The 67,627-nt window shown below is 38.9% G+C and overlaps 2 protein-coding genes across 4 annotated transcripts in view; one reads left to right on the forward strand and one right to left on the reverse strand.

Annotated features, from left to right (window-relative positions):
• Positions 1 to 2,267: 2,267 nt before the first annotated feature.
• Positions 2,268 to 25,580, reverse strand: LOC122540778 (WD repeat and coiled coil containing). Of its 2 annotated transcripts, XM_043677002.1 has the most exons (5): positions 25,157 to 25,580; positions 19,167 to 21,072; positions 15,695 to 15,815; positions 5,738 to 5,925; positions 2,268 to 2,769 (listed from the first exon to the last, which is right to left on the reverse strand). In XM_043677002.1, the coding sequence occupies exons 2-4, from the start codon at positions 21,060 to 21,062 to the stop codon at positions 5,753 to 5,755; spliced, it is 2,190 nt and encodes a 729-aa protein (XP_043532937.1). In that variant the 5' UTR covers positions 21,063 to 21,072; positions 25,157 to 25,580; the 3' UTR covers positions 2,268 to 2,769; positions 5,738 to 5,752. The 2 variants fall into 2 exon arrangements, with proteins under 2 accessions (XP_043532937.1, XP_043532927.1); XM_043676992.1 differs by lacking the exons at positions 2,268 to 2,769; positions 25,157 to 25,580 and adding an exon at positions 21,195 to 21,383 and having other exon boundaries at positions 5,436 to 5,925.
• Positions 25,581 to 44,811: 19,231 nt separating this feature from the next.
• Positions 44,812 to 67,627, forward strand: part of fkbp1b (FKBP prolyl isomerase 1B) — a 34,315-nt gene continuing 11,499 nt past the window's right edge. The window contains exons 1-2 of one of the 2 annotated variants that reach the window (XM_043677057.1): positions 44,812 to 45,014; positions 45,619 to 45,666. In XM_043677057.1, coding sequence (XP_043532992.1) covers positions 44,978 to 45,014; positions 45,619 to 45,666 — 85 coding nt within the window. In that variant the 5' untranslated portion in view covers positions 44,812 to 44,977. The remainder of the gene's footprint in view (positions 45,015 to 45,618; positions 45,667 to 67,627) is intronic. The other variant, XM_043677049.1, reaches the window with a different exon arrangement.

The raw sequence follows: 67,627 nt of genomic DNA on the forward strand, positions 1-67,627 counted from the left end.
TTATCTCTCCACGCTTCAGGCTCACTGCCTTTATTCCTGATGAAGGGCTTTTGCCCGAAACATCGATTTCACTGCTCATTGGATGCTGCCTGAACTGCTGTGCTCTTCCAGCACCACTGATCCAGAATCTGGTTCCCAGCATCTGCAGTCATTGTTTTTACCTCGGCTAGCAGTGAGGCCAGTGTTTCTTTGGCCAGGCTGATGTTAATTCATGTGAATAGGGTTGTTGCGTCAAAGGAGACCATGATTTCGTTATCTTCTACCTTGGTGCCTTTGATGATGTTCAAGAATTCTTGGGTGGAGTGGATGGAGTGGCATGAGTCTTCTACTAGATATTTCAGTTTATGGCCAAGTTCCTTTGCTACTCTGTACACTTCGACAGGGCAACACATCCATCCGAGGACAGGCTAAACATAGCCACGTACAAGAATTCCGAGAGACTTGGCATTCGAAACGGAACTCCATCAACCAACACATCAATTTGGACCCCATTTACCAACCTCTGACCAAAAGAACCGGGAATGGTATCACCCATCTTAACAGATGAAAACACTTAAATAGAAAGTGAGACAAAACACCAGCGCTTCAACGGAAGCTCACTGATGATGTCACCTAGCATGGAGACAAAACTTCTAAGAACAAACCTACCAGGTCAGTGAGTAAACGTACAACCTGAACCTCAACCTGAGCTACAAATCCTCTCAAAATTCACAAATCTTACTTGTTTTGGACAAACAATTTTATAGCTTTGAAACATGAATATCAATAAGCTCTAGTGTCTCTAACAATGCATTTTAATTATTTTGTTCTGCCGAAATTCTGCAAATCTCTGATGATTATTCCCCAATGATTTTGTTACGGATGAGGTGAGGAGGCACACTGAGGGCCAAACTTAGTTAGAAGGGGGAACAAACCTCATGATGGTGGCACGAACTTGATTCACATACTTGCCCATAGACAAGTGAGCTAACTAGTCCCCAACCACCCACATCAATAGTAAAATTTGATGCTTCAGGTTTAGAAATACAGAAACAAAGTGTTAAAATATGAACATTAGCATGTAACTATTGACAGAAATAGTTCACCATGGTTTCTGACCAACAAACAGAAGGTCTTGACTTGCTACCTCCAAAGCTTAAACACCAACTTCCTGTTTTGAACAGCCATCTCAAAAATACTTCAGCAACGATATTTTGTCCACTTAATAGTGAGGCGACCTCCCAGGAAAAAGTAAAATAAAGGTAATTTAACAATGTAAACTAGTAGTGGGAAAGGATCCCTCTTGCTATTAGGAACACTGCAAATCAACTCTATTGTCTACAGTTTAGCCTGAGAAACAAACCAATGTTTTTATATATAGCTTCCACTTCGGTTAGCAAAATAAAACAAAAAAATGCAATATTAAGTGATCTTTCAATTTACAGAATTGTTCAATATTTAAGGTTTTCTTTGAAGTATGTAATACACAAGATGAGATTTCCCAGAGGTTTCTTGATACAATTCTCCGCTCAAAGCTATTATTGGTAATTAAAAGTGTAGATACTAATGTAATTGATTTTAAACAGGCAACTTAAAAGATCACAGAAAATACTTCATAACAGGAGACTGAAAGCTTTGGGTAAAATAATCTGTTTTTCATTGTCAGTCACTATTTCTTATAAATGGTATGCAAATAGACTCGCGTAACATCAACTGGAAAATATACCAAGCAGTTGAGGTAACTCCAGATGTGGGTACAACAGCTGTTGCCAGTATTTCCCACTGGCATGTCAAACTCTTCGGATGTTCTGCCAAAACTAATGGGACGCATAGAAAACATCCACCCAAATACTCAAGAGAATTTCCAAACATGACACAAATTACATGAAATGTCACCTGATGCATTAGTCATCTGCATCATAATAAAACTGGACAACATTAATGCTGGTGTATCCAGGTGGTACAGTATCAGATGGACTACTTAAAACCTATGAAGGAAAAAAGACATTCATTGAAAAAGAGTTTTAAAAAAACTGCTGGCTAAGTTATGGAAAGAACCATGCCTGGGAATAATTGATCTTTGATCCTTCTAAAAACAGACTTTATGTCAGAAATCGGGAGTCCATTTCAATTATTTAAATGACTCAATATGAGAAAACTAGCCAGAAAATCATTGTGATGAGCTAATATGCTCCCAGACGAAGATGCAATAGCATGTAACCTAGTCTGCTGTCTTTAAATTTAAAAAGTATTTCCTTAACAATATGATATTGGACTGACAATACGAATTGCTTCATTGATTTTATTGGTGATAATATGAATATCAGATTTAAAACCTCCTTACATTTCTCATACTACTTGTTAATTTCATATTCTTGTTCTTTCCAATGCAAAGAAATACAGTTTATCATCAGTTAATATAACTCTAAAAAAAGGGGAAAAATAGCTAAGTGAGTCTTGAAATCATTCTGAAGACTTCGCACACAAAACAATCTGCTCCAAACCTCACCCCCAACTTTCAAGTTACTTCACATACATAAATGTCAGACTTCCAAGATTTATGATACTTAGACATAGGTGATCTCTTATAAAAGATTTTGCTGCAGGAATCTCTACAACATCTACAAGACAATGAGAAAATAATTCAGATGATTACTGTTCAAAGCTGTTGATTTGTTTCTTTATCTCCAGTAATACTTCAATCTTCCTGTTACGACAAGAATATCAGTGATCAGTTGTCCTCCAGGAGGGCTGCAATTTTCAGCTTCTTCATTTGTCAACTGCAGTTCTCTGCTTGTTAAATAAATGGACAGGAAATTATAGGTTGGCAAGCATAAAAATGGCCAATCCCACTGTGATCTTTTGATTTTTCATTTTTAAATGCTGGCGTGGCTTCCTTGAGTTTTGAAGGCAGCCGAGATGGAAAGTTGTTTTAAACTAAAATTGCGGTAATTCAGAAAATGACAACAACTGAGTAGCATGCAAGACAAAGGCATCCATGGTTTCAAAATCTGAACAGCTCATATAAGTAGTCTGATTAATGTAACATGTTTGTTTAAACTACATTGGCTCACAGTGAAAGTGTCTAGATTTTAAAATTCTGACCCAAAATTCTAATCCATGATTTCACCCCATACTTTCTCAAAAATTTCCTCCAATCCCATTTCCTGCTGAGATATCTGTGCTCCTTTCAATTCAGTTCTCTAGTGTATCCCTGATTTTAGCTGAAAATGTGTTGCTGGAACAGCGCAGCAGGTCAGGCAGCATCCAGGGAACAGGAGAATCGATGTTTCGGGCATAAGCCCTTCTAAAATCCCTGATTTTAGTCAATCCACCAGTAGTGGGCATGCAGTGAGTTATCTAAGCCTCTGCTTTAAACTGTCCTCTCTGCCTCTCCACTTCACTTTCATTCTTTAAGAAATTCCTTCAAACCTAGCTCTTTGACCTAGATTTTGATTTTCTGACCTGATTTCGCCTATGTGGTTAAGGGTCAGATTTTGTTTTCCAATGATCCTCTCAAGTGCATTCAGATATTTCACACACATACACATATGTGTTTATATATATATATAACTCCTTTAATGTAATAAATTGTTGCTGTAAATATCTAAACAAAAAAATGAATAAATTATTCTAACAAAACCTTTTCTTCAAAAGTGAAATCGGTACTGCGTTTTACAGGATAGCCATCAAAATAAACAAAATTATTTCTTAAAAACACTTAATTTTGCTAAACTTCCACTCAAGAAATGACATTTGCAGAAAATCAGCACAAAAAAAAAAGTACTGAGAATGTTGAAAATATCAAATAAAAATACAGTCCTGGAGAAACTCAGTAGGTTCAGCAGCATCTGTGGAGAATTGAAAAGAGTTAACGCTTCAAGTCTACTGGTTCTTCTTTGGTTTCAATGAGCAGTCATACTGGACTTGAAACACTAATTTTGTTTTTCTCTCTTCACAGATACTGCCAAACCTGAGTTTTTCCAACCAGTTCTTTTAAAAAAACATTTTATTTTCATAGAATTTCCCAAAATCTCCATGTTTCAATCCCTCCAGTCAGGTTTCTGCCATGGCACATTACTGAAACAGCTCTTATCACGTGACAAATGATACCCTGTAACACTGTGACAATGGGAAACATTTCCTTCTTGTCTTTCTGGACATGTCTGCTGGCTTTGATACTGTTGATCATATGACACACCTCCAACACCTCCCCACTGTCGTTCAAATGCAAAGAACTCATCTGGCTTCATTTTTACCCATCCAAATCATAGTTCGAATAACATTAGCAAAGGTATCGCTTTCTGCTGTTTCAGCATGACTTCCGATGTCCCTTAATGATCCATCCTTGGCCACCTATTATTTTGCATCTGCAATGCCCATCAGTGACATCTTCTGAAAGCACAGTGTGGATTTTCACACATATGTTGATGGCACTCATCACTTCTGCTCCTGGCAACTTCTGACACAAAAGCAGACAATCTGCAACCTTATTCTATATTTGACCCAAAGATGAACTGACCACATATGCATGTCATGTACTATTGCCAACTTTGTACCATCTTGGGACTTCATTAGCTCTATCTATCCCCTAATCCTTTAACATATCTGCACTGATCTAATTCAGACTCCTTAAGCATTTTCAATTTTCAGCCATAGTGGCTAAACTTTCAACTATGTAGGCTAAGCTCAGGAAATCCTTCTCCACCTCACCATCATCATTAAGAAACTCCTCAAAACTCAGGATGTTACCATGCTTTTGGTCATCTGGCTTATCATATGGTTTGTTATGTCACTTTGCTTTATAAATTTCTGCGAAAAACCTTGCGTTACTTGAATTGCTCTAGAATAAAGGCTAGTAACTCGGGAAGCTTCTGTCATGACTAAAGAAAGTAATCGAGTGATTTGATTGAGTTTTTGAGAATGTGAAAGGAATTGATCAGGTGGTTAACGGGAAACCTTTTCAGCTGGTACAGCAATTAGGACAAAGGGATATAACTATAAAATAATCACCATGCTATTTAGAAGATGAATTAGGAAACATCTCTTTGTGCAAAGAGTGATAGTAGTTTGGAATTTTTCTCCCATAAGATGATGATGCTCGGTCAATTAATATTGTTAAATTCCAGACTGACAGATTTTTTTCTAGCCAACGGTTTAAAAGGATATGCATCAAAAACGCATAGAGTCATAGAAATGTACAGCACAGAAACAGACTCTTCGGTCCAACCCATCCGTGCTGACCAGATATCCCAACACAATCTAGTCCCACCTGCCAGCACCCGGCCCATATATCTTCAAATCCTTCCTATTCATAGACCCATCCAAATGCCTTTTAAATGTTGCAAATTGTACCAGGCTCCACCACTTCCTCTGGCAGCTCATTCCATACACACACCACCCCCTGCGTGAAAACGCTGCCCTTTAGGTCTCTTTTATATTTTTCCCCTCTCACCCTAAACCTATGCCCTCTGGTTCTGGGCTCCCCAACCCCAGGGAAAAGACTTTGCCTTTTTACCCTATCCATGCCCTATGCATTTAGAAGATAATTAAGCCATTGATTGACAGAACAGTCTTGAAGACCTGAATGTCCTTCTCCTATGTTTACATTTCCAATGCAGACTCCAGCAAAATGAACGAACACTTTATGATCAGCCACCTTGCCATATAAATTCGAATTACTTCATTATTAATTTGCTCAAATGTGAACACAATACATAATAGCTAAACTAAACAAAGTATTTCACTACATTCTGACCACGTGCAGCGCAGGTCACATTGTTCTCTGAGTTTCCAAACTGATACTGTCGGTTGGAGACGGAGGTGGTGGGAATTCTATAGATCCTGTGTTTAGCCTCCCATCACGAATAATAATTTCCTGATTTGGTTTGAACATTAATGGAGCAAATCCATCATCATCTGCTGTTAGAACAATCCAGTTAGAACCTACAAGTGAAAATAAAAAGATTACTTACAAGATGCTATTCGAACCAGTACCAAATAATCTTTAATTGCTTAATGGCTATTAAGTAAGTAATGTTTGAAACAAAAAAGGTCAAAAATGGACCTGTGATGATCCTAGTTCCTACAATATAACTTCATTATAAACTTTCTTTCAATCTCTATTTTTTTTCTTAGTTGGTCTGGTGCCAAACATTGCAAACAAAACATTATACATGACTGGCTTATGGTATTCTAATATTATCAATTTCACAGTGAATTAATATTGTTGCCTTTGATTTAATGTTTTAAGTTATCATGATGCTCAACCCAAAACTACTGCACATAAGTTGCCTGCAGCCATAATCATCCAAGTGGTGGTGTGACTCTAGTGTAGTCTGACACCTGCAGCTGTCCCACCACTCAAGAAACTGGTATGTACATAAATCAGGATATAAACACGTTTTCAGTTTCCTTCTTGATTTACCCCTTGTACAACTATGAAGATCAGCCAGCATGAAAGTAGAGTTAGGGATCTCCATTCCTGGGACAATTATCATCTCACACTGGAATCAATGTGTGTATTGGAGATTAAGGTTAATGAACATTACCAGTAAGTTCATTTCTTAGGTCAATGCTTTTCAACACCTGTATGTCCAAGCTTATACCTTACAGGACTGCTAATAAATTCTTAACTTCATTATTTTGAAATGAATGGTGTGAAGCATAATTACAATGTGCCATTTTCTTTCACCTGGTTTTTAATAAAAATTGCTTTTTTTTGTCAGCTGTGCAATCTATTAAAGTGTGTTCAGTACAAAGGCAGGTTGTTGGTGCACTGTCCACTGAGGCATCCATTTTATCAGTGATATTGTGCCATTGCTTTCCATTTTCAGTAGAAGACTAGGTTCACATCAGCCAGGATCAGTACACTACCAGTGCTATTCTGATCTGTCCATGAGTCATTTAAATAACTGAGCTAATCAAACCTGTGTCTATCAGATGTGGTGCATCTAGTGCTTAGGTAAAAAAAAAGTTTGATGCTTTTGTGTGTTTGTTTAATTCTCATTTTCAGTCTAAATTGCTGGCTAGCAGCAATTCAGAAAAGACAACCAATGTGTTTCGCTCTATAAGTATACAGCAAGTCATCTATTGGACCTCCTCAGGTTGACATAAAGAAACTCAAAGCACAGAGGTTGTGAAGGGGACACTGATGTTTGGGCAGGGTATCATTAACTCATATCTAGGTTTGTGCCCCGGAAAGGAGATTCCAATTTTGCTGCAGAGTATTAACACAAAACAGGAGAAAGTAGTAATGCATGGTAAGTCGATTGGAAGGTAAAAAGGGTGGTACATACTGCCTCCTTTGCTGGGAGGCACAATTATATCCTAATGGTCAGTCATTGCTCACTTCATTTGGGCAGGCCTCAAATAGAAAGCTGCTGACCCACCACAGTCCATGTGTTTCATTGGGTACTCTTAGCTTATAGTGTTTGTTCAACCAATGGGCAGAATTCATTGTACCAGGCAAACAAAACAAAAAGATGCCGCCAACCTTTTGAATGGCAAGTTGAAACATTCTGATCATGCAAGTAACACTGACTGATAGATGGCTTGCAGCTGGTCAATAACACACGTAAGATCCCCCTGGTTGAGATGGAACCTGACAGGGGGACCATCGACAAAGCTTCATTATAAAAGACCAGGCTGGATGAAAACAGATTAAACAAAAACTATTACATGATCATCTGACAAAGGGAGTATTCAGAGCAAATGTGAGTAAGGTGTACATGTCACTGTAAGGAACTCACCATGCTAATTGATGAAATCACAAAAATATTTCAGAACAAGTTCTCTCTACCTAACTCTCAGCTCAAACAGTTAACCTCATTGTATCGATGCTCCAAATGTTATACTGCACCAAAGGCAAAGAAACAGTTCTAACAAAAACTTCATTGGGCTATCAGCAGGATGACTAAGTCAGAATATTACTACCCACCAGGAGATTTCAACACAAGAATGATTGCAGACCATGAAACATGACTTATGGAAGATGAAGTCAATCTGCAGAAGTGGAGAGAAGTATAAAAATATGAAAGAGAGACTCAGCAAAGGGTAAAAATACAGGCCATCCCACCATTTGCTGTAATTGTTTAAAAATGTATTAATTAAATCTCATCAGCTTCAATTTGTAGAATTATTTGCAGAAGTTGAGAGAGGAGAAGAAATACAAAATGCGAATGCATAATTTTGGAAAAGCAACAAAACACAGAGGAAAAGAAATGGAATGCAGAAAGGTAAGGTCTCTTCCACAGAGGGTGTAGCACAGGGAGGATGTGGCCAACTACAGTACACTTTTTGATGACTCAGCTAAGCACAAACTGTAACTGAGTTTGGGGACAGTAGCTCAGATAATAGAACAGTTCTTCAGTCAAGTGAAATTTTAAGGCTTACTTTGGCTCAAATATATTTTTGTGCATCTCACCAGGAAAAAGAAAGATTGGACTATGTTGAACATTCTTGAATATGGCTCCTTGTGATTTCACTTAAATTTTAAATACTGCTTTCTACTTGTTGAATTTAATACAGATCTCCAAAGTATTTCCATTGTAAGTCAATGTGAGAATTAATTTCATCAATCTTTAGTAAACAGTTACACTATGACACAATTTTCCAATAACTAACCATTTCCACATTAAATGCCAGGCACTTTTTTTATCTTTTCAATTTCTTTACTAAATAAAGTGGATCAAGTTAAGTTTGCATATGGTACCTGATAAAAGAAAATGTATTCCTGGAAGTTCAAACTAGCTGAAGCAAAAATCCTGAACTAATTTTAACTTCAAGATTACCCTGACAATCATATAACACAATCAATCAGTGAGATTACCTTTTACTGCTGCTTCGAAAAGGTGAAATAGCATTTGTTTGAATTGCTGAGAATTGCTAGCTAAGGTAAGATCATAACTGTTAGCTAGATTAAGCAAAACTAATCAAATTTCTTTTAAACAAGGTTCATTTTAAATTAATTTGGAAAGGTAAACGGAGTCAGAACAACGTGAATTTAAAGTACTTGGAATCACACAGTGGACAAGAGATCCTTCAACCCATCAAATTGTGCATCGACACATAAGAACCACCTGACCTTCTATCTAATCCCATCTACCAGCACTTGGCCCATAATCTTGAATGTTAAGATATGCCAAGTGCTCATCCAGGTACTTTGTAAAGGATGTGAGGCAACTCACCTCTACCATCCTCCTATGCACAGCATTCCAGACCATCCCCACCCTCTGCGTAAAATCATTTTTCCTCACAACTACATTAAACCTCCTACATCTCAGCTTGAACCCATGTCCCCTCGTGACTGACCCCTTCAACTACGGAACAGCTGCTCCTTATCCACTCTCTCCACGCCCCTCATAATCTCATTGCACCTCAATTAGATCACCCCTTGGTCTTCCCTGCTCCAAGAAAAACAGCCCAAGTCTACCTAACCTTTCCTCATAACTTAATGTTTCCATTCCAGACAACATCTGGGTGAATCTCCTTTGCACGCCCTCCAGTGCAATCACATCCTTCCTGTAACGTGGTGACCAGAACTGCACATAGTACTCTAGCTGTGGTCTCACCAAAATTCTACACAACTCCATCATGGCTTCCCTGCTTTTGTCACCTATGCCGCAATTGAGAAATGCAAGTGTCCCATTTGCCTTTCTCACTACCCTGCTAACTTGATTTTCTGCCTTCAGAGATCTAAGGACAAACACACCAAGGTTCCTTTGTTCCACAGAACAATCTAGTGTCAAGCTGTTCTTTTAAATACTTTCTTGTTAAACTATTCTTATCAAAGTCCATCACCTCACACTTTGCAGGGTTCAATTCCATCTGCACATTGATCTGTTTGACCATCCCATTTATACCTTCTTGTAGCCCAGGATACTCAACCTCTGTCATCTGCAGACCAATCTCTGTCATCTGCAAATTTATTAATCCAACATCTGACACAATCAACTATGTCATTTATATAAATGATGAATAATAGGAGACCCAGCACAGACCCCTGTGGTGCACCACTGGACACTGACTTAATCATTAGAACAGCCTTCGGTCATCATCCTCTGTCTCCTACAACTGAGTCAATTACCCTGTATCCCATGTGGATTTGTCTTCTTAATAAGTCTCCTATGTGGGACCTGATCAAAGGCTTTGCTGAAATCCATATAAACTACATCAACTACACTCCCCTCATCGTCATGCCTGGTCACCTTCACAAAACATTCAGTTAAATTTGTTCAGCATGACCTTCCTCTGATGAAGCCATGTTGACTATCCTTGATCAAGCCTTGCCTCTCCAATTGGAGATAGATGCTCTCCTTCTGAATTTTCTCCAACAGTTTCCTTATTACTGACAAGAGACTCACTAGTCTATAGTTCTCTGTCTTACCTCTAAAATCGTCCTTAAATATCAGAACCAAATTAGCTGTTCTCCAATCCTCTGGCATCTCCTCCGTTGCCAGATAGGAATTAAAAATTTGGATCAGTGAGGAGTCAGGTTCAATCATAAGATGATGGAAAAATTGAGATTGAACAGAAAACATGAGCCAATAAATAACATTTGTAATCTTTTGAAAAAGGGACTAAAAATCATTCACAAAAGTACGTTTAGTTAAATGCTGGAGGCATGAGGAGTAAAATGTCTGAACCAGAAGCAACTGGAGCAGAAGCAAAAATTGGTATTTTAGAAGTTGTGCAGACACTTCAGAATCTCAGGGTTATTTTACAGAATCATTGTGGTGTAGAAGGAGACTATGGTGTGGAAGGAACCTATCATGTCTGCACCATCTCCATTACTTAATCTGGTGGTCTTATCATCTAATACCAATCTCATATCTTTTCGCCATATCCCTGCACACCATTATGATCCAAAAAAAAAATTCCAATGCTCTCTTGAATGTCTTGAATAAACCCACCTCCACCATATATTGGGAGTGGCACAGTGGTTAGCACTGCTGCCTCACAGCACCAGGGTCCCAGGTTCAATTCCTGCTTCGGGTGACTGTCTGTGTGGAGTTTGCACATTCTCCCAGTGTCTGCGTGGATTTCCTCCGGGTGCTCCAGTTTCCTCCCACAGTCCAAAAATGTACAGGTTTGGTGAATTGGTCATGCTAAATTGCCCGTAGTGTTAGATGCATTAGTCAGGGGTAAATGTAGGGGAATGGGTCTGGATTGCTCTTTGGAGGGTTGGTGTGGACTTGTTGGGCCGAATGGCCTGTTTCCACACTGTACGGAATCTAATCTAATCTAATATTTCCAGGCAGTGCATTCCATACTCTAACAACTCACTGCGTGAAAGGGTTTCTCACGTCACTCTTGTTTCATTTGCACATCACTTTAAATCTATCCCCTCTTATTTTTGTTTCTTTTACGAGCCAAAAGCTTGTACATTAAGACATAGTTTGTTTACGTCAGGCAGATTATCTTTGTCTCCTCAAGACATCAAGCATGCTAAAGAATTTGTGAATCTGAAAGGAAAGTAAAATTTTAATTTTTAGCTGGATCCAAAATAAAAGGATTACACTAGCAAATTATTTATGACATGAGAGACCATACTTTTTTTGTGATGAAACTATACAATTGTATGTCAACAATGTTGCAATAACGAGATTAACTGGGAATACTCGATGAAAATAATAAAATGGATTGATTCCTTTTGTCAAAAGGGCAGACAGAAGAACCTAATTCCGATGTGTTGTGTTCACCGATAACACTTCAAACAATAATTTTCAAGCTGATAAATAATGGATTATATGACAGGAACCTCAAATTCAGACTAATTATATCCATTTTAATAGCTCGGAAGTTAGAAGTAATTGAACCTCTTAGGGTAAGTGACTAAAATTTTATCAAATTTCAGATCTGACAAACAGAACCACCAACTTGTCAGCAAAAATATTTGAATACAAGAAAATATACTTAAATACAAGGAGCAAACTAAATAATTGAATATGCGCTGTTGAAAGAGACAATAATGAAGAAAAGTAGAAAATCTTTGCAATTTTCTTCAATATAGAAGACACAAACATACTAGAGAAAGAAATATAATCTAATGCATCCATCGAATTTCTACATGTCTGGGAAAACCCAAGACCGAGAACCTGGGAGAGATGAGGATAGGGAAAGCATGCAAACAGCACCAGAGACATTCCCTCTATTACTGTTTCATTAAATGCCTGAATTAGTGCTTCCAAATAAACCTGTTGGACCTGGTGTGTGTGATTTTTAACTTTGTACACCCAGTCAACACCGGCACCTCCAAATCATTAAACTATATAAAACAGGATAATTAAAATGAAGAAAGGTAGTATGTTATGTATACCCTACAAAGAAGAAAAGCTTTGGGGGGAGAATAATAGATTCAACCGGATTAAAATTGATTTGGTGCATGAAGGGCACTGATAAAGAAGCAAAACCTATCATTTCGTACTGATATCAAAAGTAGTTAGGAAGAAAGTTAAAAGATTAACATGCTACAATTGAACACATATGAATTAACAACAAAACTAGGATATTGGAAATAATTGGTATGATAGGCACCAATAAATATTTATTTCATTCTCTTGGGATTGCTAACTTTCAATCCTAAAGAAGTTCTCCTGAATCCACTATTTCATTACAATTGCTAATATTATACATTTTTTTCCATTAACAGAATGCTATCTGATTCAGTCAAAAATTTAAACTCACTCCATTGTATGGAAGGAAATATAACATAACAAAAAAAGTGGTCAGTAATCAATACTATTCAAGATTATATAGTTTTGTATATTAGAAACAACAAATATACTAACTGTATTCAGTTCAGTAATTTTGCTTGGATTTACTTAAAATACATCAGATTGGAACAGTTCAAAACACTTCAAGATGAAAGTTACAATACAATATCTGCAATAATATTTGACATGTTTATCAAATAATTGTGTGTGATTGTTTATTTCTGCAAAGTATTTTTAAATGAGTCTTTATTGCTTACATCTGTGATTCTTCTGATGCCCACCATCACGTAGTTTATAATTTCCTGGTCCTAACTGCCTCCTCCTCACTGTGGATGTCTAATCTTCGACACCACCAACACCCATCAGGATAATCCGAGATCTCTGGCAATCTCCTTAAACAAAGGTCCAGATCTCTACCTATCTGTTCTCATATTGAACAATTTATTTAACTTCACTGAATTCCTTCTGTTAGGAGTGTTAGGTTGGTACTTTCATGGATCCTCGCTACTGGTCTTACCTGGTCTCCACCTGTTTTTGTCTTCACCCACATCCATCTGCCTACTCAAAATACCAGGATCAAGGAATAGAGGAAATGTGAATAAATCTCTAACATCTAATTAGATTGTGATGTGAGGTATTGGAGTTTAAGGAAATAAGACCAAAGAAAAAGCAGAGGCCATACTCGATGTTTCCCAAAGTTTCTCCCACTGGATTTCCCACCTCAGGTGCAACCCTCAGTGAGAACTGAGAGAGTGAGAGCATGGGAGGGGATTTGGAGCACAGATCACTATGACAGCTGGAGGTGAGAAAATATGTCAGAGCAGTTTAGGGGAGGGGGTGGTTAAAGAAGAGGCTGAATTCTATGGTGCCATGGAGCTCAGGACCCTAACTCACGACCTCATTTGAGTTCCCAATCTTACATGTGGGAAGCCATGCACTACATTGATAATAGTAACAACACTAGAAGGTAGAGTTTAATAAAATAATTAGAAACAAAAGTCTGAGAAAACGATATTGACATGAAAGGTAGCTCCAAATAAAGAAAGAATAATAGCATGTCATAAATGAATGTTTGATTACTTGATGCTACAGTACTACTTGCATTTGTTACTTGGAATAGCTGACAACCACTAAAATCAAGTAGGGAGTATTATCTAAAAATGCATTTGGACAACTGTCAATATTCTCAAAAGATGTTTCAATACAGTCATTGGTGGCAGATTCTTCTCACCTGGAGTTTTATAAATTTCTGTATACTACTAGAGAATACCTTTAATTCAAACACTAAAAAACTAACTGTCAAATAAATTAGATCAACCAATTGTCCTATTTGTTGAGGTCACAGGAATAAATATAAATGTCACATATTAGGGCATAATCGGATTTCAATTGTCAGCCTTAGCTCAGTAATCTCCAAAGACAATCTCAAGAATCTATTTCTATTCATAATAAACATACATTGCCTGAACTAGAAGATACAATTTCATGTAGTTGCAATGACTTGTGTTTTATCTGGTTCTGCAAACAATATAATTTTAAACAGCATACCGAAACATTACGAATCTAACTTATTTTTAACTATTTTATCACACAAAAGGAATGTAATAATTAGAGTGTTCTAATTTAAATAATACAAGTTACCCATCCTTTGGAACAGCTGCTCTAAATTAAAAATCAAACAAGATTTTCAGAAATGTATTTCTTAAGAGTTTAAAAATGGAAAAAAAACAGATACAACACAACAACCTGCGCACTTTTCAAACTCAACAGCGTAATTATTGAAATACAGCTAAATATTATAAATCGAACAAAATGACTAGAAATTTGAAAACAATCCCTCTGAAAATTAAGATACAGCATGGAAACAGACCCTTTGGTCCAATCAGTCTATGCCGACCATAATCCCAAATTAATCTAATCTCACCTGCCTGCGCTTGACCCATACCCCTCCAAACATTTCTTATTCATGTACTTTTCAAATGTCTTTTAAACATTGTAATTGTACCCACATCTACCACTTCCTCTGGACGTTCATTCACACATGCATTAAAAAATTGCCCCGTATGTCTATTTTTAAAACTTTCTCCTCTCCCCTTAGAAAAAAATGCCCCCTTGCTTTGAAATCATATGATCAAAAAATTGGCTAAGGTTATTTGAATGAGTTTTGGATTACGTATTTGGGAGCTTTCAGTTCCATATAGATCTTTGATCTTCAAAACTTTAACATTCTGTGGCATAGCACAGGAAATGGTTGACAATTTTTTTCCCACCTCCTCCTCGGAGGTCACTTGACAGCTGCAGAAAACGTCTGATTCCCAAGTTTTGGCATAAAAAAGCACTTCATCACACAACCCGGCATAATGATTCCAGTATTGGTGGCAAGAATGGAAATGATTGAAAATCTACCATTAATCGCATCTGGAGACTAGTACTCTGTGAATCCTGTTGCAAGTCACAGTTCATCTCCAGCTCATTGGATGATAAAGCATCGTAGTGCCAGTGGTTGTACCCACAAGGATTTCTGCCATCCACATGCAGATAAAGATACTGGAAATGGTCGAGTCAGTGTGCATCACTCTGTGATGGCCCTAACCTTCAAACTTTCTTTTACCTTCAAGCCAAGAGTTTTCAACCTACGTGAACAAGTTACTGTGATAATTTAAAGACCCAAAAATGTTATTCATTAGCAGCATACTATTGGTGCTTTCTCCCATTATTAACAAAAAAAAAGTTAGCTTGGTTTCTCCAGTTAGGGAAATAAGTGACTGATGCTGTACCAGTAATTACGATATAGTAATCTCTGGAAAATAAATGCACAAAGACATAGTGCATATGGATGACAGATCCAACCTTTTATAAAATTATTGTTTTAGCACATGATACTTAAGGACTGAAAATCTTGTATCTCGGATTTGCCTAATACTTCTAATTCCGAAAATTGCTGTTGTCACCTCAGGAAGGCATCATACATTTTCTGTTTATAAACCAAGACTACTTACCATGAAACATTTCAACAGCAAAAATGTTAAAAACTTCCTGCACTGTATTCAGGCGAAGCCTGCCTTCACAAAGGGTAAATGCTCGTTTTTCATCCACAATGGTATTTTCTTGCAGTATTTTCTTCAAAAGCAAAGTTGATTTGAAAAAAAAGTTAAGTATTTCAAATATAATTTTCAACCAAAAATGCAAATGAATTTAACCATTAGCAATTGAATGTTTCATTCAATTATGTAACTTGCGTCATTATATTCATCAAAATGTGCATATTTGCCACAGGACGTTACAATAGGTTATTTTTGGGCTATAGGCTCTTGAGACTGAATGCTGCCCAGACTGATACAACTTTTCTTTCTCCAATGCCTATGGTGGTCCTAATGAAAATTATTTGCAACCCCCTTCAGATTCGCAAATTTCTGTTGAATGCAACTGAGTTGAAGGGCAATTTCACTCATCTAGGTCAGACAGTTGGCATGGTAAATGGAAATGTCATACAGCAGAAGTTCGTTAGTCTGAATTTAAGAAATATTGTAATTACCTGTATATAGGAAAAGGGATTTTATTCCTCACTTTATAATGTATCTAACTGGTATGAAATGTTGAAACCGGATCCCAAATTGGAAGGATATTCCATTTACTAATTTTAATGAGTACATAAATAAATCAAAAACAAACTAAGTGTCACAGCAGAAATTTACTACTGAAATTTTAAGATTCAAAAGTAAAATATCATAGTGGCTTTTATAATGGATTTAATCATAGCTATTTTAATTGAATGGAAGAAATTTTTTTTTTCCCAATTTGCAAATTAACTTTGGGTGTTCAATCTGCTAATGACAGAGATGTACTGTCCAGATTTTTCCTGCTGTCTCCTTTGAATTGCTGCAGCCAACTATAGGTTGACTGGCTTTGGGTGGTTTCCATAATTGCCTGACAAAAATGTCTGGTGAGCACAGTCTCAAATGACAGTTAGATTGATCATGCTGGAAACCATAGAGACAAGTCAATACACAGCACATTTTGAAAAGCACAATGTTAAGCTGCATTTAGAACATAAATAACATAATTGATTCTTAAACATAAAACACTTCACAATGAACATCTAAGCTTCAGCGATGTTTATGTTGACAACACCATGTCGAATAGAAAATCCTAAGTGTTAAGGGTGTTTCATCACGGAATACTGGCTTAACATAATTTTAAACATACTATAAAAAGAAATTGCATCAATCGTCACCAAGATTCAACTAATTACAGTAATACTGCATACTATCAAAATAATATGCATCATAGGCCACATTTAAAATCATCAACGCTTATGCTGCCAAAAACCCAGTGAATAAGTTTACATCCAATTTTTCATTACTTGGATGTCCTTGTGACTACTATATTGATTAACATAGAGACATCACTCATTGATTGAGCTCTCAAGAAAGTCTGACACAACAAATCATTTCATATGCATGTGTTCTGAAATATTTGTATTAACTCTCTACACAAAAGCTTCCTATTATCGCAATATTTTGTAATTTTCCACATTGAAGAGTTCTATCCATGTTTAGAATGGGAGTTTCTTCAATAAAACCAATCCTCATACAGTATTGTGCAATCAAAGAACCAGATAATGATAAATTGCTCAAGCTTGTATCCAATGTTTATCAGTAATGTAAATGTCGAATTCAAATCATAAGTCTAACTTTCTAAGAAAACAGATTAAATATAAATCAAGTTTTTTTACTGCTTGAGTTTGGGCTTGATATTTTTGGCCCAAATTGTGACACCAAATTTCACAGAATTTTAACCTGTTCAAAATTCATTTGTTAAAGTTAGGCCTCAAGGTGAAAGTTAATAGGCATATACTTAAAATAGACTGTCCGGCTAACTTCCCAGATTATATCAGCACTATCCAAATTTTGCTGAAATTGTGCAGTCTGTTCATTTCTAACTCATTCTACAAATTGGCTTTTCGCATATAATTTTGCAAACAGAATAATTTTTAAAAGCTTTTCCAAGGCAAAATACAGAAGAAGTACACATTTTTTAAAAAGAAAGAGCTTGCTTGTCAGACAGTGAATGATCTGACACATCATTTGTAGCTTTTGGTTTGCATTCCATAAATGATAGTGTATTAAGAGGTGAGAGATGAAATAGACCAATAGAGATTGAACTCATAGGTTTTGCTCGTTGACAAAAGATATTAATTACCACTCATCTTTTGAGTAGAGATAAAGATGGAAAAGCAAATAAGGTTATGAAAGATAACAACAGAATATAATTGAAAAAGTTGGTCACGGAGTGCTTCTTATTTCAGTAATTGTTACTTCAATTCAAAGACACATGAAGGGTGGGGAAAGGATCTGGAATTTATGAGTGAGCACTTTTATTATTTCAAAATATACTTTATTCATAATATCATCCATAAGCACATGCAAATGTTCTAAATCATATGGTTACAGTCTTTGCAGAGATAAAAAAATCAAAACATTGGAACTTTGATACTTTTCAGAGCTTCCCTTCAGATGCAAAAAAAAAAGCCATTTTCTTCTTATGAAAGAAACAACTTAAGTCTATTTTGAGGCATCGAAAGAGTCTGACAACTGAATGGACCACTGTTATACATTGGCAGAAAGACCCTAGATGGCCGTCTTTCCCACTGCGCCTTGGCAGCAGCTGCCCCGAGCTTGAGGATATCCCTCAGCACATAGTCCTGGTTGCTGGAATCTACAACACTCAGTCAAGATCAACTCTTTACACTGGAAGACTAACAAGTTTCAGGATATCAAATATCTTTCACTGAGTTAATGGCCGTCCAGGTGCAGTCAATTTTTGTCTGTGTGCATCCGAGGGAATATCCCGTAAAGCACAGAGTCCTGCATGACAGAACTGCTCAGGGCAAACCTCGAAACAAACCACTGCATCTCTCTCTAAACCTTTCCTACAGAAATGTGTAAAGGGAGCTGGTTAGTCATCTCCAATTAAAAGCAATTAACACCTGACAATTTGAATGTCAGTACCTTTGTATCCTCATTACTGCCAAAGAGAGGTGTAAGGTTTAGTTTATTTATTGTATAAAAATAAACTGATTTTCAGACATTGCATGCTTCAAAAGAAAATAATCAAGCTTACCGGATAAATCCTTCATGGGATAAAAATTTAATGCTGAATCTTATCCAGCATTATTTACATGTACACAGCCAAATATAAATAATGAGCTCATATTGAGAATAATTAGAACAATGAAACTTTTGAAAGATCCAGTTTCAGCCACTATAAATAAGCAATACATAAACCAGATCACACAACGTATCAACTTTCTTGGATTAAGTCTATCTTCTACACAGTAGTGGATCGAGATTCAAATTTTGAAGTCTTAATTTAAGACATTAAATAAAACACAATTATGACTTTTAAACTAAAAGCATATGATAAGCACCTACATTTTGAAAGTATAGTTAACATGGTCAAAATAAATACCTGATAAATGACATAAATGATGGATGGATCAGATGAATAGGCTACTGAAGACTTCTTTCCATTTTTTGCATAATCTGATATTTGAGAAAGGCACTGCTTTATCTCTGTTAAACTTTCAAATAATCTATCCATTTTCTTAGACAGTTGTTCCATTTTGTCATTTGCACTGTCACCAATATTTAGTGGAGTACTCGCAGGTGACTGGGTAACTTGGTCTCCATTAAATAAGACTGGGCTAGTCAAATTCCTATTTGGTGTGCCAAGTCCATGATTATCTATGGATCTATTTACAGATTCAGCATTGTAGCTTAAGATCACTGCAGGTTCACTAGGTGAGACTTGTCCGGATTGTTTTGGCATACTTGCTTCTGAGCTCTGCTCACTACTGCTGTTCTTTACTTCCTCAATCAATCTCTTTTTAATGTTTGGAAATTGAACTGCACAGTTTCCTGGCAATAATAGTTCTTTTCCTGTAAATCGCTCTTCCTTGGACAGATCTTCAAAATACTTCTTCATTCCAGAGATATTAATGCTAGGCTGCCCAAGTATCTCCGATGATACAGAACCATCATCCAACAGTAGCTTTTTAGTCATAAGTCTGATTAAATAACGGTCTGAATTCGAAGATGGGAGAAAAGCAACATCATTAATTTTTTGCCTCCCAACTAAGAGTAATAGTAGTTTCTCAGTCAGAAAACACAAGCCCTTTGGCCGTTCATTTTTGTGCAACTGTATTTGCTGAATGTTGGGCATACTTGAAGGGGTCACTGAATACACTAATATTATATTACAATTATTTGACGATACAGCAATTGTACTTCGACAAGGGTCAAAACACACAATATCAGGGACCAGAATTCCAGGGATGCTTACTTTTCTAGTTATGGTCACCTTTCTCTCAAAAGTTACGAGAATCAGATATGAAGAGTCATGGCCACTTCCAGTAAGGCAATCCCTGCGCTTCAGGTGAATAAGGGGGCTGGGATCAGATTTGCGATGAGTTGCCAGAAGATGAGTCAGGTCTAAAGGACTAGATGTTGAAAGTATTGGGCCTTCTGCCAAAGACCTTGAGGAATCTACTGATTTTCTCCTCATGTTCAATGACTGGTTTTCTTCAACTGCCAACATTGTGGGTCTTGACATCAACGATCCAGTTTCTGACATAGGAGAAATATCGAAGGTAGCACCAGCATTCAGGCTACAGATTTTATCAAGGGGCAATTCAGTTGTCACAACCACTTGAAAATCCAAACATGCCTCTATTGCACAGATGCGTCCTCCAACATCAAATATGGGGCAAAAATTACATGCGTGAAGAGTCTTTTGGTTATTATTCCAAATGTATGAATGAAGGGCACTGCCTACAGCAATCACTAGATGGTTCCCATCTGTAGTCCAACAGGCACAGTGAATCAAGCCACTACCTTTAATATCTGCTTTAACTCTACGGTTATCAATCTGTACTGCAAACAAAACAGAAGCATCTCTCTTTGTTAATACCACCAAGACATCATGTTTTGGATGCCACACACAGCCTTGTTGCAATATTGGAAAAATCTCTCCCAGTTCACAAGTTTGCGAAACCAAAAGCTTGTTGTGTTCCAAGGTGCTGTTTTGTAACTGCCATACTGTTACATGCTTTTTATGCTGCACAGCAAGCAATGCCAAAGCCCCTGTACAACAAACAGGACCCCAGTGAAGGCCACTGACGTGTTCAAAACTTCCAATGACATTGCTGTCGCCAAACTTGACCTCACCATTGACTAGGTAAATGGCAGTGAGAGCAACCTGTTTTCCATCTGTCCAGGCAATCCCATGAAGTGGATGAACAGCTTGATGTAATACATTAATTCCAGTCCGCAGTAATTTTGCTTTTCCAAGCTCCATGTTGATCATCTGAAGAATTCTAGAGGTAATTGAAAAACAATTATCATACTTGAACTAGCAGCATATTTTCTCCATATTACTTGCGTAGACCTTAATGCTGTATACATATAATCAAGTCAAAGCAATTTCATCTGTTAATACCTGCAGTACCATTGAAGGAACGGCTCATTGAAATGATCAGCACAATCTGCTCCTACAGCACTCCGTCACCTATCTAAAACTCCTTCAATACAGCTGTCCAAAAGAAGAAAGCTGCAGCATTTAATCCATAATGACACCTGAGCTGATTATTCTTTTTAGTAGTCCAAGCTAAAAACGACAGATAATTGAGCCTCTCAGCAGAAATTACACTAATGAGTCACATGAATACTAAATGTGTTGCTTTCCCATTGCAAAAAGTATATCAGGAATGAATGTTTATTGGTGTTTCATAAAGATTTAGAGGAAAAGAATATATTTCTTGGTGTTTAGTAACGATTGAGGAAAATGGAAGCAACATGGAGCAAATTATGATCTAAATTGTTGAACTCAATATTGAGTCTGGAAGGCTCTGAAGTGCCTAACTGAAGGATAAGGGGCTGTTCCTTAAGCTTATTTTATGCCTCACTGAAACACTGCAGTATGCAGAGGATAGACGTCAACATGAAAGCAGGGTGAAGAATTAAAACAACAGACTATCAAAGAATTGGGTCACGGTTGCACACTGACTACATGTGTTCTGCAAAACTGGTTACCCGATCTGTGTTTGGTCTTCACAGTGTACAGGAGACCACATTATGAGAAGCAAACATAGCAGGCTGGATTGACGTCATGTAAATCACTACTTCATCTGGATGGAGCACTTAGGATCCTGGACAGTGAAGAGAGGTGTTAAATGGTAGGGAGTTACGTATTTTACATTTGCACGGAGAATTATTCATTCGATCAGATGGCGCAAATGACTAGTGTGGGTTCAATTCCCATTGGTTGAGGTATACTAGGGGCCTACCTCCTTAATTTGCACTTGAAAGCGGAAGGTGAAAACAAACCAAGGTAACTCAAGTTGAAGCATGAGCAGTCAATAGGCCAAGGACATAAAGGCAGAATACCTATACCATATCATATCATCATAACTATGGGATAGCCAAAGCAGTTCCCACTCTTACCTTTAAGACTATCACCACAATCAAACACACATCCATTGCTACAGATATTCTGGTTAATTTGGTGTGTTTGCAAGAGGAATTAAACTACAGTACTGGAGAAATTTATGTTCTTTGACAAATAATAATGTTAATATTTTATATCCACCTGAAGCAGCAGATTGGGACATTTAAGATCTCATCAAAAAGTTGATATGTCTGAAAATGTATTTTAAATGGCAACCCTCATCAATTTTTTAAAAAGATGTTGGGATGGCAAGGCAGCGTTCGCAGCCCATATTTGAGTATGAGGGCATGTTGAATGGAACTTGGCCACCACCAGACAGGGATGTCCATAAAGGAAATCAGTGATTTTTGTTTAAGACAATAAAAGAGCTTTCATTTTCATTTTTGACAAATATACAAAAATCTGATTTGTTTAAAATTAATCTTGCTATTTACCTTGATGAAATTCCAAGGCATAATCGAAAGTCTGCTAGCCCAGCACATAACCACAGTACTGATTTTAATAATTCAGTGGAGTTACTTTGATGTCCTATTGCCTCATTCTAATAATAAAAATGTTATTTAAACTTTAAAAAACACCAAGAGCTAAAATCTTTCATTCACAGTTCTTTCCAATCTTACTATTTAATAGTGCAGCTTGCATTGCCTCATACAGGGTATCAACACTCTATACATAAACTTGTCCAATATCCAGTAGCAGATTAGCAGAAATTTCTTCCAACTAAAAGCCATTATCTTTGATGTCTACTACAAATACTAATCTTTAGAAACTGACTTCATTCCTTTCCCTTGCAACTGAGGCTGATCAGTATTTAGTTATGTTTGATCTTGAGATAAACTACGAATATATACCAAAATCACCTACCTTCATCACAGGAACATTACTCAACTGTCCCTGCCTCAATTTATGTGCTAGCAAAACCAGCATTTACGACTTCAACATTCTCCTGTCCAATCTTTCACCTTGCATTCTTCATCAAAATGACCGCATTTAAAACTCTGTTGCTGCATTCTAAAGTAGTCCTGTTCACCCATCACCACTGTTCGCTCTGACCTACAATGGCTCCAACTATAGTAATGTCTTGATTTTTAAATCATTTAATAAAAACTCCCTTTATGGTCTTTTCCCTTCTCCAGTGCTCCAATACTGCTCCAATTCTGCCTTTTTGCACATCCATATTATTTCCTCAGTCATTAAAGATCCTGCCTTTGGCTGTCTGAACCAAATTATTCCACCTTTATTTCTCCATCCTGCATTAAGACATTCCTTAAAACTAAGCTCGAAGCAGGCTTTTAGTCATCTGTAATAACAACTAAATGAGTCAGTGTCAAATTTTGCTTAATAACTATCACCTTGAGGTGTTTTATATTAAAAAAGCTGTACTAATGTTATGAAGTTACCGTAGCCCCCGCAGAACATTAAAACTGCATTCTCAGAGAGAGATAACTTGTGGTGTTTTAACCCAAGGGTCACCATGCCTCAGGCAAGGTGAGGGGTTGAGAAGGAGAGTCCTTCATGGTAACCTCAGTTAGTGCAGGAATTGAACCCACACAGGAATAACTGTGCATCTCAAACCAGCCATCCAGCCAACTGAGCTAACTATTTTTTTAATATGAATAGTATATAAACAATCTTTAAAAACACTAATAACTAAATACATTAGAATAAGTTTTAAATCATGAGGGAAATCAGTAAAAAGAGAATCCTTCCTTCATTGGCAATCTTTTAATGATTTTATTGAATGGCAAAACAGCCTCAATGGGCTGAATGGCCAAGTTCTGCTGCTACATTGGACGGTCTTAACATACCGTCTATTCTACTAGTTTCCCAAAAACTCTCTCAACAATAATTTCACACCATTTCAAGACACAATTCCTTTCAAGAACATGTTCATAATGGCAAACTTTGTTCCGAGGATCTGAAACAGAAATAGATTTCACAATTATCACTTCAAAAATAGAGATAGGAGGCTCATAAACCATTTGAGGGTGCTAGCCTGTCAAGACCTAAGAAACTTAAAAATAGGATTCAGGACAGCCCATTCCTGATGGAGGGCTTTTGTCTGAAATGTCGATTTTCCTGCTCCTCGGATGCTGCCTGAACTGCTGTGCTTTTCCACCACCACTCTAATCGTGACTCTAATCTCCAGCATCTGCAGTACCCACTTCTGCCCATTCAACCCTTTGTGCCTGCTGCTTCACTCAAAACAATCAATACACGTAGAAAAGCCCTTGAAGAGGAAAGGTTTGGAGGGACATGGCCAGAAGCAGGCAGGTGGGACCAGTTTAGTTAGGGATTATGTTCAGCATGGTATGGCTGGACCAAAGAGTCTGTTTCCGTGCTGGCTGACTCAAATCTATGATGGTGGCTGATTATCCAACTGTGCCCTGTTCCCACTTTCTCACCTTACCCTTTGCTCCCTTTCTCTCTATATCCAACTGCTTCTTGAAAACATTTTGATTTGGCCTCAACCGCTTTCTGAGACAGCAAATTCCGCAGACCAAATACCCTCTGGTGGAAGAAACTTTTCATCTCAGCAAGAGATAACTTGCATTTATGCTGCGTTCTAGCACTTTGGGAAGTCTCAAAGCCAATGCAAGTGAGTTGCAACTAATCAGGGCTGGGCGAAAGTGAAGACAGGAGATTAGAGTGTGGTGCTGGAGAAGCACAGCAAGTCAGGCAGAAGAAGGACGTTTGGGGCAAAAGCCCTTCATCTGGAACTAATCATGGCTGGTCGTTCGTGCACAGCTAAGCCCCCGCAAACAATAAGAATAAATGACCAGCTGAATGATTTGTTGTTGTTGAGCAGGTGACCAAACAGCGCTGCCTGTTTGGGGTGCAACCCACCCGCACATGGCGGGGGAAGGGAAACAGGTGGCGCCGGGAACGAAACGAGAGAGTTGGGCGAAACCTGTTGCGTTTCGACGAGCCCGAGTGATGGCGGTGACACTCACCCGGCGATCGCCTTCCCGAAGCCTCCCTCCCCTCACTACACCACCCCAGGGGCTGCATCAAAATCAGAGAGCATTCAACTGCTCTGCCGCGGAATGCTCAACCGGAAGCTCGCCCCTAGCAACGGTCTTACTTCCGGTCTGGGGGCATGGTGGGCTTCACGCATGCGCGAAGGGCTCCTTCTGACAGAAGGGGAGTTTGGGTGAGGGACTGTGCCTGAGCTATTGTAAAATACTGGCTATCTTCCCACTCTCCACCTCCATAATAAACCTCAACAATATGAGGAACTTTTAACAAAGAAAAAAGGAGCCAAGGTATCGAATTTTCTGCTTTTACATTGGTGATGGATGATCAGAGAGCTGCTAGCATTTGTCAAACAGTTGGGAACATCTTGAAGTTAAGATAAGGGAAGATAAGTTCAAACCACTTGAAAATAAAGTTAGAGCTGGATGGAGGAATTTGTTCCTTTTGTTTGTTAAACAAACTTCACATAATTAATGATTTTGGTGAGACATCTTGAATGTGAAAAGGAGAAAGCCAACACTAGGGATTGGATTACTTATGGTGTGGAAACAGGCCCTTCAACCCAACAAGTCTACACCGACCCTCCGAAGAGCAACCCACCCAGACTTACTCCCCAACACTACAAGCAATTTAGCATAGCTAATTCACCTAATCTGCATATCTTTGGACTGTGGGAGGAAACCCAAGCAGACACAGGGAGAATGTGCAAACTCCACACAGACAGTTGCCCGAGGCTGGAATTGAACCCAGATCTCTGGCGCTATGAGGCAGCAGTGCTAACCACTGAGTCACCATGCTGCCCAACTGCTCCACTTATTGGAGTTCACTACACCAATTAACAATAAGCAAAGAGTTTCATTTCTTTCGTGCTTTTCATGATCACTAAACATCTCAAAGCACCTTGCAGCCAATTATGAATTTTTGAAGGATAGTTACTGTTCTAATGTAGGAGGCGTAGCAGTTATTTTGTGCTCAGCAAGTATCTACAAAGAAATGTGATAGTGAACAGTTTTTTGTGGTATTGACTGAGGGATAAACATTGATCGGCTTACCATAGATAGCTTCTTTCCCCCTGCCTCCCACCACCTTTTCTTTGAAATAGTGCCATGGAGTTTTGTATATCCACCTTAGCAGGCAGAATGAGGCCTTTGTTTAATTTCTTATCCGAAACATGGCATCTCCAATAGTGCAATACTCCCACATATTGCACAAGAGTGTCAGCCTTAATTTTCTCCTCAAGCCCTCATTTACATCCCAGGTCTCCTTAAATTAGTTGTTATATCTTTTTATTAATATGCTTAAATTCCTGAACATTGTATTTGTTACCACATTCAAGAGGAGCAACAGAACTTTCACAAACAGAAAGATGTTTCAGATTTGGAAATACCAGTATAGTATTTTTGCAATGAACTAACCTTTATCTTGTTTACCACTAAAAGCGTTTTTGTAATTTACTTTTATAACAGAAAACTCAAAGCTAACAGGTATAAGATTGTAGTTCACTGGCTACTCTGCAGACATGTCCAGTATCATTATGACAGCCTTGGTGTCATTCTTTGTTTTATAATGCTTATGTTAAGCATCTTGGGCCATTTCATTTTGTTAGATACATTATATCAATGTGTTGCTGTAGATGTGCAAAATTTAACTAAGATAGTAATAACGTAATGAATCCAGATGTTTCATTACATGGCTAGATAACATCATCATGATATCAAACCTACAGCTCAGCGAGCAAACCTACACCCTAAACCTCAACCTGAGCTACAAACCTTCACAAACCTTGCGAAAACCTATGGGCGCAACACGCTACAACTGGCCCGAAGATGGGAAAGGAAAGATGATGTTACCTAGCCAGGTAATGAAACGTCTGGATATCAAACCTACAGCTCAGCGAGCAAACCTACACCCTAAACCTCAACCTGAGCTACAAACCTTCACAAACCTTGTGAACATAAGATGTACCTCCAGTTCCTCTGGTGATGTTTGGAATTTAAATTCCCATTAACTCCCACTGATGGTGCTCATGACCGGCAGTGGAAAATAATGATTGCCATTAAAGGATAAAATCATTTTTGTAACTCAACCAAACTATTTTGAGTGTTGGAGATGAGGTGGAATGAACTGTAGTTTCTTTAAGCTCATTGTTTCTAGCCAGGTAATTGGGAGGCCTTATCCTTGATTGAACAATTTATTGGCCACCTACTCGTTCACTAACTTGTGAAAATGAAAAACATTTCGGCAGATTTTTGTACAGTGTTCCAAACTTTGCAGCTCTTCAGAAATGGCAGGTGGGATCTGGATACAGAAGTTTTGACCACATTTCTATCAGGACTGTTTTTTGCCAGCAGTGGAACGGGGATAGTTTGTGATTCATTAAGGATTCCGAACTCAACAAGGCCATTCAAACTCTATGCTCAGTTCAAACAAACCCCACCTTGGCTGAAAGTGTCTGATGATATAGGCATCAATGTCATTGTCAAGCAGCTACAATCTATGTAACTACCATTATCTGAAGGTTTTTAAAAAAAAGGCCCACTCTTTAAACTTCAGGAAAAAATGCCTGAGTGTGTAAAAAAAAGCCTCAGACCAGTTTGAATGAAGTGCACAAGTTATAAAAAAAAATCAACAACCCTTTGTTGGGATATTGTGTGGATGAGCAGAGGGATCTTGGTGTCCATGTACACAGATCTCTGAAAGTTGCCACCCAGGTAAATAGTACGGTGAAGAAGGCATATGGCGTACTGGCTTTTATTGGTAGAGGAATTGAGTTCCGGAGCCCTGAGGTCATGTTGCAGTTGTACAAGACTCTGGTGCGGCCGCATCTGGAGTATTGTGTGCAGTTTTGGTCGCCATACTATAGGCACTGGAACGGGTGCAGAGGAGGTTTACCAGGATGTTGCCTGGTATGGTAGGAAGATCGTATGAGGAAAGGCTGAGGCACTTGGGGCTGTTTTCATTGGAGAAAAGAAGGTTTAGGGGTGACTTGATAGAGGTGTACAAGATGATTAGGGGTTTAGATAGGGTTGACCATGAGAACCTTTTTCCACGTATGGAGTCAGCTATTACGAGGGGGCGTAGCTTTAAATTAAGGGGTGGTAGGTATAGGACAGATGTTAGAGGTAGATTCTTTACTCAGCGAGTCGTGAGTTCATGGAATGCCCTGCCAGTAGCAGTGGTGGACTCTCCCTCTTTATGGGCATTTAAACGGGCATTGGATAGGCATATGGAGGATAGTGGGCTAGTGTAGGTTAGGTGGGCTTGGATCGGCGCAACATCGAGGGCCAAAGGGCCTGTACTGCGCTGTATTTTTCTATGTCTATGTTAACTCCCCTTCCACTCCGCCAAGGACATAAAAGTCCTGGGCTTCATCCACTGCCAAATTCTAGCCACCCGAAGAACGCCTTGGTACCCTCCAACCACACGGGATCAATATTGATTTCACCAGTTTGCTCATCTCCCCTCCCCCTACCTTATACCAGATCCAAACCTCCAACTCAGCACCGCCCTCTTAAACTGTCCTCCCTGTCTATCTTCCTTCCCACATATCTGCTACACCCTCCACTCCAACCTGTCACCATCACTCCCCACCTTCATCTATCGCATTCCCAGCTACCTTTTCCCCACCGTACTCCACTCCAATTTATCTCTCAGCCCCCTTGAGCACCCCCCACATTCCTGCTCAACATAGACTCTCCTGATCCTCAGATGCTGCCTGACCAGCTGTTCATTTCCAGCACCACACTTTTTGACTCTTTGAACTAGTTGAACTGGCACAAATGTACTTCAGGCCATAGGGTGGGTAAGGTCATTAAAACCTGTGAGAGATAATGGGCTGGATGGCCTAGAAACTTCTAAAACAAATGGAATAAAGTGTTTTGGTGAGTTGGGAAATATCCTGACCAAAATGCTCTGCTTCATTTGCCAAGATCTAATCCATGTGTGTCAAAAAGCTGCCCACCCATTTCAAATTCAATTTTTCAAACAACTCCTCTGATTCTGTATTAGAATGGATCTGGAGGCTTTTTCCTGTTTGCGAAATACTAAATTACAATAATTGTGGTTGAGCTGAAATTAAGTAATTTAACTTCCTGTGATGCTGTTATCATATTATTGTTGGCTGGAATCATTATCAATTGTGTGGCCTACATGAAACAATGCACTGTTAAGCACCAGAACCATGTGACACTTGGAAACCCATTATTGCCAAAGATCGCCACTAAGGACAATATCCCAACAAAGATGGCAATCATATTACATTGAGTTGTGCTGAAGGAGTTTGATTGAGTATTTCTTCCTTTATAGTAGGTGTGTGAAGAAGAAGGGGAGCAACCCTTTTAAAGAGCATGTGAGTCAAGGAAGGCTGAACTACAGCTCACTCACAATGAGTCATTTGTATCCATTATCTAAACTGTAAAATATCACACCGTGCGCACTCATAGAAATATATGCATTGTAACTCCTACTTAAAGCAGGAGTTCATGATTCAGCTCATAAGATAACAATCAGAGAACTGTAATTTCACTCCCTACGTCAGTATGCCGTTGCCTAACAACTTTGCTAATGAGCTAGAATTAAAGAAAAATAACAAACATTTGCCCAATTACACGGTCACAAAATCATATGAGCAGAAAGCTAAAGTATCAGTTTGTACTGCCAGCCAAAAAAATGAAATTTTAAATTTGCCTTTCTAAACTAAATAATTATTAATAAGGCTTATTAATCACTGCAATATCAAACTTTTTTTTATTGTTGTTAAAATATAATTCCTGGCAAGATTCCACAATCCAGCACCTCTCATAGGAAACAACACTTGCAGATTGGATTACAGGAAATATCTTTTAGGCGAAGCTCCATTTGGGAAAACGTAGATATTCTGTTACATTCTATTTCTGTTTATTGGTGTATTTTAAGTTAACCTTTTATACTTTGTGTATAGATCATAGAAGGTCATAGAATGCCTCCAGTATGGAAACAGGCCATTTGGCCCAACAAGTCCACATTGACCCTCTGAAGAATAACCCACCCAGACCCATTCCCCTACCCTGTTTCTCAATATATATTTGTATGGTGTGAATTTCTCTCCTATCTCCACTCACTATAACCAGTTAACCCATTATTTATTATAAATGTCTATAGAACATTACACTGCAGAACAGGCCCTTCGGCCCTAGATTTTGCACTAACCTGTGAAGCCGATCTAACCTACACTATTCCATTTTCATGCATATGTTTATCCAATAACCATTTAAATGCCCTTAAAGTTGGTGAGTCTACTACTGTTGCAGGCAGGCCATTCCATGCCCCTATTATTCTCTGAGTAAAGAAACTACCTCTGAAATCTGTCCTATAACTATCACCCCTCAATTTAAAGCTATATTTCCTCATGCTTGCCATCACTATCTGAGGAAAAGATTCTCACTGTCCACTCTGTCTAACCCTGTGATTATCTTGTATGTCTCAATTAAGTCATCTCTCAACCTCCTTCTCTCTAACGAAAACAGCCTCAAGTCCCTCAGCCTTTCCTCAAGACCTTCCCTCCAATACCAGGCAACATCCTAGTAAATCTCCTTTGAACCCTTTCCAAAGCTTCTGCATCCTTCCTATAATGCACTGACCAGAACTATATGCAATATTCAAAATGCAGCTGCACCAGAGTTTTGTACAGTTGCAGCATAACCTCATGGCTCTGATCTAAACCGCTAAATCACCCTCAATCCCATGCCTCCATATTTTGTGCAATAGTCTACCATGAGCTACCTTATCAACCGCCTTACTGAAATCCATATATACCACATCAACTGCTTTACCCTTGTCCACCTGTTTGATCACCTTCTCAAATAACTCAATAAGGTTTGTGAGGCACGGCCTACCCTTCACAAAACCATGTTGACTATCCCTAATCAACTCATTCATTTTCAGATGATTATAAAACCAATCACTTATAACCTTTTCCAACACCGTACCCACAACTGAAGTAAGGCTTACTAGTCTATTATTACCAGGGTTGTCTCTACTCCCCTTCTTGAACAAGGGGACAACATGTGCTATCCTCTAGTCTTCTGGCACCATTCATGTAGACAATGACATCATAAAGATCAAAGCCAAAGGCTCTGAAATCTCCTCCCTGGTTTCCCAGAGAATCTGAGGATAAATCCCATCTGGCCCAGGGGACTTATCTATTTTCACACTTTCCAAAATTGCTAACACCTCCTCCTTGTGAACCTTAATCCTTTCCAGTCTAATAGGCTGTATCTCAGTATTCACCTTGACAACATTGTCGTTTTTCAGTGTGAATATGGATGAAAATATTCATTTAGCGTTTTTCCTATCTCCTCAGACTCCACGCACAACTTCCCACTACTGTCCTTGATTGGTCCTAACCTGACACTAGTCATTCTTTTATTTCTAATATACCTATATAGAAAGTTTTAGGGTTTTCCCTGTTGCTATCTGCCAAGATTTGGCGATGCCGGTGTTGGACTGGGGTGTACAAAGTTAAAAATCACACAACACCAGGTTATAGTCCAACAGGTTTAATTGGAAGCACACTAGCTTCGCTCCGAAAGCCAGTGTGCTTCCAATTAAACCTGTTGGACTATAACCTGGTGTTATGTGGTTTTTAGCTATCTGCCAACAACTTCTCATGTCCCCTCCTGGCTCTTCTTAGCTCTCTCTTTCAGTCTTTCCTGGCTAACTTGTAACTCTCAAGCGCCCTAACTCAGCCTTCACAACTCATCCATACATAAGTCGCCTTCTTCCTCTTGACAAGGGATTCAACTTCTTTAGTAAACCACGGCTCCCTCGCTCGACCACTTCCTCCCTGCCTGACGGGTACATACTTATCAAGGACATGCAATAGCTGATCCTTGAATAAGCTCCACATTTCAATTGCGTCCATCCCCTGCAGCTTCCTTCCCCATCCTATGCATCCTAAATCTTGCCTAATCACATTGTAATTGCCTTTTCCTCAGCTATAACTCTTGCCTGTGGTATATATCTATCCCTTTCCATCGCTAAAGTAAACATAACCAAATTGTGGTCACTATCACCCAAGTGCTCACCTACCTCCAAATCTGACACCAGGCCTGGTTCATTGCTAGTACCAAATCCAACGTGGCCTCATCCCTTGTTGGCCTGTATACATATTGTTTCAGGAAACTCTCCTGCACACGCTGGACAAAAACTAAAGACCCATCTAAAGTACTCAAACTATATTTCCAGTCAATATTTGGAAAGTTAAAGGCCCCCATAACAATACCCTGTTACTCTTACTCCTATCCAGAATCATCTTTTCCTCTACTTCTCTCGTACTATTCGGAGGCCTATCGAAAATCCCAACAGGGTGACCTCTCCTTTCCTGTTTCGAACCTCAGCCCATAGTACTTCAGTAAACAAATCCTCAAATGTCCTTTCTGCCACCATAAAAGTGTCCTTGACAAACAATGCCACACCTTCCCTTCTTTTACCACCTTCCCTGTTCTTACTGAAACATTAAAATCCCAGAACTTGCAACAACCATTCCTGTCCCTGTTCTATCCATGTCTCCGAAATGTCCACAACATCGAAGTCCCAGGTACCAACCCATGCTCCAAGCTCGCCCGCCTTATTCTGGATGCTTTTGGTGTTGAAGTAGACAAACTTCAAACCACCTTACTGCTTGCCAATGCACTCTTGTGACCTTGAAGCCTTATTTCTGACCTCACTACTCAAGCTCCTGGACACTGGAGCTACAAGTTAGGTTCCCATCCCCCAGTTGAGTAAGTTTAAACCCTCCGGAAGAGCATTCACAAATTCCCCCCCCCCCCCCAGGATATTGGTACCCGACTGGTTCAGGTGTAGACCATCCTGTTTGCAGAGGTCTCACCTGCCCCAGAATGAGCTCCAATTATCCAGGTATCTAAAACTCTCCCTCCTGCACCATCCCTGTAGCCACGTATTCCACTCCTCCCTCTCCCTATTCCTCACCTCGCTAGCACGTGGCATGCGTAACAAACCGGAGATAACGACTCTGTTTGTTCTAACTCCAAGCTTCCACCTTAGCTCCCTGAATTTCTGCCTTAAAACCCCAACCCTTTTCCAACCTATGTTGTTAATGCCTATGTGGACCATGACTTGGGGCTGCTCCCCGTCCCCATCAAGGATCCCGAAAACACGATCCGAGATATCATGAACCCTGGCATCTGGGAGGCAGCACACCGACCGTGAGTGTCTCTCCTTTTTACAGAACCTCCAATCTGCCCCCCTAATTATGGAGTCCCCAATGACTAATGCTCTTCTCCTCCCCACCCCCGCCCCTTTTCCTTCTGAGCAACAGGGACAGAGTCTGTGCCAGAGACCTATACTGTATGGGTTAACCTTGGTAACTTGTTTTCTTTCTCTTTCTCCTCCCCCCCTCCCCCCTAAAAAAATCACAATATCCAAAATGGTATACTTGTATTGAGGGGAACAGCAACAGGAGCTGTCTCCTCTTTAAATTTAATCAATGTCACAGCTATACTCTGAGGTAGTAAATTTCACAGATTCATGTCCCTTGAAGAGAAGTAATTCTGCTCATTTCTGTTTTAAATCTGTTGTCTGTTATCATAAAACTATGACCTCTCATTCTAGATTGCTTCACATGAGGAAACATCCATTCTATGTCAATTTCATAAATCCCTTTGTGCACCTTGCATATCTCAGATCCCTTCTCATTCTTTCAAACTCCAGAGAATATAGGCCTCAACTGCTCAATCTCTCTTCATAAGAAAAACAGAATGGACAAACAATAGGAATATTGTTGAAAAAGACATTTTGATGAACATTTCTGTCTTGCACCCATCAGGACAATTTTACAAGAATACCAATTCAAGGGAAAACCAACATTTTACTGCATGAGGGGAAATTGATTAGTTCACAAATAGATTCTGATTGGTGGGGATACCATGGAGAATGCACCAATTAATATTGTTAATCAGAAGGGTTAATGGGCTGAGAAGTGACAGGTAGAGTTTAATTTAGATAAATGCAGAACTTACACAGTTAATGGTAGGGTTATGGGTAGTGTTGTCAAACAGAGAGACCGTGGGGGTTCAAGTACATAGTTCCTTGAAAGTGGCGTCGCATGTAGTGGTGAAGAAGGGTTTCAGCACGCTTGCCTTCGTTGGTCAGAGCATTGAGTATAGGATTGGGCCATCTTGTGGCAGTTGTAACAACATTGGTGGAGGCCACTTTTGGAAGACTGCATTCAATTCTGGTCGCCCTGCTATAGGAAGGATGTGTTAAACTAGAAAGGGTGCAGAAAAGCATTTGCAAGCATGTTGCCAGGACTGGAGGGTTTGAATTACAGGGAGAGGCTGAATAGTTTGGGACTTTTTTTCCTTGCAGCATCAAAGGATGAAAGGCGACCTTATAGATGTTTATAAAATCATGAGGAGCATAGATAAGGTGAATAGCCCAGGTCTTTTCCTCAGGGAAGGGGAGTCCAAAAGTAGAGGGCATAGGATAAAGGTGAGATGGGAAAGATTTAAAAGGGACATGAAGGGCAACATGTTTGCACAGAATGTGGTGTGTGTATGGAATAAAGTCCCAGAGGAGGTAATAGAGGCGATTACAATTACAACATTTAAAAACATTTGAATAGGCACACAAAAGGAAATGTTAAGAGAGATATGGACCAAATGTAGGTAAATGAAACTAGTCCAGTTTGGGATACACAATCAGTATGGACGAAAATATCTGTATCTCTGCTGTACAAGTCTACATGTTTAATAGTTAACTTCCAAGCTTTGTTTAAATTTTAAAACAGACTAATTCCAATTGGTTTGGGCATTGCCAAGAAACATGAACCTGTTGTCACCTCTTTTGTTGAGTTAAAGCAGGTCTCATGTGTGTACACTTCTTTTCTGTTTGCAAAAATACAGGATTCTGTATATTTAATAACAAATTACTAATCTTTCATAAAATATTTAGGCATATATAAAAAATTCACATTTGGCTTGCATCACTCACAGGCCATAATCTTCAACTCTCTGCAGCCTAAATTGTGGAGATGTTCTTTCTTGTTTCTCACCATGACCAAAATATTGTCTCGGTAACAATGGACTCCTCATCCACCAAATATCTGACCGTGGCATTTTAGAATACCACAGGTGCAGATGTGATTGGGTCCCTTGCATTTGAATAGTCCTTTGCATTGCAATCGTTAAACATTTCTAGGATTCAGGATCAACTTTCGTCTGAAGATAGCCTTGGCTAAAGTCAGCTTCACTGAAAAGCTGATCTCCAACTAGTTCAGCAAATAGGTCATTGATTGAAGACAAAGGATACAGCTCAGCACACAGTACTGACCGTAACACCACCACTGCTGTGTACCAATCCAACTTTCTTCATCACTGATTTGATTTGGTTTGATTTATTTGTTGTCACATGTACATAAATACAGTGAAATGCTTTGTTTACGAGCGGTACAGACTGATCATAGTAAGCGAGGACATACAGATCATGGTATGCTATGCATGAAACAGTCACTCACATTTACAAATTCAAGGAATCCCATCTCAACCAAGCTCTCTAATTATGCTTCACCCTTTGATCTGAATGCATAAGGACTGATCTAGTCTTGCTTGAATCTCTTCATTGATTTTAATTGACAGATCTTTGCCATGCTTCCCAGACCCCTGTTAAAAACAACAGCATGTTTCTTTAGAATCTGTGATGGATCAGTCTCAAAATCTGACAATGTACCAATTGAGTTTGATTTTCTCAACCACATTCTTCCCAATTAAGTGGGAAAAAGTAGACAAATCTTCAGACTGACTAGATAACTGAACATTCACACCAATACAACCCTTACTGCATTACTTCACCTATGTACATTTTGAAGTTGCAGTGCAGTGTGAGCTGTTTCTGATAAACAAGTTCATGTATCAATGAAAGCACTACTCAGGTCCTCCAGTGACCAACTCCTCTCTGGACTGAGCGTTTGGGCTTTTCTTATGCACGTTTTGTTCCATATAGGTTACTTTCTATTTGTTAGTCTCTGTACTTTTACTATATGTTGTTCATGTTTCTTCCTCAAACATCCATTTAATGTGTCCTTTGCTTCCACAGTTTCTGCATATAGCTTCTTTATATCAGCAATTTGCTCCTGCATGACCTGTGTTTCCACACCAATGACAGTTTTGAGTCTGCGTTGGTGCTTATCTCTCAGCTCCCATTTTATGAACTCTCAATACTGAGCTTAGTTGTTGAGCTTCCTTCTCTGCTAGTTCCATTGAGACTGCAATTTTCAGTGTCTTCTTTAAGTCTAGATTCCTTTCTGTCAGAAATCTCTTATGTGTGGTTTCACAACATAAAAGTTGTGTTTGAATTCACAAAATTCTGCTAACTTCTTTAGACGAGAAGGTAGCGTCACCATCATGCTGTTTGTGACCTCTGGACCTTTCAGCGATTACTAATGGTTTTGGTGAAAAATGGTTCTATAATGTTCCTTCTTTTTTTTCAAAAGCTTTGAGACCTGACTTAATATGCACACAAATACACAACAATGCATGTCGGCGCATGCGGGAGGATCACTGCCCTTTATAGAAAAGGACGTTTTGTTTGTCATTTATATAGAATGATTTGGATGAGAATAAAGAAAGCATGGTTAGTAAGTTTGCAGATGACACCAAGATTAATGGTATAGTGGACTGCGTAGAAGGTTATCTAAGATTGCAAAGAGATCTCGATCAATTGGGTCAATGGGCTGAACAGTGGCAAATGGAGTTTAATTTGGATAAATTCAAGGTATTACATTTTGGTAAAACAAACAAGGACAAGACTTATCAAATTATAAGTAATACCTTGGGCAGTATTGTAGAACAGAGAGACTGAGGGGTTCAGGTACGTAATTCTTTGAAGTTTGCATCACATATAGAAAATGATGGTTAAGGCATTTAGCATGCTTGCCTTCATTGCTCATCAGACCTTTGAATATAGGAGTTGGGATATTATGTTGAGGTTGTACAGGCCATTGCTGAGGTGTCTTCTGGAGTACTGTGTCCAGTTCTGGTCACCCTATTACAGGAAGGGCATTATTAAACTGGAGAGGGTTCAGAAGAGATTTATCAGGATGTTGCTGGGAATGGAGGGTTTGAGTTAAAAGGAGAGGCTGGAGTGTAGAACGTTGAGAGGTGACCTTATTGAGGTTTATAAAAATTATGAGGACTATAGGTAAGGTAGCATGAAAATCTTGCCCCTTAGGTCTCTTCTTTATCTTTCCCCTCTCACCCGAAGTGGTGACCTTATAGACGTCTATAAAATCATGAGGGGCATGGAGAGGATAACTAGTCGATGTCTTTTCCCTGGGGTAGGGGAGTCTAGAACTAGAGGGCATAGGTTTAGGGCGAGAAGGGAAAGATATAAAAGAGCCCTAAGGGGCAAGGTTTTCAAACCGAGGGTAGTGCGTATATGGACTGAGCTGCCAGAGGAAGTGGTGGAGGCTCGTACAGTTGCAACATTTAAAAGGCATCTGAATGGGCATATGAATAGAAAGGGTTTAGAGGGGTATGGGCAAGTGCTGGCAAATGGCAAGATTGGGTTGGGATATCTTGTCAGCATGGATGGGTTGGACCTAAGTGTCTGTTTCCGTGCTGTATTATATCTATGACTCTAAATGGCAGGTGTCTTTTCCCTAGGATGGGTGATTTCATGACTGTGAGCATATTTTTCAGGCGAGAGGAGAAAGATTTAAAAAAAAAAATGAGAAGCAATTTTTTTTTCACAGAGTGGTTCATGTGTGGAAAGAGCTTCCAGAGGAAGTGGTTGATGCAGGTACAGTTACAGCGTTTAAAAGACATTTAGATAAGTACATGAATAAGGAATGTTTGAAGGGATATGGGCCAAGTGCAGGCAGGTTGGACAAGTTCAGTTTGGGATTATAATCAGCATGGGCTGTTTGGACTGAAGGCTGTTTCTGTGTTGTACGACTCTATGACATTTTAAAATGTTTTATACTTCTGTAATTTAAGTTTTACATCTGAGTGACAAGTTGAAAATTTTACCATTTTTTTAACCTTCTTAAATACAAAAGCTGTAGGTCAGAAATGGTTATAGAGTGCATAGCAACTCCAGCTCTGTTTTGTCTCGTAAACAATTTTTCATGCTTGTCCATATTTATAAGTGAAATTATTCACAGAAGTAAGGGTTTACAAAGGGTTTATATATTTCCGGCTTCTTGTTTAGAATAGACCCAGTCAAAATAATGTTAGTGAAACAGAAACACAGCAACCATCTTAGCTACAGAAAGGTTTAAGTAATGCATATATGAAGATATCTAATTTTACAACAGAGCAAAGGGGTAAGTCATTCAACCTCTGAAATATCTTGCACCTTTTAACTAGATCGTCTGTATCTCAAATCTATTTTCTAAATGGAAATTTTTGCAATTTTAAGATTGTACCCTCTGGGTCTGCATTCTCCCACCAGAAGAAATAGTTTATCATTTTCTACCTATCGATTCAATTCTTTATTTTAAATACATTGTTTAGATTATCCCCCAAATTTCAAAACTCAGAGGAATATAGGCCAAGTTAATGAAAATGATCTTCATATGGTCATCCTTTATCCCTGGCATTTTTATGGTCTATTTAAATAGTATCCCCTTCGAAGCTGATGGGTCAACAAAAAGTACTCAGCAGGTCAGTCAGCATCTGTGAACAGACAAATAATGCTAACATTTCAGGTCAATGACCTTTTGATGGAATTGGAAATGATAAGAGGTGGCAGATTACTTGCAAATATAGAGGCAGGGAAGGTGGCGAAGAGAACAAGGAACAGAAGGAAAGAGGGTGGAAATGTAGAAACATAGAAAATAGGAGTGGGTGGTGGCCATTTGGCTCTTCAAGCCTGCTCTGCCTTTCATTATAATCATCCAATGAATAGCCTGTTCCTGCTTTTTCCTCCATATCCTTTGATCCTGTTAGCCGCACGTGCTGTATCCAATTCATCTTGAAATCATTCAGTGTTTTGGCCTCAATTGCTTTCTGGTGTAGTAAATTCCCCAGGCTCATCACTCTCTGAGTGAAGAAATTTCTCCTCATCTGAGTTTTCAATGGTTCACCATGTATCCCTGGCCTGGACTCTCCTATCATGGGGAACATTCTTCCTGCATCTACCCTGTTTGGTCCTGTTGGAAATCTTTTGGGTTTCTATGAGATATCCCCCTCCTCATTCTTGTCAATTCTGGCGAATCCTAACCAATTCAACCTCTCCTCATATGTCAGTCTGGTCATCCCAGGAATCAGTCTGGTAAACCTTTGTTGCACTGAAGACAGGAGTGATTAAATAGCACTGAGCATGATGGTGCGAGATAAAAATGGATGATAGCATGACAAGCAAAAAAAAAAGCCATGATGGTAATCGTGAAGTTGTCATTGTCAGCAGATTTAAATGGATTGAATTTTCATTCTGGGGTTAGCAGCCTAACACCTGGAAGATTTCTGAGTCTCAACCTTACTGTGATGCAATACGCTTTTCAAAGTGTCAGCAACTAATTGGCCCAAAAATGAATTTGGTACCCAATTAGAGGTGAGGATTCAGCCAGCAGGTGGGATCCAAGCACAGATAGATAAATGAAAAGGCAAATGACCAGACTGGCTGTTGCCATCAGAAATGGATGCACTGGAAACTCAAACAGTATCATGAGTAGTCCAAAGAGGCAGGACTGTTGGCATCAACCTGATCTGCATTGTTTGGGCAGCCATCACTTGTTGCTCTGCTTAAGTTGTGGCAGACAGGAGATTTCTACACTTCCCTCACACTGGAAGAAGAGCCAAGAAAGAAACAGACCAACAGGCATGGCTGGAGCTGGCCATGGATGTCAGCAGCATCAAGCACTGTCTCCTCACAAAATCAAGTCTCTCAGCTGATGGCAATTCTGTGCCATTGCATGAACAATTGAATTTAAATCTATCCTTTTAGACAACTTTTTCACACTGCAGTCATAACTACAAATGGCTCCTCACTTTATTTTGACAATTACATAGAGATGTGTCCCAGCTCTCATGTTGTCCATGCTTTTAATGTGAAAATTGTTGATCATTGCTCAGGAGGTCTTGTGGCATAAAAGGTAGTATCCCTGCCTCTGAGCCAGAAACGCAGTACTTTATGACTAACAAAGGTGCATTCATAAATGGCCAAACAGGTTGAATATTAACTAGTAAACCCTTCCAACATACACCAAAGACAGGCTGCAAGAGTGGGAGAAGTTCCTGGTCGTCCATATAATGGACAGAACGCTGGAGACTTTAATATCCATATTGCCAAACCACAATTTGCAAGGAAAGTGTATATTGCTACAGCAACTTGAGACTTCTTTGATGGAGGGGTGCAGTTGGTTAGACAAACAATGAGGATTAGGTAGATACCAACAGCACTAAGTTCAGTCCCTGTTCTAGCTTGGGTGGATTCTGAAACTGCCTTTTTGCCCTACTCATGATGGAGGCTATGGCATCGTGGATCAGATCTGCCTTTGGGCAGAGACCTCAAGATAACAAAGAATTGTTGCTCCTCATATTCCTAGTATGCCCTACAATGAGCTATTGACAAGTTATTGACTGGAGGTGTGAAGGTTTCTGACTCCACCTTTGAAAATCTAATCACGTCACTGAAGCATGTGGAACCAGTGACACCTTTTCCATTTGCAATTTTTCAGGTCTTCACACACTGAAAAACGTCCATAGGGAACTGAAATTTCAATGTTACCATGGCTGGATCTGAGAGAACAGATCACTCCACGTTGAGAGAGAAATAGGTTAGCATGAGTGAAGAAAGTCAAGAAATTTAGGTGGTTGATACAATTCTGGTACTTCCTGAAGAAAAGGTCTAGAGAAGGTAAAAGACCAGAGGTATATTGCAAGTGGAATTGAACAATCAGTAATTATCAACAAACATGCTCATTTCTGACCTTATGATAGAGAGAAGGTTCTTGATGAAACAGCTGAGGATGGGGATATGTTACTGCTCAGAGGAGTTAATATCTTGGGGCTAAGATGATTGGTCTTCAACAACCTTAACATTTTTTTTACAAGATGTGACTCCAACCAGTGGAACTTTAAATTGAATTCAATTTTTCTAGGGCTCCTTTGTGCCTCTTTCATCAAATATCTCCTCGACTCACTTCATCTCTGCAATTTGGCTGTTTCTCCTTGTTTGAACCAAGGCTGTCATGAGATTTGCAATTGAGTGGCCCTTCTAGAAACCAAACTGAGCATCAATAAGCAGGTTATTGGTGAGTCAGTGATACTTGGTAGAAGTGTTGACAACACCTTTCAACTCTTTGTTGATGACCAAGAGGTCAGAACAGGAGTGGGACAGAGAACTGAAATGGCTCAGGATCATACCTGTGGCCTGGTCAATGGTGTCCAGCACAATCACGCAATAAGTAATAATGGCATACTTTTAAGTCATTTTATAAATGAAAGGCATACAGCATGTGTTTGTTTTTTACAGTTCCTTTTGCATTTTTCTATTAACGTTTAAGCAATATAATTAAGTAAACTTCGAAGAATGACTGAGACCATTAGAAATCACTAATTACTTCTTTGCACAGAACACATTTATGAGAGATTCTCATTTCTCCTATGCATTTCATCACTGGACAAAAGATTTTCACCCAGGGTAACCTTATCCACCTCTGAAATATGAGACTGCAACACAGATAATGGGATCAAAAGCAACTCAGAAAAATGAGCCACTTTCTCACCTAGAATTATTATCAATGCAATGGTGATTGTATACGAGATTCTATTGATTTAAGCATGGTTTGTTTGCAGGTGAATTTTGATAAGCATTTGCGTTACAAGATTCTGGGTACTTTATAACTTATCTTTTTACAGCATTACTAGTTCAGAAAAGAATTTGACTTTGTTGAAATGATTATTGGCTTCTTCTATCTATTTATCTATTTACCAGATCCCTTATTATCCTTGTCATATTGTTAATAAAGTATTCTGTTGTTAAAGTATCACTGTCAACAAGAAAATAACCCATATTATGCAAAGATTTCATTGCATTGATAACAAGCCAGGCAGTTCAATAATTTCATTCGTAAGATAGTACTTCTACCAGTGCATTCTTCCTTTATTATAGTACTGAAGCACATTTAAATAGACAGCAGGAATTTTCAGCATTGCTTCACATGAGGTCCACTGAAGATGTTACCTAGTAAGGTAATGAAACGTCTGGAAATGAACCTTTCAGCACAGCGAGCAAACCTACATCCAAACGTCAACCTGAGCTACAAATCTTCTCAAACTTCCTGAAGCACATTGTGCTAAATTATGCAATCGTATCCTAAAGTAGGGTTTGAACTCAATTATGAGTTTGGGTGACAGTATGACACTGCTGACCAAATGTAAGCTACAAATCCATCTGGCTAGCTAGGAATCAAAATGAGACCAATTAAACATTCAGTTGATAAATAGAAAATAAAATAAACTGTCTTTTGGCATGCAACCTCAATGATTGCATATATAATTCAACCTTCTGTGTATTAAATAAGCAAGAGAAAAAGAAGTATGTGATTTTTGATAATTGTTAGTGTCTTACATCCTCAGCTACTGATAAATGTCAGATGTTTGCTAAGTAAATATGAATTTCCCTGCATTTGCAAGTATATCCAAAATACTTAATACTAGATTAGGCCATGTGCTCAAAGGCATGTGACAGCAGTTATTAGTAATTGCTGTTGGACAAAACTAGAGTATCTGACTGGGATATTATTTTTATATAATGAGGCACTGAGTTTTACATAGATAATGCTGATATCCTGAAAAAGTCACAGATCCTTCAGCCTAATGTGAATAATACCACAGGCAATTCAGGAATAATTAGCTAGGTGCAGAAATATATTGAACTAATTATCAGACACAGTTATGGAAGTTGAGCTTTTTGTAAAGCAGAAATGAAAGTGGCCCTTGGGGGACAAAAAATTATCTTTAGATATACACAAAAAAAAGGTGCACTTTAGAGATTGAAATAGCACAATGTACTGGAGAAACTCAGCAGGACTGACAACATCTCAGACAGAAATGATGTCAATGTTATTAGTTTTGTGTGACCCACCTTTGGAAATCAGGACTATTTTCTTATATCTTGAGAGGGTTATCTCAACAAAGGTCTTGAAATTCATCATTGCCTCCCTGTGTGATAGTTGCTGATTGACTGAAGAAGAGTATTTAAGGACTAGGAACTCAAAGCTGAGACTAACATTATTGTTTACTGGGTAGCAGTGATCCCATGTTCTTCTATAGTTCAGAGCCTTGGATAACTGACAGCAAGCATCTTAATACACTGAAATACCACCAAAAGTGGAGTAGCCAATCTGTGCATATCAAATTTCCACAAATAAAGACTATATAATGTGATGCTGATTTCAGGATAAGTATTAGTTTATTGGGGATAGTGGGGATAACTCCTGGGCTTCTCAAGTATTTTCTTAGGATGTTTTACATTTCCCAGAGCAGACACATGGAGTGGCCATTTAAGGTCTCATTGAAACAATTGGAACTTCAACAGTGCAGAACACTCCCATCTCCAGAGCATCAGCTTTGTGTCTTGTGTTTTCCGCTTAATTCCTGGAAGTGGGATTTGAAATTGGAACACTGCTACCCCAAGACAAAGGGATCTGCTGCAGTTGGATGGGGCAAAAGTTGCACCGTTGGGGGAGGGAGAGGGAGGTGAACTAAATCACTTTGAAATACCACTATGTCCTATGGTGTCTTGAACAGTATGATGCAGAGTTCTCAAGCTGGACAGAGTGCATAAATTTTCAAGTACATAGGAACAGCAGTAGGCCATTCAGCCCCTTGAATCTGTTGCAACACTGTGATCATTGCTGGTCTGTGATTTAACTCCATTTACCTGCCTTTGGTCTATCTTTGAAATGACATAGTTGCAGAATAAACAGGAATTTCTTTTCTCAGAAGGTTGTGAGCCTTTTGAACTCCTGTTGCAGAGAGCTGCAGGCTCAAAATCTTTGTGTATATTTATGGCTGAGATAGTTTGTGGATCAGTAGCGGAATCATGGGTTACTGGGATAATACAGGAAAGCGAACGTGAGAATTTTTGTATTAGCCATGTACTCTGAGCCAGGAGGTGGGGATTCAAGTCCTAACTGCTCGAGAGGTGTAGGAAAAAGTGAGGACTGCAGATGCTGGAGATCAGAGTGGAGTGTGTGGTGCTGGAAAAGCACAGCAAGTCAGGCAGCATCCAAAGAGTCGGAGAATCGACGATGCGGGCATAACCCCTCCCCCATTCCTGATGAAGGGGTTATGCCCGAAACGCCGATTCTTCTACTACTGGGATGTTGCCTGACCTCCTGCGAAACATCTCTGAACAGGTTAACTACAAACAAACTGAATCTATTGAATGGCAGAGCAGAGCCGAATGGCCTGCTCCTGTAAATATTTATTTTAGTTCATTATCCCTATAATAAGACACCTTCCTCTTTTCAGAGCTATGCTGCTTGCTCCACAGACAACCCATCCCCAGGAAGTAACAGCAAGTAGCATGGCAACTTACAGGGGCGGGAGCCTTGCTGCCGATTGGCCGGCGGAATGTATCACTGTGCCATTGAGGCGGGGATAGGGGTGATTGACGGACGCCGCGGAGGTCACGTGCTCGTGGGCAGAGTGGTGCGTGGCTGTAACGACGCAGGGTGTGCAGCCAAAGGACTGTTATTGCTGCAGGCTGCAGTGGGAAGCGTGGCAATTTCTTCCGCGGAAGAGATATAGAATATATATATAGTATATATTTGAGAGCATTGTTGTTTAAGAATGGGCGTTGAAATCGAGACCATATCGCCAGGAGACGGTAATTGTGCCATCCCAACAGATCTTTATTGTGTTTTTTAACTGGGTTTTGCATTGCAGGAATCTGCCTTGTCGTGGTAGTCTAAACAAATTTGGTAGCAATGCAGTGTGTGTGGATTTTTAAATGGCATTTGCTGACAGCTGCGTAAAGGCTAGTACTGTACTATAAAGGAGAGATAAGGACTGTATGATTTCACTCTGTCTGGCTTTTCGTTAGTAGTATTGTTGCTGCTGTTGGTGGTATCCGTGCTAAGGGGGAAATGATTAGGCGGGTTCGTATTTTCAACAAAGCGTGTTCCTGAAAAAAGGCGTTTGAACTTTAGTTCCGGCAGTAGAAATCAAATCTTCCAAAGGCTTTATGCCTGAAGGTAAGCACTCATTACGAAAGTCGTGAAATTTAAGACCGTGGAGCGAATCGAAAAAGCAAGCTAACATTTTAGCAATTAATTGGACACGCCATTTTTTTCTGAAAGTTAACGTGGTTTTGTGCTAGAACCTCAAAACCACTATAACGTCTAGTTGGGCGACCCATTACAAAGAATTGCGACATATCTTGCAGAAACACAAAGATGTCAAAGGTACTAATTGCATGTCTTCTTTTTCAGGCAGGACATTTCCAAAAAAGGGCCAGACATGTGTTGTTCACTATATAGGTAATGTATACTATGAATCATACGTTTCATATGAATCATACATTCAATAAGAATGTCACCAGTGGGTGGTAATGGGCATTGCAGTTTTCTGAAGCTGGTGACTATGATAATGTTTTTGAGCCTGTTTTGACCATGGTAAGACCTGGTCTTGAATTTGCAGTCACTCCCCCACACAGTTTTGATTTTTGACCATGACACCATGGCAAAAGTGCTGAGAGGTAGGTAGCTGCTTCCTCTGTGAGGAAGCGAAAATTGTAGGAAAAATTGCTATCAGCTGTTTTTGTATCCCTTGGTTGCTGGTTTTAGTATGGCTGGCTGTATACCGGGATAGTTCACTCATTCAACTGGAGGTAGTGCCAGCATTAGGTGAAGCAACAAAGGAGAAATGTTTTAAGGAAAAGGGAGTCTCATTAAATGTATCCTTCATCTGACACATGATTAGAAACTATTAAGGCTACTGTCTTGTGTATACTTTTTATTTTAAATAACTGTGTCTCAATGGTGGAAATGGGGCTAATGTTGCAAGTAAAATAAATTGCTGTTTGGTGTGATCTCTTTTTTAAAAAAAAATGTAATCTGTGAGCACTGAAACTCAAAGTGCTGATTCTTTTTGCAAATTAATTTTGCATTAGCCTGAAATATCTAAGAAAAATAGTCAGTAATAGAACAAATAAATGTACAAAAACATATAAAACTGAAATGATTACTTCCTGTTATTCAACCAAATGTAAATCTGCGCTGAAGTATTTATCATATTGCATTACTTTCAGAGCAGGGGTGTGATGGCTTACTGAGTGACTATTATACAATTGTTTGATGCACCTGGTAGGACCTTGTACTACCTGATGTAACATGAAGTGTTTCTGCTTGATTTAAATATGTTGACCATTGAAAACCTCCAAGCATAGCATTCTGTTTCTCAGATATCAGACACTAAAAATCTTGCTTTTTTTTTCATTTTGGAGAGATAGACTTACCAGGTAAGTTCTTCCTTTCTCATTAGCTTTAAAATTTATAATTGCTTTCTTGCCTGGCTCACATTTTCTTCACACGCATATTTTCTTTTAATTGGTTTTTGCCTTTTGATCTTAAATCTTTTAAAGACTTTGGTCAAAAGTGTCTTCTACTGATCAAATTCCATTCTTCTGATCATGTTTTAATATAAAATTGAAGGTTGATAAAAAGACAGTGCAATTCTTCTGTCAAGTGTCACAAGAATCTCCTAGTATCTGATGTTATACTAATGTTTAACTGATTATCCGAAATCTCAAATCGGATCTGCTTCAAGATGACAGCTGGTGATTTGCATCAAGTTGTTCGTCTAAGGGGATTTAGTAAGCGCTTACCTTTTTTAAAAGTAAGACTTATCCTAATAAAAACAAAATATAGCGGATGCTGGAGATCAGAAGTAAAAATGGAAATTGTTGGTGAAACTCAGCAGGTCTGGTATCATCTCTCTCTCCACAGATGATACTAGATTTGAGTTTCTTTGGCACTTTGCTTTCAGTTCTGACATACCATTATCTGATTTAGTGGGACCTGCATGAGATTGGTAGTGGATGTTGGTAGTCTTGCAAGCCAACAGTTCACTAGGTCCATTTTGCTATTTTCTTATTACATTGTACAATTTTAGATGGTTTAAAATTTAGTTGTGCATCTATGCACTTGGGATTCTTGCTACCCATGCATTTCGCTCCAAACCACTCACCATTCTGACTTGGAAATATATTGCCGTTCCTTTAGTGTCATTGGGTCAAAGTTCTGGAGCTTCCTCCATAATGGAATTGAGGGTCTACTTACAGCACGTAGACTGTGATAGTTCAATAAGGTAACTCACCACCTGCTTCCCTCTAAATTTCTTACCAGCTCCAAGATCCATGCAAAGCAGTGATCTCCAGAACTAGAATTCCCCAGAACTGGTAATATTTTGGTTCTGTATGGCTACATTTGTCAGATTGTAATTATTACTTTCTTCTTCTGGCAATGATGTCAATCTTTTTAATCAAAACGTAGTTCTGAAATTTTACTGGTGCTGATCCTTGCTGCTGTGTGAAATCTCCTGATGAGAGTAGAATTAGTTTTAGCTCTGTCATCATGTCTCCATTCGATATTAGTTGTATCTGACTCAGTTCCATTTGAAGCTTTCCTACAAGAAATCAGCATTTTGGTGTCTTGGCTGATGGTTCTTCTCCCTTACCCATTCATGTGGCAAAGCAATAATTCTTGATCTGTTATTCTAACTCAAATACATCTACTTGAACAATGGATGTCAACAGCTCCTCACTCCCCCAACCTTCATGTACCATTAAACTATTAGTGCATTATTTCTTTAGCATCCTTAACGTTTGCTCACTGGTTGCAGATATATTATTGTCTGGTCCTTCTGTAACTATTGCTCTGTGGTTAACTCTGTCTTTCAGTGGAGATTGAGAATATGAGATCAGAAATGTGCTATATGTTAATTCTGAACCTTTTGTTAGTCAGTCTAACTGTTGAGACATATTTTTCCTGAAATGAGTTGCTGTCCTGAAGGTGAAGTGGCAGCAAACGCACACTTGTTTTTGACTGTTTTATTTTAATCATAACAATTGGCTTCACCGTTGGCCAGTTGAATACACTGACCAATGCAGTGTATCATCTTGCTTGTGATACAATATATACCATTCTTGCCATCAGACTGGCTGGGCTCGGTATCTATTATCTGAATCCAGGAGCCTATGGAGAATTCAGAAAACAGAAACCAGTGCTTTCATTGTACACTGGTCTTGTTTTGTAAAGCATTGTTTTATAGCTACACAATAGCTTACACGGTATAGGGGACTGTTTGGAAGTTCTGCCTGAAAATCAGGTTTTTAGCACCAGTCTTTTAGCCTATATGCCATGAGACAAGAAAATTCAACCAGATATTTCATTATTTGAATGTTTTTTAATGGCATCTGCTTAAACTGTGTGCAGATCAAACTCTGCTGTCTTTTTTGTCCATATTTTGGTTATAAGGGCTGGCATGGTTATGGAATTGGGGCTGACTGTGTGGCACCAGCTTCAGAAAGTGAGCAAAACCATACCAGTCAAAAAAAATTAATACTTTGCCAGTTTTGTTGCTTTTGATTACTTATCTCAGGATTTAGAACGTATCCTCCTTGGTTCAAGTTTAGGGCATGTTTACAGACTTAGAACAACAGCAACATGTAATGTTTAAAGTCTTTATATGGTGCTAATACAGTAGTCTTAATCAAGAGGACAAACAGGTGACCAGCTTTCAGATATTCTGAAATTGTTCCCAACACATAACAGTAAAGGGTTGATGGTCTTGTAACTGAGCTGTGTTATCCACTTCTTCCAGTGTGAGGTTCAACATTTAAAACCTTCCATTTTTTTGAAAGTATTCAAAAATATAATGAGTATCAAATGCCCTAAATTTAAAGAAACCGTTTCGTTCTAGTTTTTCCATGTTTTGATACATTTTTTTTCAGATTTGCTTTATTCATATTCTCATTCATATTGTTTTCATGAGTTTCTTTTACGGCAACCCCATGGTGTTTTAATTGATTGATTTATATTTTTTCTTGCTGTATTGTGTTTAGTTCTATTTGTTTGATATCTTTTTCTGTTGTCTTTAATTTAATTTCTCTAATGTCATCTCCTACCAAACGAAGCATTCTCTGAACAAAAATTGTAAAGCTTCCTCCCTTCTGGTTGTACCTTCACAATGTGGCTGCCACAGTGCAGTATGGCAGCTCACCACTGCCATCTCAAAATAATTGGACATGGACAATCAATGCTGCCTTTTATCTGCACTATCCACGTCTAACTTTTTTTTTTCTCTTGCGGTAATTTATTCTGAGATAAGTGGCCAGACGTTAGAATTGAAAAATGTATACTGAAGAATCTGTTATGAATTGCAGCATTTTACAGGTTACATGTTTTTGGAGCACTCTATATATTGATGTGCTTATTTGGGACTGTGTTTAAATAACATTAGATGGCTCAAAGGTAGAAGACAGGGTGGTGGTGGAGGGTTGTTTTTCAGACTGGAGGCCTGTGACCAGTGAAGTGCCACAAGGATCGGTGCTGGGTCCACTACTTTTTGTCATTTATATAAATGATTTGGATGTGAGCATTAGAGGTACAGTTAGTAAGTTTGCAGATGACACCAAAATTGGAGGTGTAGAGGACAGCAAAGAAGGTTACCTCAGATTACAACAGGATCTTGATCAGATGGGCCAATGGGCTGAGGAGTAGCAGATGGAGTTTAATTTAGATAAATGTGAGGTGATGCATTTTTGGAAAGCAAATCCTAGCAGGACTTATACACTTAATGAGGAGTGTTGCGGAACAAAGCGACCTTGGAGTGCAGGTTCATAGCTCCTTGAAAGTGGAGTCGTAGGTAGATAGGATAGTGAAAAAGACTTTTGGTATGCTTTCTTTTATTGGTCAGAGTATTGAGTACAGGAGTTGGGAGATCATGTTGCGGCTGTACAGGACATTGGTTAGGCCACTGTTGGAATATTGTATGCATTTCTGGTCTCCTTCCTATCGGAAAGATGTTGTGAAACTTGAAAAGGTTCAGAAAAGATTTACAAGGATGATGCCAGGGTTGGAGGATTTGAGCTATAGGGAGTGGTTGAATAGGCTGGGGCTGTTTTCCCTGGAGTTTCAGAGGCTGAGGGTTGACCTGTTTTTAGAGGTTTGTAAAATCATGAGGGGCATGGATAGGCTAAATGGACAAAGTCTTTTCCCTGGGGTGGGGGAGTCCAGAACTAGAGGGCATAAGTTTAGGGTGAGAAGAGAAAGATATAAAAGAGACCTAAGGGGCAGCTTTTTCGTGCAGAGGGTGGTGCGTGTATGGAATGAGCTGCCAGAGGATGTGGTGGTGGTTCGTACAGTTGCAACATTAGAAGGGTATATGAATAGGAAGGGTTTGGAGGGATATGGGCCGGATGTTGGCAGGTGAGACTAGATCGGGTTGGGATATCTGGTTGGCATGGACAAGTTGGACCGAAGGGTCTGTTTCCGTGCTGTACATCTCTCTGACTCTGACTCCAGATTGCCTTGGTACAATGGCTAACATTTTCCAATATGTAATAAAGTTGGTACAGTGAGACCAGGTTGCATTGCACTTAAATATCCTTTCCTTTTGAAGGGAACATTTCCTCTGTCCCTACCTCTTTGTTTCAGAAGTCCACCTAAGATGAGAAACTCATGCTAAATGTTATGGAAAAGTTGATTCAGTACAATATAGCAAGGTGCACTGATGCATGGAGATCCAGTTTTTTTTTCTGATTTTAATGTGTTTGGATTCAAATAATCTTGAATCAAGTAGAGGATAATTATTAACTAAGTTAGTTCTACTGTGTTGCATGCTTAATCCTCCATGCCCACTCATTCAACAATTGTACTTGGCACTAAAGATGCACTGCAGTAAAGATTAAGCTTCAACCTAATCTCTTTCCCATAGAAGTTAAAATAATGAGATGATGTGGGAAATAAAGGGAATCCGCTTTTATAAATTACTCACTTTCAACCAAACTTCAACCAAATAATACTAGTAACAGTTGGAGTATTGATTAGAATGGTTTCCTATTGTGGAATTTGTTTTCTTATATTCATGATGTGTTAACCTCTGGGCAGACAACCATTTTATGTCCATTCCGAATTGCCCTTGAAGTTGGGGTGCTGCATCACTTACTTTTAATGAAATTGTAAAGCTTTCTAAGCCATTTCAGTTGTTACCCATATGACCATGGGGTAATCTGGTCGTGTGTAGGCCAGTGAAGGCACACTTTCTTCTGTGAATTACCTTTAACGAACATGATTTGGAAATGCTGGTGTTCGACTGGGGTTAAAAATCACACAACACCGGGTTATAATCCAACAGGTATATTTGGATGCACTAACTTTCGGAGCACTGCTCCATCATCAGGTGGCTGTGGAGTATAAGATTGTAAGACACAGAATTTATAGCAAAAGCTTACAGTGTGATGTAACTGAAATTATATCTTGAAAAAGACCTGGATTGTTTGTTAAGTCTCTCATCTTTTAGAATGACCATGTTGGTTTCAGTTCTTTCACATGTAAATTGCAGAACATTTAAAGTTACATTCTCAAGTGAACTTTTAATGATTGGTGCTATGTCGGCCCAGGCAATGCATTGAAGGTGTGAGTTGCGCTGTGAGAGACTGTCTGTGCCACAAGGGTCAGACTGATTCTAATCTTAAAAGTAAAATGTAATTCTGCATATTTTGCATTTTACTTTGCTCAAAAACAACATGAATCCGTGTAAGATTCTGCAAATCCATTTTTTTTTAGATTAGAATCGGTCTGACCGTTGTGGCACAGACGGTTCTCACAACGCGGTTCTCACAGCGCAGCTCACACCTTCAGTGCATTGCCTGGGCCGACATAGCACCAATCGTTAAAAGTTCTCTTGAGAATGTAACTTTAAATGTTCTGTGATTTACATGTGAAAGAACTGAAACCAACATGGTCATTCTAAAAGATGAGAGACTTAACAAACAATCCAGGTCTTTTTCAAGATATAATTTCAGTTACATCACACTAAGCTTTTGCTATAAATTCTGTATCTTACGATCTTATACTCCACAACCACCTGATTGAAGGAGCAGCGCTCTGAAAGCTAGTGCTTACAAATAAACCTGTTGGACTATTACCTGGTGTTGTGATTTTTAACTTTTACAAACGGTTTGACAAACCTCACTACTGACGCTAACATTTTTACTTCAAAATTACTTTATTTGGGAAGTACACATTCCGTTATGTTGTATTTGAGCTCAGGTTTTTGGATTATTATTGCAGGTGTTTAGATATATCTATACTACCTGTCAAACTGTTCACCCTACCGGTTTTCTTGACAAAGGTATAAAGGCACCAGGTGAAGTTGCAGCTTGATATTACTGTGGGGAGTGATTGATTGTTCTGTAATATTGCTTCCATGTTTATCAGTACCCTTGTGAAATGGTGAATTGTTTTGTTACAAATCAGAATTCCTTGTTTGTAATCAGTCTTTCTTGTTGCTCTGAATTAATGCAGTCTCCTTCAATTAACCATTAATTGAAGGAGCAACATATTTAAGTGTTGGGAAAACTTAGATTTGGATTGGTGATAAATGCTGACATGATTGAGGACATGCGTGACTGGTACAGTTTATGATGTATGGTCAGGAAATAATGTAGCAGTGATGCCATTATACTGTGGTGATGCTTGCTCACAGTCCATACTCATCATTTTGAAACCAAACCAACTGTCATCTCCGTATAACTTCCAGATTGTACAAGTAAGCCAAAGTCTTCACAGGATAGGTGAGCCCAAAACTAGAGGGTGTAGGTTTAAGGAGAGAGGGGTAAGATTTAAAAGGGACTGAGGGGCAATATTTTCACGCAGAGAGTGGTTCCCTTATGAAATAAGCTGGCAGAGGAGGTGGTGGAGATGGGTGCAATTACAACATTTAAAGGAGGTCTGGATGGGTATATAAGTAGAAAGGCTTTAAAAGGATGTGAGCCAAATGCTGGAATCTAGGACTAGATCAATTTCCGATACCTGGTTGGGGTGGACGAGTTGGTCAGAAGGGTCTGCTTCCATGCTGTATAACTCTCTATAACTAGTCCAATAATCTAACCATTACTCTATTCTACCCTAAATACAATTATAATTCTACTCCAGTTGAAGAATCCATAAACTATTGGGCAAAGCAGTTATTAATATTTTTTGTCGCTAATGTTTTAATATATTTTTGTCTAACCTTTTCAATTTTGAAAGCACAGAATCTGGTACCACATTGCTAGTTGAAAAGTGGTGCCTCATCAAAGTGGTTGTTTCTCGTGTGTGAGCCTCAGAGGGATTTTGGACAAGTGACAATCAATGGATAGCCATCAAGAATAGAAAATGTAATCATTCCACATCTCCCTTGGGGTTTGTTGTAACATGGATTCCAAGAAAAATCATGAGCTTACTATCTTGACCACAGCAGTAATCAGTGTTGTGACTTTCTGTTCTGTGTGACTGCTTCTTCTGAGCAGTGATGTTATCCACTGGGTCATCTGGGTTTTGATGCACCTCTCTTCTTTTAAATGTGTTTTTTTTTGCCCTATTTGGATTCAAAAAATTTACGTTGTTCTGTCTGACTATAATCAAAAATAGTCAAAATTAACCATTCCCTAGTGTAATATCAGATTTTGACATGCAGAATGCAACTTGTGAAGTATAATCTGTAGTTCTCATTCAGATATTGTTTTAGCATCCTAGAATAGTTTAGTACAGCTATGATCTTGATTTGCATATTGGATTTTTACCAAGCTTGTTCATTAACTGTCTGGCATCAGATTCTCGCTTCCTTTTGAAACTGAGATTTTGATTAAGGCTTTATGGATATTTTCTAATCCGCTTGTTCAGAGATGTTCCTGCACATCTCTTGAGATAGTGGGACTTGAACTCAGGCCTCCTCATTTAGCAGTAAGGACACTGTCACTGTGCCATAAGTCCCTGATCAAGACTTCGTATGATTAATAATGCAGCTAATCAATAAATTATGCAGTTATTCATCTGATTGGATCACCTTTGTTAGTTAGCTGCTTCCATGATTGTTACTGAGACCACTTTATTGAGTAGTTAATATTTGATTAGTAATATCTTCTTTGTAAGAATTACTCTGTAATAAAAACAGTTGAATCACTTCTTCATCTGTAAGCAATAGAGGTTCATCTCTAATTTTCATTGGTAGCAGTTTTTCAGTTATTATTTGAGCTGTTCCATCACTTCAGATCTTCAGCTTATTACAGCATTAGGTTAAATTGAAATTTTCTTGTAAATGCCATTCTTTGGTATGGTACTGGTTTGTGTGTTTTATAAAATATTCCCTTATGACTATTTAAATGCTGTTGTTAACCGATTATAAACTAAGTGGCTCAAATCATGCAGAAAGGAATATAATGTGAACATTTTGAGTTATCAGCCACCAAACGAATTAAATTCAACCAAGCTGCCTCATTTGACTTAAAAATGAGCCCATTATCAGATTTAGTGACTTTGCCCATTCATCTGCAGTTGCTGTTTGAAAATGATACAAAAAGGGGAACTGAATGCTCATAACCCCAAGTCCAGAAGCAAGTGGAAGGAAATGATTTGCGTTGGGCCACCTGGGTTTGCTATTATTTTGCAGCTCATCTCACTGTTTCACTACAAGGTTGATCTTAACAAAATCAAATCAGTTATTTTAATGACAGTACCTTGGAACATTTCGAGCATTTATACTATAAAGGTGCGTTAATCCTGCTGTACAAAGCATAGTGTTGTTACCCTTCTCATTTTCCAACATATGGAATGCTTTTAGTACTTGCATTCATTTGGAAAGATATCTGGAAAGCTATGTATTTACTGAATGAAGATAATTTCCTTTCTTCTAAGTATAAGAACTGGTACTTTTATTTAAATGATAAATTATATGTGTGACTGTGGAAGTCTTTCAGATGCACACTACAGTCCAAAGTACCTTTTTTATTTTTACTGCTATATATGCTTAATTACCTCTATTTCCCATCACCATGCTATGTGGCAAGTCAGTATTTTTCTCCCAGAAGCTGCTGTTTACTAATGTAATTAGTCAAAATTGGCCTCTTCCAGTATCATTAATTTTATGTCTGGTGTAATGTGAGAATCAACTACTGAACAATATAATGTGTTTTAACATGGAGTCTCACAGGCCCATATTTTCTTCACTGTGTAAACGAAATCTGTTCACTTTCATAATTTCCCTGAACTGTGTGATCCCCTGAAGTGATTTCTTACTGTTTGATAAATACTGATATGGCAAGTAAGAAATATAGAAGGAAAAAAAATTGTGAAGTGTTTGCTTATTATCAGTAATGTGTTGCGTACAAACAGTTGTTATTTTGTACAAATAGGTCTTGCAACCAATTTGGCTTGCCAGACCTGACAACAATTTCAAATAGAGGTTTGCCTTTCCAAGGTCTGTCTCCTGTTTGGTATAAGATTGCAAGGGGAAGAGAAATTAAACCTTTCCTTGTGAAAAGGAAAGCATGTATTGTTTAATGTCACATTTTTAAAAATGGGCACTTAGTCCAACAATTTTTCTTCAAATATGCACAAATCTTCAAATCTCCGAGAAGCATTGGGTTCATAGTCTCTTGAAAGTGAAGATGCAGGGAGGTCAGATAGTGAAGAAGGCTTTTGGCATGCTTGCCTTTATTGGTCAGTGCATTGAGTCTAGGAGTTGGGAGGTCATGATGTAGCTGTACAGTACTTGGTTAGGCCACTGTTGAAATATTGTGTGCAAATCTGGTCTCCCTATAGGATAGATGTTGTGAAACCTGAAAGGGTTCAGAAAAGAATTATAAGGACGTTGCTGAGGTTGGAGGGTTTGAATTATAGAAAGTGGCTAAGTGTGCTGGGGCTGTTTATTCCGGAGCATCTGAGGCTGAGGGGTGACCTAATAGAGGTTTATTAAATCATGAGGGGTATGCAAAGTTAAAAATCACACAACACCAGGTTACAGTCCAACAGGTTTAATTGGAAGCACACTAGCTCTCAGAGTGTCGCTACTTCAGGTGATAGTGTAGGGCTCAATCCTAATACACAGAATTTATAGCAAAAATTTGCAGTGTGACGTAACTGAAATTATACATTTGAAAAATTGATTGTCTGTTGAGTCTTTCATCTGTTTGTTTGAATACCATGATAGTTTCACTTCTTTCATGTGTAAATCACCAAAACCTTTTTTTTTAAAAAAGTTGCATTCTCCGGTTAGCAATGGGTGATAGCTAGACAATATGTGGAAGGTGTTAGCCCCTTGTGTTCTCTGTCTATGCCATGATGTTTAGATTGATTCTAATCTAAAAAGTGAGGTAACAGAGTTTTACATGAATTCATGCAGTTTTAGTGTATGGATAGGGTAAATAGACAAGGTCTTTTCCCTGGGATAGTGGAATCCAAAACCTGAGGGCATGGGTTTAAGATGAGAGGAGAAAGATATGAAAGGGATCTAAGGGGCAACTTTTTCATGCAGAGGGTGGTGCGTGTATTTATTTAGGATAACTGGTTGGCATGTATGGGTTGGACTAAAGGGTGTGTACGACTCTAAGCCTGAAGGACAAAAGACTGCACTAGCACTGAATATGAACCATTAGAAGAGTGAAGTTAACTGGCAATTACTAACATCATCTGATCACATATTAAAACAATGGCTTTGAAATGACGAAGATTTAAATTGCTTTGGCTAGTTTACATTGTATCTCATGTTGTAAAAACATCTCCAGGGTGCACAGACCAAACAGCCCCATCATCCTGTGGCCAACCACTTCATCTTCCTCTCATACACTGTGAAGGACATGCAAGTTCTGGGCGGTTTCCACCGCCAAATCCTAGCCACCCAATGCCTGGAGGAAGAATCCCTCATTTTTCACCTTAGGAACTCTCCAACCACACGGCATCAACGTCACTTTCACCAGTTTCCTCATTCCTCCCCCCCCATATCCCGGATCAAACCCTCCAACCCGGCACCACCCTCTTGAACTCCACACACCTGTCCATCATCCTTCCTACCTATCTGCTCCACCCTCTGCTCTGACCTATCACCATCATCACGTCCCCACCTATCCCCTTCCTAGCTAAGTTAATCATATGGCTTTGGACTGGAGTCGCATGTAGCCCAAACTAGGTAAGAATTTCCTTCCCTGAGAGATGCCAGTAAGCCAGATTATTGTTTGTTGTTTTTTTTTGACGATGAATAGGTCGTTACATTCCACTATTACGCTGGCTGTTTATTCAGATTTTTATTGAATTCACATTTCACTATTTGCTATAGTAGGGTTTGAACCCAGACTGCCAGAATGTTAACCTGAGGCACTGGATTACTAGTTCACTGTGCCAGTAATTCCCTGTACCCACTTTGGCTAAGTGGGACATTTTGAGTTTGGCTAACTGTAAGAACTGGATATATTTAATGATTTTGATGAAGAAAGTGGATATACAACAGCCAAGTTTGAGGTTGACACACAAATAAGTGGAAAGGCAAGAGGTGAGAATGACAGAGTTTACAGAGGGATACAGACTGGTTAAGTGAATGGGCAAAAATTTGGCAGGTGAAGTATAATGTGGGAAAATGTCAGATTATGCACTTTGGCACAAAGTAGCTGAACATCATTTAAATGGAAAAAGACTGCAGAAAGCTGCAGCACGGAGGGATTTGGGAATACTTTTTATACTACTTTTGAAATAAAGGCTCACATTCATTTGTCTTCCCTATTACCACTGAATTTAGATTTTAGTTTTTGGTTCAGGCAGAATTCCTGCTGGACAGACTATGCATGCAAATATTCCTGGTAAGTCCTCCCATGATTGTTGTGTGTACTCAATCTAGGATCTACACTCACTGCACTAGAGAAGAAATTAAAAATGACCATGTTTCTAAGAGCAGAAGTAGCCCATTAAGTCTACTACATCATTCAATGCGGTTTGCCTGATCTAACAATCAAGTCCACATTTTGCTTTTTTAACATAACGCTCATTTACTGACTTAAAATTCTGCCAGTCTCAATCCTGAATATACTTAATGACCGGACTCCCCAGCCCTTTGTAGTAAAGAATTCCATAGATTCACCACCTTAAATGTTCTCATCAGTTTTACATATGCAACCCCTTTTTCTGAGATTATGCCCTCTTGTCCTAGGCTTTCCCACAGGAGAAACACCCTTTTTGCACCGAGCCTGTCAAGTTCAATAAGGTCATGTCTCATTCTCCTAAATTCTGAATACAGGCCCATCATTCTGAACCTCTCCTCATCATGCAATTTCTTTATACCTGGGACTAAACTCGTGAATTTTCTGTGAAGTCTGTCCAGGGATTTTGACAACAGATTCCGCACAAGACAAAACTGCAAAGTTGAAGCTGTATTGTACTTCAGGGAAGATGCAATTCAATCAATTGACCCTGCTAGAAGTTGCAGTGTTCATATAGAGAGGAAACTTAAGAGTGAGCTGAACAATATGGAACATAATGGTATTATCTATCACGTACCACATGGTGTAGTTATGTTACGTGTGTGCAAAATAAAAATGCCACAATCAGGGTATGATTGCACCCACAACATCCAAAACAATTTCTGAAGAATTGCCTGTACAACACTTCAACATGAGCAGAATTCATTCGCAATTTCACAGGAAATAAATTCTTTTCCAAGCTGGATACAGAGTGCGGGGATATTGGTCAGTTCACTCAGCAAACGAATCTCGAAGTCATGACTTTCACAACACCCAATTTGCAGATGTTGCTTTCAGAGACTACCTTTTCAGTTTCAGTCAGGATCTGTTCCAGCAGCATATGGAGAGAACTGCATGCATGTATCACCAATGATATTGGACTAATGAGGAAAAACAAAGAATTTGATCAAACTGATGGTGGCAGTTGTCATAAAGGAGCTACCTTCAATAGCAAAAAGTGCCAGTTGAATATGGGTCAGAGGTTCTAACTATCCAGATTATGGGATCCTTCCCAATCCATGAAAAGTCAAAGTTGTACAATACCTGCCTCGGCTGCATGCTGCTGAGATCTCTTGATTTGATTTTTACTTTCTATTGTCTTACTTACTAAACTTTTCCAACAAGCATCAGTAAGAGAGTTGTTATGGAAACATTTTCAATATATATGTGGTGAAGACCATCAAGACTTGTTTGAATTTTTCAAACCAGCATCGTCGACCTGTACCCTACATTACTTTGATCTAAGGGAGAAGACAATTTTGGAAGGTGATGCTTCTCAGAAAGGGCTAAGAGTCTGCATCATGCAACATGGCAAACCAATTGTATTTGGCTTCAAAGGTCTCTTAAGAAGCAGTCCAATTATTCCTAAGACTGTGGAAAATTTGCTCTGGTTCTCTATATCACAAGATGTCCTGAGCAGTAAATGATATACTGTGGAAACCATTAGAAATTATTTGGCACAAACAAATGCAACAGCTGGACTATAACTTCTCATCAAAGTACCAGATATCATTTTGTCATCTGCTACAAAACTGGTATCAACATGGATTCCTTGGATACACTGAGCAGGTTATCCAAATAAGAATTGAAAAAGTCCACTCGACTTACCAAGTAGACAGTATGAACATTGAGGAGGAAGATTGGATGAATTTTGATCAACACAAACTCAACCAACTTAAAGAAGCAACAGCTAATGATTCACAACCGAAGGCACTGTGAATAATTATCATAGACGGGTGGCCTAACACCATACTTTCAGTGCCTTTGGCCATTAAATAAAATGAAATAGACATCTCAGATTAATTTTGAAATGAAACAAATACTTGTACCTGAAACTGCCTCAGGTCCTATTAGGGTTATATGGATATACAGCGAACAAGATGCTTGGCACAAGGTACTGTGTATTGGCCAAGAATCGACCAAAACATTGAGACCAAAGTGAGGATATGTGAAGTGTGCCAGAGTCCCTAACCACATCAGTATACCTGTAAACTCTCATGAGATTCCACATTATTTAATTGAAAAATCACAAATGATTTATTTACCATACATGGCAGCAATATTCTCCTGGTTCACAACTACATTATCCAAAATACCAATTGTCTGACAGTTGAAGTACATTTCAAGTCTGTCTCTGATAGATGTAATAAATGCAAAAAGCTTTGTAATACAGTATGATGAATAGCTGGGGTATGGAAAAGCACTGTGTGCAAGTGTGGTGAAGGGAGGTTCATCAGAGGCATTCAAGCGGACATTGGATGATTGTTTACATTTAAATATTGTGCAGGATTAGGGAAAAGGCAGAAGATGAACTAAAATGTCCAGAAAGCCAGTGCAGACATGATTGACCTAATTCTTTATCATAACAATTCTATTATTCAGTCTATTCATTACATCTGAAAAGTGTCTGACAATGGGGCCACCACATACTGTCCTTAAGCAGGTCTGGCAGTATGCCAAATGGGAATGAGCCATCTAATAGCTTAATTTGCTAATGTACAGAACTGAACTGTTTCAGTGACTATGTATACAAAGATATTTTTGAGTAAAGTATATTTTGAAATAAAAAGCTTCATCAGACACCCAGATCCACCGGTGTTGCTGAGTGAATGGTTTGCATCATTAAAGTGCATGGCGACAAAACAAGATTGTCATGTTGCTGTGCTATACCCAAGAGCTACAGTTCTGCGTATAGGCTTACTGCCACCAACGGAGATCATATTTGGAAGGCAAATTAGAACAACCCTACTAAGCCATCATTTGTTTTCAAAAACCCAGGACGAACCTCTCAAAAGACTGAGGAGGACTAAGACAGTAAATGACTGTTTTGTTCAAGTGCTGCTTAATCTGTGTGGGGGTCAGAACACTAGTGTCATATCTTCTCATGGAAGCTGGTTATTCATTGATACATCCAAAGTGGTCCGTAAGCTTTACAAAGCTATGACATCAAATGGAGCAACCTTGAGAAAGAACAATCAACTCCGGAGTTGTACAGTTCTCCAACTGTGCATAGAACACACAGTCACATTCAGAAAATGATGCACAAGAACAACATGACAAACAATACATTAACAATATGCAAGAGACTCATACGAATGCATAATTGGGAGCAGCCAAGTGAAGTCAATCTCTGGAAGGTTATACCATCAGGAGACCTGGACAGATTGTCAAACCACCTGTTATAGATTTTTTTTAAACCCAGTCAATTTGACATTTCTTGTTTTCAATGCAAATGGTTTTGCAACATTATATATTTTGTCTTCATTTTGCATGTGGCTTTGTTCAGGGGTGGCGGGAACAGGATAGTGTGTTGCTTTAAGAACTAGGTGTGCTCTTAAATAACCTAAATATATCAGAGGTTACACCTTTCTGAAGGCATTTATGTTGATGCTAGCTTCTAAAAGCTGACCAATAATCATGAATCTGTTTACATTTAGTGGTAAAAGTAAAGCATTCAGTGCTATTGCCAAGGCAACAAACAGGTTCAGTAGTTTGTGACACATGCAAATACTGCAGATGCCAGGAATCTGAAATTAAACACTGATTGCTGCAAGTTCTTAGCAGAAAGAGATCACATCTGAAAGGTTGTTGATTTGTCTGTAGCAATAACTGGTTCTCTTTTTATCGATGCCAGATGTGTTAAGCGTTTAGCTTCTTTATAGTTTGCTGCTGTTTCAACCAGGACCAAAAAGAAAGGAGAAATTTGCATTTATTTGGCACGTGACCATGGTCTCACCGATCCTAAAATGCTTTCACACCAGCTGTATATTTTGAAGTGTAGTTGTTTGTTATAATGTAGCTGTACATGTCCTGCAGCAAAGTCAGTATGGAGCTGCACCACAGGAGAAGCACATGTCTGTCATTCCCAGACAGAATTTGTTCAACCCCATAACGACGAGAGGGCATATTTTTTAAGGTGAGTGGAGAAAGGCAAGTCTTTTCTTTAGTGGTTCATCTGTGGAATGAGCTACTAGAAAAAGTGGTGGATGTGGGTGCAGTTACATTGTTTAAATAACATTTGGATAAGTACATAAATAGGAAATGTTTGGAGGGATATGGGCCAAGCACAGGCAGGTGGGACTAGTTTAGTTTGAGATTATGGTCAGCAGAGACTGATTAGACTTTAGGGTCTGTTTCTGTGCTGTATGATCTTATTTGTCTTTATTATTAAAAGAATACCACTCCAATATCCAGATAGTCTGTGCCAAAAAATTATGCACATCAATTCACACTTTCCAGGAGCTTGCTGTGACATCTAAATCCCGAGAGAATCGTGACTTCCCGTTTATCCTCGGTGATGTTATGTTGACTCTTGGGGATGCTGGTACCTTTTCAAAATATTGCTCCTTAAACTGAACAGAATCACAGGTGAACAGATGCAGAGCTGTCCTTTTGAGCTTTTATTCTGCGAGATTTGCATGATGGAAAATCAACCATTAATTATGTATTGCACTTGTTCAAGTGGAAATGATGAGGTTATGAGAAAATTGAATTATCCATATTGTTTCAACATGCGTCTAGCAACCATTTCAATGACGCCTGTCCTTGCGGTTACTACTACTTGCCGTTTGCTATTTTGTTGCATAACACTGTATAGTGGCAGGAAAATTCCATTCTCCTGGCTCTTTCATGTTTGTTTCCCTTTCCATCTGTTCTGTGACACTTTGAGGAAAAGGTTAAAAGTTTATTGAAACAAATTCAATCTTTCAGTATAGATTTCTTTTTGCAAAAATACACCCCAAAGATTTAACTCTCTTCTGTGTTGTGCGGAAGGAAGGCTGTCATCTCCATGAGCTCTGCAACTGTTATTACAGGCAGTGGAATGTACTTTTTCTGAGGAATCCTGCTTGTTCACTTGCTTCATTGAATAGACTTGGTCTAATCAGTGTTTCTGTACTTATCTGTTGTCATTATCATGCAGCCGTGTCATATCTTCGAAAACAAATAAGTGAAATGAATGTGTGGAAAAAGAATAGTTCAGAGAGCATGATGAAAGCTTATTTGATGTTCTACACTCCTCACAATACCATTGTATACTAAACATTTAATCTGTGCAAGTGTGTAATGTAGATCACCAAAACCCATCATGCTGTTTACTATAGAAATGTGAGAAAGTCACATAACCGTTCTGTCAAAAGAAAGAAACCTTGGATTTGAATAACATCTTTATTGCTAATGTTTTAATTCATAATTTGAAAAATGATAATCTAACAAAAGTTTTTTCAAATTATGATTTCATGTATCAGTCTTGCATATAATCCTGTGACTGCTTTATTTGATTATCCTAGTGCCATAATAGATTTGATTTTTTTTTTATTTTGATGTTTCTAAACTGATTTAGCAACAATCTTCAGATATGACATCACTCCAGCCAAAGACAGACAGGAGGATGTGGTGTACACCTCGACATGCCAAATCTTGGCTTCTTTCTAGCTCAAAGCCTTCGTTTCCCACCTGTACCAGCCTTGCTGTTTTTAATACATGGAATATGAGGACATGTTGACTTTGAGATATGGGTTACTTAAATTTACAATGAGTAAGCAGGTGCAGACCAGTCGTTTTTTGGACTCTGAGGGAATCAGCATGGATATTAGAGATTGTGCTAAGTGTTTTTTTTCCCGTGTGCTTGGATACGAAAGTATCCATTTAAATTGGATAATTATGGAAAACTGGATTACTGTCTTCAGATGTTTGTTGACCAATGATATACTATGGCTAAATGGTTTTCTTCCGAGCTAAATATTGGCGTCTAATTCAGAGGGTTCTGCTGGATTTAACTAATTAGTTCACTAGTGAAATTTTATATTACTAAATAGACTCTAACCGTGGAGTCTATTCAACTGATGCTTCCCAAACTTAGTTAAAAATCACACAACACCAGGTTATAGTCCAACAGGTTTAATTGGAAGCACACTAGCTTTTGGAGCAACGCTCCTTCATCAGGTGATAGTGGACGGCTCAATCGTAACACGGAATTTATAGCAAAAATTTGCAGTGTGATGTAACTGAAATTGTACATTGAAAAATTGATTGTCTGTTAAGCCTTTCATCTGTTAGAATACAGTGATAGTTTCACTTCTTTCATGTGTAAATCACAAAACCTTTTTTTAAAGTTGCATTCTCGGGTTAGCTGTTAACAATGGTGATAGCTAGACAATATGTTGAAGGTGTTAGCCTCCTGTGTTCTCTGTCTATGACCTGATGTTTAGATTGATTCTAATCTAAAAAGTGAGATAACAGAGTTCTACATGAATGTATGCAGTTTTTGAGCAAAGTGCAATGTAACTCTGCAAGTACAAATTCACCCCACAAAATGTGTGTGTGTGTTTTTGTCTGTCTGGGGTTGGGGTTTTGTGTGTGTGTGTAGTGCAATGGTGATCACCTATAATGTGACATGAACCCAAGGTCCCGGTTGAGGCCCTCCCTATGGGTACTGAACTTAGCTATCAGCCTCTGCTCGGCCACTTGCCTCTGCTCGGCCACTTTCCTCTGCTGCCTGTCCCGAAGTCCACCTTGGAGGATGGTCACCCGAAGGTCCGAGGCTGAATGTCCTGGACCACTGAAGTGTTCCCCAACTGGGAGGGAACCCTCCTGTCTGTTGATTGTTGTGCGGTGCCCATTCATCCGTTGTCGTAGCCTTTGCTCGGTTTCCCCAATGTACCATGCCTCTGGGCATCCCTGCCTACAACGTATAAGATAGACAATGTTGGCTGAGTCACGTGAGTACCTGCCATATACAAGGTGGGAGGTGTTCCCACACATAATAGTGGTATTTATGTCCACAATCTGACACGTCTTGCAGCGTCCACCGTGACAGGGTTGTATGGAGTTGTCCTGAGAGCCGGGCAGTTTGCTACAAACAGTGATCTGTTTGAGGTTTGGCGGTTGTTTAAAGGCAAATAGTGGAGGTGTGGGAGGTCTTGGTGAGGTGCTCATCCTCATTGATAATGTGTTGCAGGTCACGAAGGACATGAACATGAACAAGAACATGAACCAAAAACTGCATACATTCATGTAGAATTCTGAACTCAAAAACTGCATGAATTTATGTAAAACTCTGTTATCTCACTTTTTAGATTAGAATCAATCTAAACATCAGGTCATAGACAGAGAACACAGGGGGCTAACAATATCTTCAACACATTGTCTAGCTATCACCATTGTTAACAGCTAACCCGAGAATGCAACTTTTAAAAAAAAGGTTTTGTGATTTACACATGAAAGAAGTGAAACTATCACTGTATTCTAACAGATGAAAGACTTAACAGACAATCAATTTTTCAATGTATAATTTCAGTTACATCACACTGCAAATTTTTGCTGTAAATTCTGTGTTATGATTGAGCCCTCCACTATCATCTGATGAAGGAGCGTTGCTTCGAAAGCTAGTGTGCTTCCAATTAAACCTGTTGGACTATAACCTGGTGTTGTGATTTTTAACTTTGGTACACCCCAGTCCAACACAGTCATCTCCAAACCATTCCCAAACTTAGTTCACGGACTCCGAACTACACCTCTCCCCCCAGCCACCATCATCCCCAGTAGTTGCTCATCCAACAGCCCTGTCTCTGTTCCTGCCACTGGGTCTCTCTCCTTCCACCATACCTGAACTCAACTCCCTTCTCCAGGTCTGATCACTCCACCACCAATCCAATTTCTTCCACAATGGAAAAAAGTTCTTTAGGCATGTCCAGGATAACATTTGAAACAATATTTCTTGTGTAAACCCTCCTCTGAGTTCCTATTTGTACTGAATAAGACAAATTTTCAAATGTAAAAGTTGCTCATACGTGGTGAGATGATATGAAAAAATACTATATACCAAAGTATCTCTCTTTATAGGTACCAGGATTGTGACCAGAAATGGCCTTCACCAGGAGAAAAATAGCGTTTTTCTTTTTGCCATGACCGTTTCCAGTATGCTAATGCTGCTGCAATGACAATTAATGCCGTAAACCCTTCACAAATATTTTACTGAAATTTATTCCATTCAATTTTAGCTTTTGCTTTCTAATGGAAGTATTAAAATGAACAGTTACCCATACAAAACTCATTCGAGGAATGTTTTGGAACAATTAGCCTCAGAGCATTGATGGTAGAGTCATTGAATGTTTTATAAAGCAGAAGTAGGTAGGTTATTCCCCAACAGGGAGTCGAAGCGTTTCAGAGGTGAATCGCAAAGAGGAATTTGAGGCCACTATTAAATTAACCTTGATCTTAAATGGCTGAACAGGCATTGGAATGACTGTTCATTTATATAGCAGTGCACTACTTAATTGCTACCTCACAACTCTTGAATGATCCAATCCAGATACTAATCATTTGCTAGGGCAGAAACACTTTCTCCTCGTGTTACTCTTTGCCAGTGCTGCAAATCTATGCCCTCTGGTTGTCAACTCTTTTATCAAAAGGAATATTTACTCCTTTTTTTAAAATATATACTGTTTCCTACTCCCTCATGATTATGAGCATATCTATCAAATCTTTTTTAATAATGTTTCGCCCAAGATGAATAGTTTCAGCTGCTCCAACCTATTCTCATAAGTGAAGTTTCTCATTCCTGTAATCGTTGATAAATTTTCTTCATCTTTGTTTTCATATCCTTCCTATTTTTATTTGTGGAAACAAATCCACAAAATGACTGACAGATTTGTTCTTCAATGTAGTTTCAAAGTCTAAAGTGACCAGAAATTGCACCATAATTCCTGTTTGTATAAGGTGACGGGTTAATGCTGAGAACTACATTTAGCTCTACCTAATCTGGTGTCAGAAGTACTTGTGTGGAGAAAGGCAGAACACCTCCAGCTCTCCAAGGGGATACACCTGTTCTTGTAGTCTCTTCATTGTCATGGGGATTATCGTGTAAATTGTACCTGAATGTTACCATGCAGTAAACAAACTGTTGTTGAAGATGAGAGTCTCTTCTCGTTAGACTGGTTAGTGGTTATCCCCTTCCACTTCAGAGTAAGGCCCTTTAGGAAAGGAGATGGTAATAGCTGCCCCTGGTGGGTATCATGTGCCCATGCAACAGTACTGCATACAAGGTCTGTGTTGGAAATTCAGACCTCCAGCTTTTGGTGACAACGCCAATTCCCATCGAGGAGTAATGAAAATTTCAAAAAATATACTTGCACTTGTGTCTGTCTGGTCAGCAGTGGTGTTCGATATGTTAAAGTGGAATTTGTTTTTTCTAGCTAAAACGTTTTAAGCATACATTTTTACAGGACTTAGAGAGCACTTGGCAAATTGGAGAACTGCTTTATCCAAATCATACTCCCGATTTGACAGTATTTCAGATGAATCTTTAGACACCTATTCCCACTTTCTGGATTTTTGGTGCTGGAAGAGCACAGCAGTTCAGGCAGCATCCAAGGAGCTTCGAAATCGACGTTTCGGGCAAAAGCCCTTCATCAGGAATAAAGGCAGTGAGCCTGAAGCGTGGAGAGATCAGC

Source organism: Chiloscyllium plagiosum, chromosome 3 (genome assembly GCF_004010195.1).
Source record: "Chiloscyllium plagiosum isolate BGI_BamShark_2017 chromosome 3, ASM401019v2, whole genome shotgun sequence".
NCBI classification, from domain to species: domain Eukaryota; kingdom Metazoa; phylum Chordata; class Chondrichthyes; order Orectolobiformes; family Hemiscylliidae; genus Chiloscyllium; species Chiloscyllium plagiosum.

Coding starts and splice junctions, on each gene's coding strand:
- LOC122540778 (XM_043677002.1), bottom strand. CDS start 21,062: ATGATCAACATGGAGCTTGGAAAAGCAAAATTACTGCGGACTGGAATT. Junction 15,816..19,166: donor TCATTTATGTCATTTATCAG/GTATTTATTTTG, acceptor TTGCTTTTGAAG/AAAATACTGCAAGAAAATAC. Junction 5,926..15,694: donor TGCTGTTGAAATGTTTCATG/GTAAGTAGTCTT, acceptor TTTCACTTGTAG/GTTCTAACTGGATTGTTCTA.